General features: G+C 40.7%; 1 protein-coding gene across 1 annotated transcript; it reads left to right on the top strand.

The window, feature by feature from the left end:
- The first annotated feature begins 15210 nt into the window (after nucleotides 1-15210).
- LOC143774830 (uncharacterized) lies at nucleotides 15211-71530 on the top strand. The gene is made up of 11 exons (XM_077262600.1): nucleotides 15211-16312; nucleotides 27772-27885; nucleotides 28127-28242; nucleotides 38367-38425; nucleotides 38544-38668; nucleotides 39867-39926; nucleotides 50425-50593; nucleotides 53187-53354; nucleotides 69055-69116; nucleotides 69271-69326; nucleotides 71391-71530. Exons 1-11 carry the CDS (start codon nucleotides 15211-15213, stop codon nucleotides 71430-71432), a joined length of 2073 nt encoding a protein of 690 aa, XP_077118715.1. The 3' UTR covers nucleotides 71433-71530.
- The last annotated feature ends 559 nt before the right edge of the window (nucleotides 71531-72089 follow it).

Raw genomic sequence — 72089 nt, 5'->3', positions numbered from 1 at the left:
GCTGTAACGGTGGGTCCTGGCTTGCTCCCACTGATGCGGGCTGGCGCCGGGTCGGGTTGTCCCCACATGGCTGCTTGGAGGCCGCCATGTCTGTCGCTTCTTTTAGATCCTCTTCCCACATTCTCTTTCGTGGGCGGCCCCGTCTCCATGGTCTCAACCCTCCAAAGAGAATGAGAAGGTGGACCTCAGCCGCTGACGGACACGTCCTCAGGATACAGCAATACTTAGACTGGGCGGCCATTGTCTTTCGCGCTCTTCAGCTTGCGTACGCCCACTTCCACGCCCTTCTTCTCCTCCTGCACTCCTCTTAGCGCTGTTATGGCGACGGTTTTGGCGGGAATCAGCAATTCACAGTCTTTGCAATAAGTCACAGTTCAAGCACAATTCAGACACAGTTCCAAGGCACACATGACCTGATTCTTCAGGCTTAAGTAGATCCTGTTCGTGACGCCAAGTTGGAGCGCCCCCAGATGCAGGGCCGCGGGGTACTCCATACCGGGCCTCTCAGTCTCGGTCCTGGGGTTGTCACGGTGGCTAGACCCAGGCCATGACCCTGCTAAGGGGCGTCCAATGAAAGATGTGATGATGGTGCGTGGTGTAGGTCACAATGAATAACGAGGACGCAGGGTTGCAGTCTCTTTACCTCTTTACTGAAGGCTTCAGGATCCTCAATCCAGAGTACTGCTAACAGGGCTGGCTGAGACTGGCTGGTCCGAAGGCACATCCAGAGTTTTCTTTGCAGGTGGAAATCAGTGCCTACTGTTATGACCTGGTGGTTACAAAGCAGTACTGAGATGACCTGGTGGGTAAAACCAAACATGTACAAGCTCTGGGGAAGTGGTAACTTTACTGACCGCAAGCCCTACACCTAACACCAACATTAGAAATAGCCGTGGAGCGTTCCTATCTCTGCCTAGACGCCTCTTCACAGCCTAAGAGCTAACTACCCCTGAAGATGGAAACGGAAAACTAACTCGCCTCAGAGAAACCCCCAAAGGAAAGATAGCCCCCCACAAATATTGACGGTGAGTGGAGAGGGAAATGACAAACTCAGAAATGAAACTAGATTTTAGCAAAGGAGGCCATTACTATCTAAATAGACAGAGATAGAAAAGGCTACTGTGCGGTCAGTATTAAAAAACTAAATATCCACGCAGAGTTTACAAAAAATAACCTCCACACTGACTCACGGTGTGGAGGGGCAAATCTGCTACCCCAGAGCTTCCAACTAGCCAAAATAATTCATACTGGCATGCTGGACAAAAAGACATAACATTAACTTGAACTGAAGGTCATAAGCAAGGAAACACCCAAAAAACTAGCAGACTTATCTTAAGCTGAAATGAACTGGCCAACAGAGCACTTCCAGGAAAGGACTGAGTCCACAGGAGGAACATTGACAGCTGGCATTGACTAAAGACTAGAGCCCAGTTAAATAACAAGACCAGGGAACCGATTAGTGAATGCAGCTGCTAAGTTCCACTAGAAACCACCAGAGGGAGCCCAAGAACGGAATTCACAACAGCCTACCTTCTAGCGCCTGTGTGTTGTAGTACCTCCCTGCAGAGCACCACGGGATAGTCCTCACAACTGTTGTGTCTGTTTCTGATGTTCTTCTCTCTCACAACTCGTATCTATTCTGATGTTCTTTCTCCGTCCCCCAGATGATATGGATAGGATGCACCCGTATGACGGGTAGGCCTGGAGTTCTTCCGGGACCCTAGCGTCGCCCCTCTCCCACAATTGCCCCTATGTCTGCTTAGGTGATTTAGGTGAGACAGCCAACCTAAAATTAACTGTCCTGCCACTGTTTGAAGTATTGCTTGGAGCCAAATACTTCCTCGGCGTTCCGGCCACCGGCTACGCGCCTCAGTAGGATGTTGCCTCGATCTTATGGCACAACTCCTACTGGCTTTATCTCCTTTTTGCTGCGATCTCGTTTCTCACTTCTCCACAATAAACTTCTCTTTGCTTCCTTTCTTAGGATGCCGCCGCAACGGGTGCAGGCGCGGCTTCGTAACGTTCTGTTCTGTTCTGTTCGCTAGGCCACTGTCAGGATCCCACCCCTGACAGAGACCCCCCTGTATCTTCCCCTGCAACACCCTCTGCCACAGGATGTTGCCTGGATTCAACCCAGTCAGCTTCTCACTAACTTCCTATCCAGCCCCCAGTTTTACCAGTTTTTGTGAGGAGTGGCCTAATACATAGAACCCTTTGCTCCCCCTGGTGGCCAGAGTGTGAAATGTAGTGTGTGACTGTGATACCTGGTCAGGTGAACTCCTTAAGTGCCATCAGACGTACCATCACTCCCCTTAGCGGCGGAGCATCAGTACTGCAACGACCAGGACTCTGGGGCGCTGCACACCCATCCCTTGTAGATTGTGAGCCTTCGCGGGCAGGGTCCTCTCTCCTCCTGTACCAGTTATGACTTGTATTGTTTAAGATTATTATACTTGTTTTTATTATGTATACCCCTCCTCACATGTAGAGCGCCATGAAATAAATGGCGCTATAACAATAAATAATAATAATAATAATAACTGAAGTGTAATTTATAGAAAACATATTTTCACAACTCTTAATACTCAGTATGATTAAATGTAACATTATAAAATAAAATTAAAATTTAGTTTTTTAATATTTACTTTTAGACTAAAATATATTAGAATCCAATAAAACTGTACATTTAAATTCATTATAATAATTGACGATACAGAATTAAATAATATGAAAATAAAGATAGATATTTACATTTTGGAACTTCTGAAAGGAAGTTCTTAATAAATAAGTAGTAAATGAGAAGGGTATTACAAATAAAAAATGAATTCTAAATGGAACATGAAATTAGTAACTACAGTTAAAGTGCGATTTTTTGCAATTTTTAATTGGTATAAAATAGTTTTATTCATAAAAAAAAGAAAATATTCACATTATACTTTAACTGAATGTAAAATGTATATATCGACACACAAGTAAGTCAGGAGAGAAAATTATTATGTAAGAGAGGCTATCTCTCTGAAGCCCTGGGGTCCTCAATGCCTTACATAGACAGCCTTTCATTATCAGCTGAATAGGATACATCTAGTTAGCTGTAGCAAAATTAGCTATGCACCCGGGTACCAAGGATTTACATAGGACTTAAGATGAATGCAATGTAGATAAATAAGTTCAAATTTAAATTGAGCTTTGCTATATCAGTATACTGCTAATGGAAGTTGTCATCTCGGAGTTATGTATGTTTGGGACTACTGAGCCTCTTGATAATTTAGGTTGGACTTTGCTACTTATGAACTTCTTATTGTTCTCGTGGAGTGTGTAAATTGTAATTGTGAAACATTGTAAAGTCTGTCTTCTCACTTTATCACATTGAGTCCACTAGCATCAGAGGTGAGGCTCTGCCCTTTGTGCTGACATCACTGTCTATATTATAAATCCTGGCGTAGGTCATCATAATAGTCCATTCAGGAGGGAGCTGATACCCCAGTGAGAACTCACGGAAGGATTATATTTAGGAGATATACAAGAGTGGAATCTCTACTCAGGAGCTAAAGAACAATGGGGACCCTACAGAGCTCCACCACCCTGATGTTGGCTTCGCTGTTGGTGATCGGTGAGTCATATTACTGCTTTTTCCATCAGACTAAAATTTTTGTAGTTTTTGAAATTTGTCAAATCAATTTGAAACGAATAAAATTCACTTCAAATTTCCCCAATGATTTGGATTCCCTAAAATCTTATTTTTATTAATTCAATTTGCTCTAATTTAGCAAATATCACCAATATATGGGTTCATTATAGAGTTGGTAAGAAGTTGAAAATCAGAAAAAATATTATACTTACCTCTCTACTTACCGGAGCTGCCACCACATCTCAGGTCCTCACTAGTTCCCTTCTTCTGGCTCTGGTCTACTCCCTTTCAGACTTTACTTTTCAGCTCCTCCATCTATTTGACACATATAGACCCTTCTAATGTAACCGTCACGTTTATGTGTGAACTTTTTTTATATTGCTTTTTTTTTAGTTTCAAATTTAGATTTTTAATTCTAGGAATAGCAGAGTCAAATTTGTAACGTGCGACTATATGTTATCAGTGGTTTTGTATGTGACTGTACATAAAATATTGAGCTAAGGCATTCTGGTTTTATGTAAATTAATGTAAAAATGATGAGACCTACAACTAGACCTTTTATTTCAATGTCTCACTATTTTCAAGATCTTCAAATGAGGACAGTCAGTTTCCCATAAACTGGTATATAGCTGGTACATAGTTCTGGTTCTCAGCTAAGAATTGGATACATTTGTATGCAAAGTTTTGGGTTTGCATAGGATATTCTGGTACCCAAACCAAAATTTGGACTAAAGTTCGTTCGGATACCAGAACTCGAACTTCCATAGGTCTGCTCATCTCTAGATGTGTGCAAGTTTGCTGTTCTGAATGGAAACAAGAGGGTTCTTATTCAGGAAAAACATACAGAGGTTTTCAAAATGTTGAGAAATTGAAACATAAAGTTTTAAGTAAAGTTATAGTACTTTTCAAAAGCCCTATGAAACACTGTAGTGTCATCTAATGAAAAAAGTAATAATTCAATGACCAGTTCAATGTAAGGGCAGCAGGGATTTCATGCTCCTTGGCAGTCGTTAGTGTTTACACAAGCATTGCAGTCTGGTCCAAATGTGAAGTTTTAATGTTTTAACAAAACTACAGTAGTTACAAAACAATATCAGCTTCTTGTATAACAGAAAAAAACCCCACTATATTCAACACACCACCAGGCAACAAATGCCAGGGCAGTCTCCGCTGTTCAGATTATACTCTGCTCCCTCTCAGCTTCTGATTGAGAATGCCAACATTAGAGGTCTTTCCTTCCTCACACACATAGACAGGCCTCAGATACCTTATAGAGGACGTGGACAGCCTGGACTGGAGATATGGTTGCAACCATTTCAACCGAAGCTCTTCTGGTTGTTCCTAAAAGCCAGAACCCAAATCTGGTCCCAATAAGAAAAAAAAACTATCAGCAATCTGTTGTTGCTGGAGCCTTCATCTTGAGGTTTGCATCACTGAGGCTAGCCACGTCAGTGACACATACCTCCTATCCAGGATTTTACCACCTGCTTTCCAATAAGGTATTGCTGGACTTGTCTTTGAAAAAGATAAATGTGGATATAAATAGTTTAAAGTGTGAAATCCTGTTGACAGATTCCCTTTATTTGACAAGGATAAAGAGGAGAGTCAGTGTGTCTGGTATGAAAGAAATGGCCAGGAAGGGACATTATAGTGCTGCTTCACTTCAATTACACTTTTTTTTCTGTATTTATGCAGAAGCAAGCCACCAATATTGCTAAAAAAATATATACAATATGTTATCGAGGCCATTTGGATATTGTCCTAGGAGAGTGTCATAACCATTTTGAGGCATTGAAGTGATTTCAATTAGTGGAAAATTGATTTACTTCAAATTAAATTTTCCGAATAAATTTGGCCAAGCCACAAAAAGTCAAATTTCAGAAGATTTATCTTTCATCAATAATTACAGTGCATAAAAATAAACAGTTAAACTGCAAATTCTGCTCTACCATATATTAATGTAAAACATGTTATGTGCAGAGTTTACTACATAGAGCTCTAAAAAGTCCACGGGATATGATAAATGAGACAATCAGCATTGCTATATCTAGTTCACTCGTTATTTAATGTGGACCTACCACTAAATCAAAACTGGCTAGCTTGTGTTCCTATGTTATACCTGCTACATCCCTGAGTTTTCTATTTTTGCTTTTTCAATATCCGCCATGCTTTTAATTAAGTGTTAATTGTTATAGTCTTTACCAAGAGGGTGTGGCTCACAGGATGCTGTTGGGGCGTGTCTTTAGACAACTTTTCACTATTACTCTGTAATCCACAATTCTTTATAAAGACCATAAAAATTAGCACTAAATAAAAAAGTTAATATCTCCAGAACCATTTGTTAAATTATAAAACAAGAAAAAATGTAAAATAATCAGAGACACAGCGGGAATAAAATAAGAGCAAACACTATTGACCTTGTGACAGGTCTTCTTTAAAGCAATACACTATAGATACATTTAATGAATTGGTAATATGCTCAAATAGTTCTGTTTCTCCCATAGTGTAGATGTAATGTAGCAGGACTGATGTTACACTTTTACCATTTCATATAACAACATGGTATTCATGATTTTACATAGGGCTACATGTAAGTCTACTGCATTACCAACCTTCTATACGTATGTATACAACTTATAAAATCAGCCTATAATATGGTATCTACATTTGAACCCCCTGTAGCTATGTCTTTGGGCATTGTGATCACAAATAATTTAGAACTTTCTTTTGAACTTATCGAATATCATAGAATCACTAGAAAATTAACACCATGTAGACGCCACCCTCCAATGGCCAAGTAATGAAACTGCATGACTGCTATACTTGTGAACTACTAGTACTAGTTTGAAGGCTTCTAGACGTCGAGGATCTTAATAATTTGTGTATTTCATTTTCTTTCAGAAATTATGCAAACTACTATTGTAAATACAACAGACACGTCAGAGTTATACACCACCAACTACATAGATTTGATCACAATTAGTGATGAAACAAAGTGGACAGAGTCAGGAACAGAAGAAACTGAGACTTCTACTTCCTATGACTCCAGCACCAACTTCTCAACACCAGAATCAGAAATAATTGAGAGCTCTACTATGTATGATTTAACCACCGAGGCCTCAACATCACAATCAGATGCAACCAAGAATTCTGCTATTTATGATGAAAGCACCATGTCCTCAACACGATATTCAGATGCAACTGAGGGTTCTACTATTTATGATTCAAGCACTGGGTCCTCAACTCCAGAAACAGACACAATGAAAATGTCTACTATTTATGACCAAAGCACTACCACTGACAACACAGATTTGTTCTCGATAAGCGATAAGACAGAATGGACAGAAGCAGAAACTGAGGCTTCTACTGCTTATGACTCTAACACAAAGATCTTACAACCAGAATCAGAAACAATTGAGAGTTCTACTAAGTATGAACTAACCACTGAGGCTTCTACATCACAATCAGATACAACCAAGACTTCTACTATTTATGATGAAAGCACCATGTCCTCAACACCAGATGTAGATACAACTGATGGTTCTACTATTTATGATTCAAGCACTTTGTCCTCAACTCCAGAAACAGACACAATGAAAACGTCTACTATTTATGACCCAATCTCTACCAATGACAACACAGATTTGTTCTCGATAAGTGATAAGACAGAATGGACAGAAGCAGAAACTGAGACTTCTACTTCATATGACTCCAGTACTGAGTTTTCAACACCAGAATCAGAAACAATTGAGAGTTCTACTGTGTATGATCCAAGCACTGAGGCCTCAATATCACAATCAGATGCAACCAAGACTTCTACTATTTATTATGAAAGCACCAAGTCTTCAACACCAAATTCAGATGCAACTGAGGGATCTACTATTTATGATTCAAGCAGTTTGTCCTCAACTCTAGAAACAGACACAAAGAAAACATCTACTATTTATGACCCAAGCACTACCACCGACAACACAGATTTGTTCTCGATAAGTGATAAGACAGACTGGACAGAAACAGAAACCAAAACTTCTACTTCCTATGACTACAGCACGAAGTTGTCAACATCAGAATCAGAAACAATTGAGAGTTCTATGATTTATGATCTAAGCACTGAGTCCTCAACATCACAATCAGATGCAACCAAGACTTCTACAATTTGTGATGAGAGCACTATGTCCGAAACACCAGATTCAGATACAGCCAAGACTTCAACTATATACGATCTAAGCACTGAGTCAGAACTAGATACAACTGAGATTTCCATTATTTATAATACAAATACTGAGATCTCAACATCAGAATCAGACAAAATGGAGACTTCGACTATTTATGATGAAAGCACCATGGTTTCAACACCACATTCAGATACAACCGAGACTTATACTATTGATGATGAAAGTATCATGTCCTCAATATCAGAATCAGAAAACACTGAGACTCCCAATATTTATTATACAAGCACCAAGTCTTTATCAGCAGATTCAATAACATCTAAGACTTCCATTATTCATGATGAAAGCACCAAATTCGCAACACCAGAATCAGACACAGCTGAGACTTCTACTATTTATGATGAAAGCACTGAGTCCTCAACACCAGAATCAGAAAAAAATGAAACTTTTACTATTTATGATGAAAGCACCATGACCTTAATGCCAGAATCAGAAACAACAGAGACATCAAATGTTTATGAGGAAAGCACTGTGTCCTCCACACTAGATTCAGAAACAGCTGACATTTCTACTATTTATAATCGAAGCACCATGTCCTCAACACCAGAATCAGTAACAACTGAGACTTCAACTATTTATGATGAAAACACTGAGTCCTCAACAGCAGAACCAGATAAAACTGATACTTCTACCATTTATGATCCAAGCACCATGTCTTCAACACTGGAATCAGAAACAATCGAAACGTTTACTATTTATGATGAAAGCACCTTGTCCACAACACCACAAACAGAAACAATTGAGTCTTCTACTGTTATTGATGAAAGCTCTGTGTTTTCAACAACTGAACCAAATGCAACCAAGACTTCTGCTTTGTATGCCTCAAGCACTGAGTCCCAAACATCAGAATCAGAAACAAACAAGACTCATACTATTTATGAGTCCTCAACACCAGAACTTATAACAACAGAGACTTCTACCATTTATGATGAAAGCACCTTGTTCTCATCACCAGATTCAGAAACAACCGAGACTTCTACTATTCAAGATGAAGGCACCATGTCTTCAACAACAGATTCAGAAACAACTAAGACTTCTATTTATCATGAAAGCACCATGTCTTCGACATCAGAGGCAGAAACATCTGAGACTTCTACTATTTATGATGAAAGCACTATGTCATTAACAACAGAATCAGATGCAACTGAAACTTTGACTACTTATAATGAAAGAACGATGCCTTCAGCACCAGAATTAGAAACAACTGAGACTTCTGCAGTTTATGCTGAAAGTACAGTCTCCTCCACACCTGATTCAGAAACAACCAAGACTTCTACCATTTATGATTCAAGCAATGAGTCCTCCATATCAGAATCGGAAACAACTGGGACTTCAACTATTTATGATAAAAACACTTTGCCTTCAATAGTAGAATCAGAAACAACCAAGACTGCTACTATTAATGATGAAAGCATGGTGTCTTTATCAGTTGATTCAGATGCAACTAAGATTTCTACTATTTATGATAAAAGCACCATGTCTTCAATATCAGAATCAGAAACAACCAAGTCTTCTATTAATGATGAAAGCACTATGTCTTCAATACTAGGTTTAGAGACAAGTAAGACTATTTCTGATCCAAGCACCAGTTTCTCAACACTAAATTCAAAATCAAATTATACTTCAATTTTTCATGATTCAAGCACTGCGTCATTAACACGAGAATCAGAAGCAACCCAAACTTCTGCCATTTATGATTCAAGCACTGAGTCCTCAACTGCCGAATCAGAAATAACCGAGACTTCTATTAATTATGATGAAAGCACCAGGTCCTCAACAACAGATTCAGAAACAATGGAGACATCTTCTATTTATGATCCAAGCGCCAAGTCCACAACACAAGATTCAAAAACAACCTATGCTTCCACTATTTATGATTCAAGCACTGAGTCATCAACACCAAAATCTGAAACATCTGAGACTTCTACTAATTATTTTGAAAGCACTGTTTCTTCAACATTCGAATCAGATGCAACTACGACTTCTACTACTGATGATGAAAGCACCATGTCCTCAACACCAGAATTAGAAACAACCGAGACTTCTACTATTTATGATGAAAGCACCATGCCCTCAACACCAGATTCAGAAACAACTGAGACTTCTTCTATTTATGATTTAAGCACCAAGTCCTCAGCACAAAATTCGAAAACAACCTATACTTCCACTATTTATGATTCAAGCACTGAGTCATCAACTTCAGACTCAGAAACATCTGACACTTATACTAATTATTATGAAAGCACTATGTCTTCAACATTTGAATCAGATGCAACTAAGACTTCTACTATTGATGATGAAAGCACAATGTCTTCAACATCAAAATTAGAAACAACCGAGACATCTACCCTTTATTATGAAATCACTGAGTCCTCCACTGCAGAATCAGAAACAACCAATACTTCTACTCTTTATGATGAAAGTACCATGTCCTCAACTGTAGGTTCAGAAACAACTGAGATATCTTCTACTTATGATCCAAGCGCCAAGTCCCCAACACTAGATTCAAAAACAACCTATACTTCCACTATTTATGATTCAAGCACTGAGCCATCAACACCAGAATCAGAAGTAACCAAGACTTCTACTATTTATTATGAAAGCACCGTGTCTTCAATATTTGAATCAGATGCAACTAAGACTTCTATCGTTTATGATGAAAGCACCATGTTCTCAACTGCAGAATCAAAAATAACCGAGACTTCTACTATTTATGATGAAAACACCGTGTCCTCAACACCAGATTCAGAAACAACTGAGACTCCTGATATTTATGACCCAAGCACCAAGTCCTCAACAATAGATTCAAAAACAACAGATACTTCCACTGTTTATGAATCAAGCACTGGTTCATCAACACCAGAATCAGAAGCAACTGAGATTTATACTAGTTATTATGAAAGCACTGTGTCCTCAACACCAAATTCAGAAACAACCAAAACTTCTACAATTTATGATTCAAGCACTGTGTCCTCCATATCACTATCAGAAACAACTGAGGCTTCTACTATTTATGATTCAAGCACTAAGTCATCAACACCAGAATCAGAAACATCTGAAACTTCGACTATTTATTACGAAAGGACTGTGTCTTCAACAGTTCAATTAGGTACAACTAAGATTTCTACTATTTATGATGAAAGCACCCCGTTTTTAACACCAGAATTAAAAACAACTGAGACTTCAACTATTTATGATTCAAGCACTGTGTCCTCCATATCACAATCAGAAACAACTAAGACCTCTTCTATTTATGATGAAAGCACCATGTCCTCAACAACAGATTCAGAAACAACTGAGACATCTTCTATTTATGATTCAAGCTCCAAGTCCTCAACACTAGATTCAAAAACAACCTATATTTCCACTATTTATGACTCAAGCACTGAGTCACCAACACCAGAATCAGAAGTAACCGAGACTTCTACTATTTATTATGAAAGCACTGTGTCTTCAATATTTGAATCAGATGCAACTAAGACTTCTACTGTTTATGATGAAAGCACCATGTCCTCAACTGCAGAATCAAAAACAACCAAGACTTCTACTATTTATGATGAAAGCACCATGTCCTCAACAAGAGATTCAGAAACAACTGAGACATCTTCTATTTATGATTCAAGCTCCAAGTCCTCAACACTAGATTCAAAAACAACCTATATTTCCACTATTTATGACTCAAGCACTGAGTCACCAACACCAGAATCAGAAGTAACCGAGACTTCTACTATTTATTATGAAAGCACTGTGTCTTCAATATTTGAATCAGATGCAACTAAGACTTCTACTGTTTATGATGAAAGCTCCATGTCCTCAACACCAGATTCAGAAACAAGCAAAACTTCTACTATTTATGATTCAAGCACTGAGTCCTCAACTGCAGAATCAGAAACTGAGACTTCTACTAATTATGATGAAAGCACCAGGTCCTCAACAACAGATTCAGAAACAATGGAGACATCTTCTATTTATGATCCAAGCGCCAAGTCCACAACACAAGATTCAAAAACAACCTATGCTTCCACTATTTATGATTCAAGCACTGAGTCATCAACACCAAAATCTGAAACATCTGAGACTTCTACTAATTATTTTGAAAGCACTGTTTCTTCAACATTTGAATCAGATGCAACTACGACTTCTACTACTGATGATGAAAGCACCATGTCCTCAACACCAGAATTAGAAACAACCGAGACTTCTACTATTTATGATGAAAGCACCATGCCCTCAACACCAGATTCAGAAACAACTGAGACTTCTTCTATTTATGATTTAAGCACCAAGTCCTCAGCACAAAATTCGAAAACAACCTATACTTCCACTATTTATGATTCAAGCACTGAGTCATCAACTTCAGACTCAGAAACATCTGACACTTATACTAATTATTATGAAAGCACTGTGTCTTCAACATTTGAATCAGATGCAACTAAGACTTCTACTATTGATGATGAAAGCACAATGTCTTCAACATCAAAATTAGAAACAACTGAGACATCTACCCTTTATTATGAAATCACTGAGTCCTCCACTGCAGAATCAGAAACAACCAATACTTCTACTCTTTATGATGAAAGTACCATGTCCTCAACTGTAGGTTCAGAAACAACTGAGATATCTTCTACTTATGATCCAAGCGCCAAGTCCCCAACACTAGATTCAAAAACAACCTATACTTCCACTATTTATGATTCAAGCACTGAGCCATCAACACCAGAATCAGAAGTAACCAAGACTTCTACTATTTATTATGAAAGCACCGTGTCTTCAATATTTGAATCAGATGCAACTAAGACTTCTATCGTTTATGATGAAAGCACCATGTTCTCAACTGCAGAATCAAAAATAACCGAGACTTCTACTATTTATGATGAAAACACCGTGTCCTCAACACCAGATTCAGAAACAACTGAGACTCCTGATATTTATGACCCAAGCACCAAGTCCTCAACAATAGATTCAAAAACAACAGATACTTCCACTGTTTATGAATCAAGCACTGGTTCATCAACACCAGAATCAGAAGCAACTGAGATTTATACTAGTTATTATGAAAGCACTGTGTCCTCAACACCAAATTCAGAAACAACCAAAACTTCTACAATTTATGATTCAAGCACTGTGTCCTCCATATCACTATCAGAAACAACTGAGGCTTCTACTATTTATGATTCAAGCACTAAGTCATCAACACCAGAATCAGAAACATCTGAAACTTCGACTATTTATTACGAAAGGACTGTGTCTTCAACAGTTCAATTAGGTACAACTAAGATTTCTACTATTTATGATGAAAGCACCCCGTATTTAACACCAGAATTAAAAACAACTGAGACTTCAACTATTTATGATTCAAGCACTGTGTCCTCCATATCACAATCAGAAACAACTAAGACCTCTTCTATTTATGATGAAAGCACCATGTCCTCAACAACAGATTCAGAAACAACTGAGACATCTTCTATTTATGATTCAAGCTCCAAGTCCTCAACACTAGATTCAAAAACAACCTATATTTCCACTATTTATGACTCAAGCACTGAGTCACCAACACCAGAATCAGAAGTAACCGAGACTTCTACTATTTATTATGAAAGCACTGTGTCTTCAATATTTGAATCAGATGCAACTAAGACTTCTACTGTTTATGATGAAAGCACCATGTCCTCAACTGCAGAATCAAAAACAACCAAGACTTCTACTATTTATGATGAAAGCACCATGTCCTCAACAAGAGATTCAGAAACAACTGAGACATCTTCTATTTATGATTCAAGCTCCAAGTCCTCAACACTAGATTCAAAAACAACCTATATTTCCACTATTTATGACTCAAGCACTGAGTCACCAACACCAGAATCAGAAGTAACCGAGACTTCTACTATTTATTATGAAAGCACTGTGTCTTCAATATTTGAATCAGATGCAACTAAGACTTCTACTGTTTATGATGAAAGCACCATGTCCTCAACTGCAGAATCAAAAACAACCAAGACTTCTACTATTTATGATGAAAGCACCATGTCCTCAACAAGAGATTCAGAAACAACTGAGACATCTTCTATTTATGATCCAAGCGCCAAGTCTTCAACAATGGATTCTAAAACAACCTATACTTCCACTATTTATGATTCAAGCACTGAGTCATCAACACCAGAATCAGAAACAACCAAGACTTATACTAATCATTATGAAAGCACTGTGTCTTCAACAGTTGAACCAGATACAACTAAGACTTCTACTATTTATGATGAAAGCTCCATGTCCTCAACACCAGATTCAGAAACAAGCAAAACTTCTACTATTTATGATTCAAGCACTGAGTCCTCAACTGCAGAATCAGAAACTGAGACTTCGACTAATTATGATGAAAGCACCAGGTCCTCAACTGCAGATTCAGAAACAACTGAGACATCTTCTATTTATGATCCAAACACCAAGTCTTCAACACTAGATTCAAAAACAACCTATACTTCCACTATTTATGATTCAAGCACTGAGTCATCAACACCAGAATCAGAAACAACTGAGACTTACACTAATTATTATGAAAGCACCGTGTCTTCAACATTCGAATCAGATGCAACTAAGACTTCTACTATTTATGATGAAAGCACCATGTCCTCAACAAAAGAGTCAGAACCAATCAAGGCTTCTACAATTTATGATGAAAGCACACTTCCCTTAACACCAGAATCAGAAACACCAGACACTTCAACTATTTATGTCATAAGCACTGTGTCCTCAATACCAGATTTAGAAACAACCAGGACTTCAACTATTTATGATAAAAGCATTGATTCCTCAACTGCAGAATCAGAAACAACCGAGACTTCTACTATTTATGATGAAAGCACCGTGTCATCAACACCAGATTCAGAAACAACCGAGATTTCTACTATTTATGATCCAAGCACCAAGTTCTCAACACTAGATTCAAAAACAACCTATACTTCCACTATTTATGAATCAAGCACTGAGTCACCAACACCAGAATCAGAAGTAACCGAGACTTCTACTAGTTATTATGAAAGCACTGTGTCTTCAACATTCGAATCAGATGCAACTGCGACTTCTGCTGTATATGATGAAAGCACCATGTCTTCAACACCAGAATCAGAAACAACCATAACTTTTACTATTGGTCATGAAAGCACCATGTCCTCAACACCAGATTCAGAAACAACCAAAACTTCTACTATTTATGATTCAAGCACTGTGTCCCCAATTCCCTTAACACCAGAATCAGAAGCAACACACACTTCAACTATTTATGACATAAGCACGGCATCCTCAATACCAGATTTAGAAACAACCAAGACATCAACTATTTATGATGAAAGCACCATGTCCTCAACACCAGATTCAGAAACAAAGAAGCCTTTTACAATTTATGATTCAAGCACTGAGTCCTCAACTCCAGAATCAGAAAAAGTAGAGACTACTACTATTTATATTCAGAGCACCGAATTCTCAACATCAAATTCAGAAGCAACCGAGACTTCCACCATTTATGTTAAAAGCACTGAGTCCTCAACAACAGATTTAGAAAAAAACACGACTGCTGCTACTTATGATGAAAGCACTGTGTCCTCGACACAAGAATCAGATGCAACTGAAACTTCTGCTATCAATAGCGAAAGCGATATGTCCTCTACACCAAATTCAGAAACACCCGATACTTCCACCATTTATAATAAAATCACTGATTCCTCAACATCCTCAACTCCAGATCCAAACACTGAGTCCTCAACAGTAGAATCTGAAAAAACCGAGACCTCTTATTCATCCACCGATGTCACATCAACATCTGGATCGTCCACATTTGTAAGCAGAATGACCATTGATTATTCATACACTGATGAATCTTTCACATCTAGATCATCCACATCAGAAAGCACAATCAAAATTTGGTCTTCGCCCACTGAAGAATCTTTAATATCTGGGTCATCACCATCGGTCAGCACAGTCACCACTAGACTTTCCCCTACTGATGAATCTTTAACATCTAGTTCTGGATCCACAGTAGAAGTCACCATCACCAGTGACCCATTTGTAACTGTAGATCTTGTAACACTTAATTTAAATACATCAGCAAGCACGGTCACCGGTGTGTCTTTGGACAATGGAGAATCTTTGACATCAGGATTATCCACGTCAGCTGTAACAGTGACCCATGAGTCATCTTCAACTGTCGTGGCAGTAACATCTTTATCTATTTCAGCACTAGCAGTTACCAGTGAATCCGCTGGATCTGGATCTGGATCATCTACATCAGCAAAATTAACTTTAAGTGAGTCCACCCCAACTCTACTGCCAGTGACATCTGGATCATCCACATCAGCAGTACCAGACATTAGTATCACCAGTTCAACTACTGAACCATCTAGACAAAGTACAGTTGTACCACCAAACACAACAGCCACGACAAGAACAACTAGAAACCCAGGTAGATAATGGAATAACATGATTGGTAATATTTATTTTCTTTCTTATGTCTTGAATGAATTGTGTTATCAGAAAGTGACCAGTAGTTTAAATTAGATATGTCTAATAGACGGATTTTAAGAAAAACCCATTTTGTTAAGGTTTTTCTTAACCTTATCACAACCTGTCTCAAAAATAAAAAAATAGAAATAGGCTTCTCATTGTTTCATGAAATTCACATGTACAATAGCAGCAAGAGTACGTCTCAGACTCTATCTATTGCATTGAAGCATCTAATGAGTGTGTGCAATGGTCATCGTGAAGGAAATGGAGCAGGGGGTCACTGCTGTGATATTTCTTACTGTGAATTATGGATCCTGTATTTTCAACTGTGTTCAGAGGTGTTACCTCTTATTGTTATCCTGCCTCTGCTGTGTCATGGCTTCACCCCTCAGAGTGTCTGGGAAGCAGTTACTGACAGCTTAGGCTACTTTCACACAAGCATTTTTGGCTGCACGTCGCAATGCGTCTTTTAGGAGAAAAAACACATCCTGCAAAGTTGTCTGCAGGATGCGTTTTTTCCCATAGACTAACATTACCGATCGTGCGACGGTTGCGTCGTGTTTTGGTGCACCGCCGCCACAAAAAAAGTTACATGTAACTTTTTTTGTGCGTCGGGACCACCATTTTCGACCGCGCATGCGCTGCCGAAACTCCTCCCCCTCCTCCCCGGACCTTACAATGAAGCAGCGGAAGCATCTTAAGACTGCTTTCGCTGCCAACGTTGGGCATTTTTTTCACAGTATGCGTCGGTACGTTGGGCCGACGCAGCGCGATGGCCCCGTACCGATGCTAGTGTGAAAGCAGCCTTAGCCATCCAGTCTGGTACAGGAACATGCTGTGCTCTTAGTGTGTTGATTGACAGCTCAGCTGCCCAATCTGAGACCGGGAGACACTGGCTGGCTCCACGTGTTAATTATCCCAGGTGATTGCCAGGCTACTTAACTGAGCTGTATCTCCCAGACCTCTGCCATTTGTACTTTCAGCTACTGTGTGGTTTGTCTCTCTGTGCCATGTGTTCTGTTTGTTGATCTTTTGTTGCCTGATCTTGGACCTCATTCTGACCATCTGTCTAACCCCTTTTATCTGCTATCCTCTTGGTATTATGACCTCAGAATGCTACCTGACTACTCTTTTGTCTCTTCCTTCTGTTTATGATGTACCCTCCTGGCTTATGACCTTGGACCCCTTGACTATCCTTACTCATTGCTTGGCCATGAGAAGTGACTAGCGTCACATGATGATAATTGTTAAAGGGAACCTGGCATCTGATACATGATGCCAAAACCACAGGCAAGATGTATCAGACACTTTCCACACGATTTCAGCCATGTGTGTTTAGCTTTGAAACAGTGCCAGTGCTGCCAGTGACCCACAGGTGTCCCCTCAAGCATGCATGCAGGGAGAGGCCTATCACTCAAGGGAGGTGGGCAGAGAGAAGCCGCCAGGGAACCACATGTCTGACTAATGTCCTGTGCAGGTAGGTCCCCAGCAGTCTTTAAAACTTTGTTTTCCAATAAAACGACAAATCATTTTTAATTTAAAAATGCATGGCTGAAATTGTGCAGACATTACCTGAAACATGCTGCCCCAGTATCCAGGTTGAAAATTGCAAGATTACTAATATTTTTTTCCAATGCAAATATAACATAGTAACATAGTAACATAGTTAGTAAGGCCGAAAAAAGACATTTGTCCATCCAGTTCAGCCTATATTCCATCATAATAAATCCCCAGATCTACGTCCTTCTACAGAACCTAATAATTGTATGATACAATATTGTTCTGCTCCAGGAAGACATCCAGGCCTCTCTTGAACCCCTCGACTGAGTTCGCCATCACCACCTCCTCAGGCAAGCAATTCCAGATTCTCACTGCCCTAACAGTAAAGAATCCTCTTCTATGTTGGTGGAAAAACCTTCTCTCCTCCAGACGCAAAGAATGCCCCCTTGTGCCCGTCACCTTCCTTGGTATAAACAGATCCTCAGCGAGATATTTGTATTGTCCCCTTATATACTTATACATGGTTATTAGATCGCCCCTCAGTCGTCTTTTTTCTAGACTAAATAATCCTAATTTCGCTAATCTATCTGGGTATTGTAGTTCTCCCATCCCCTTTATTAATTTTGTTGCCCTCCTTTGTACTCTCTCTAGTTCCATTATATCCTTCCTGAGCACCGGTGCCCAAAACTGGACACAGTACTCCATGTGCGGTCTAACTAGGGATTTGTACAGAGGCAGTATAATGCTCTCATCATGTGTATTCAGACATCTTTTAATGCACCCCATGATCCTGTTTGCCTTGGCAGCTGCTGCCTGGCACTGGCTGCTCCAGGTAAGTTTATCATTAACTAGGATCCCCAAGTCCTTCTCCATGTGAGAAATAGTGATACAAAAATAAAAAACATAGTCAAATTTCTTTAAAAAAAATAAATGTACTACAACATCTAATTTAAACATTAAGTTAATTTCTGATGACACATTCTGATTAAATGGATATTTTCATGTTATTAAATTGCTTTCATTAGACAGCATGAAAATAAGCAATTTTGCTCCAGTCTTGCTTTTTTTATTTGTTTGCACTCTACTGTTGTAAATGCTTTTATGTCACATAGTGTACAGTTTGTTTCCAAGAAGTTTGGCTGCTAGTAGCTATGCGATTGTGCAGTAGTTACATTCCAGTAGAGGAATGAATTGCTAATTTCCAAGTCATCTCTCTACAGTACATTTATTTCTATAAAGCTTGCAGTTGCTCACCTCCCTCTCTCTTCCTCTCTGCTCCTGACAAGCTGCTGTTATAAATCTTGTAAAATCACAAGCCCGAGCATTGGCTGCTTTCAGATCAGTTTCCTAATCACAGCTCTCACTTTCCTGAGTGATTGTTTAAATACACATTTATCTCTACATGTAATAAATACAATAATAGCAATGTACACTCCAGAACAAACCACTGATAGCTGGATGTGTAACATTAGAACTATAGAGCTCAGCACAAGTTCTGCTAATGCTTGCTAGGCGGTTTATTCTCAGATAGTTCAGATAGAAAGGATCCTGTGTCAAATGGACCTACCAGCATATAAATCTGGAGTGATAATTCTGTGGCGCAGCCACAAGTCATCACTTCATCATATAATGCCTTTGTGCTAATTGTGTGGTCCAGACACCAGTCCACATTTCAGCATACAAATCTTTTCCGTTAATTCTATGGTCCCAGAATTCTATGGTTAATTCTAAGCATCTAAATCCTCTGTATTAATTGTGTTGTCCAGCAACTAGGCCACATTTTAGCACCTAAATCGTTTGTGCTAATTGTGTGGTCCAGCCACCAGTCCACATTTCAGCATATAAAATGTTGTGCTAATTCTGTGGTCCAGCCACACAATCTCAGCAAATAAATACTGATAGTTAATTTAGTGACAGGTGACTGACAGGTCTGGGCCTAGGGTTTTGAACAGCTGGTTAAAAAAAAGGGAAGGGTACATACAACTTGAGAGGGAAAATGCGAGGTCATGGTGGAAGGGGGAATAGGCTTGGTGTTTGAGGTGTACATGGGATAGAAAGAGCATTTGCTTCAGTGGATGGCAAGCACAGCATCAAGTGAGCTCTCCTCCTCTTCCTACACCTTAATATCACACACAGTACAGTCCTCAGATTTGTAACTCCAATTACCCTTGTTTCCGCCTGTGTCAAAACTCGCCTCCAACCATCCAACTGACAGGGGGGACGACAGATGGGCGAGTTTGCAGAGCTGTTGACACATTCTATTCCATGGGCATCGGAGGTCTGCTCCAAAGATTCACGGACTCAAGAGGAGGGAAGCATCTGCACCGATGCAAATTTTTTTTCAGTTGGATCTGGGGTCAGACAAAGTATCGTCTGAGCAGAATCCAGACCCTCACTATAAGACATTAATCCCCACGAGTGGAGGTGATCCTGATGAGACTCAGATACCAGAGGCACAAGAGGGCTGTACTGTGCTGTCAGGGCAGAAAGTGGAGGAGGGTGACTCTCAGGGTGAAGAGTGGGAGAACATAGAGGATAATAATGAGATTCTAGATCCCACTTGGTGTGAACCCAGAAGCATGCAGCTGAGTAGCTCAACAGAGGAGGTTGAAGAGGAGAAAGACAAGGAGGTTACGTTGTGGTTTCCCTCACGACAAGCAATGCATCCTCAGGCCCAAATCTGGCTGTGGCCAGCACTAGTCGTGAGTGTGCAGTTCACAGGGGTGGGAAGGGTTGCCTAGCCTAGTACTTTTTTGAGACTGGAAACGATGACCGAACTTACATTATACTGTGTATAAAATGACTCCGTATTGGCAAAAATTCTAATAATTTTACTACTACATTCATGAAGCATAACATGAGCAAGAATCATGCCTTAATCTGGGAATCTCACTGCGCTAAAGGACATCGCCAACCACTGGCCGCTCTATCAACTGCATCCGCTGCTTCTTCTTCCTCCATCACCATGGCAAATGTTCTCATACAGGTCTCCAGCACCAGAACCTCTACTTGTTTAACAGCTATAGTTAGGGTGAGTGAGAGCCCGTCAACTGTTATGGAAGTTGATATGACTGCTGTTTTTGACTGATCTCAGACACCGAGCACCCTACACCCTACATCTTTCTCAATCCACCATAACATCTCCGCCCGCATCTAACTCACAGTCAAACAGTTTGTCTTGTACACCCTACACCACCCTCTCTCAGCAGAGCAGACAGCCCTCAGTCCTGCAGTTGTGGTCACGTAAATGACTGTTTCCTCCTACACATGCCAAAGCTAAGAGCTTGAACTTCACCATCTCCAATCTGTTGGCCACAGAAATGCTGCCATTCTGCCTGGTGGATACAGATGGTTTCCAAAAGCTGATGGCAGTCACTGTCCCCCAGTTCCTGTTGCCCAGTTTCCATTACTTCTCTAATAAAGCTGTGAGTGTGCTACACCAGCATGTTGCAGGACAACATCACCCATTCCTTGAAAAAATCTATGTCTGACAGGGTGCATTTCACCACTGACATCTGGACATGCAAACATGGGCACGGGTGTTACATCTTGCTGACTAGCACTGGGTGACTCTGGTGGCTGTTGGGCAGGCAGGGAAGGGGCTGCTCCACGAGTTTTGAAAAAACCAAGGCTTGCAGGAGAAACCTCTGTATCTAACACTTCCTTCACTACTTTTGCCTCCTCCACCTCCTCTAGGGCCTCCAACTGACCCCTTAACCTCTCCCTTAATGAGACAAATGTTCCAACTGTGCAGAGAGAATCCTTCCATCTCTGTAAAGGCAGTGTTTACATTAATATGCCTTGGAGATTGCAGTCACAAAGTTCAAGAGCTGAGGACAGCTATCCAGGTCAAGTTTGAACAATGGCTGTCTCCACTGAACCTGAAATCAGGGAAGGCCATGTGCAATAATGGTGCAAACATGTTGGCTGCCCAACTTCACACACGTGCCTTGCAATGCTCACACCCTCAACCTGGTGGTACAGCATTTTTTCCACCATTATTCTGGCCTGGATGTGCTGCTGCAGAATGCAGGTGTGAGCAGGTAGCGGGATGCAGTAACATTCCAGAGGCAGAGCAAGAGTTAACGTGGGATTTATTTTAACAGTGGATACTCCACACAGGGTTAAAAAGGGATAAAACTGGTTTGAGCCGTAGTTGTTAACTTGGAATAAAACAGGTGCGGGCAATTTAAAGGGGAAGTTCATTAATGTTACGCTTATCAGTCCGACGGCATCAGAATCCGGAATTCTGAATTCAAGCGGTGGCACCAAGGCTATGGCACACAAGGGGTCCAGCATCGTCCTGAAGATGGTGTTCCTGGTCTTGGCGACAGCGGTGAATCCTCGTTGTCTGGACAGGGTCCTGACGGTGCTGTATCCACATTGTCCTGACAGGGGTCCTGGGTCCAGAAGACGGAGTAGAGGTACCGTCACAGTCTCTAACACTGCCAGGGTATGATGTTACTTGGCAGATGTAAGCTGGTACATCAGGATACAGTTCACAGCAGGTCACCTGGCTTCCTTATTTCAGCACGCACGCATCTAAGTCCTGACAGAGGACTTTGTCACTTACGGTATCTGGTGTCATTGTATACGTCGCTGATCTCTGTCGGCACACTCTGGTTGAGGATCTGAGGCCGTTTAGGTTTGGGCCTGCTCCTTCCCGTTGCACACAAGTCAGAGTTCTGACTATGTCCTCCTGCACACTGCATTTTCCCGCCAAGTCTTCACCGCTTCCCGCTCGCTGCAGCTTCCTTAGTATGTCCTTGCCCCCTAACACTGAATGCAAAGGTCGGTCCATGGTTTGGAGCTTTCCCCTGTGCAACTGTACAAATCCCTAGTTAGACCGCACATGGAGTACTGTGTCCAGTTTTGGGCACCGGTGCTCAGGAAGGATTTAATGGAACTAGAGAGAGTACAAAGGAGGGCAACAAAATTAATAAAGGGGATGGGAGAACTACAATACCCAGATAGATTAGCAAAATTAGGATTACTTAGTCTAGAAAAAAGACGACTGAGGGGCGATCTAATAACCATGTATAAGTATATAAGGGGACAATACAAATATCTCGCTGAGGATCTGTTTATACCAAGGAAGGTGACGGGCACAAGGGGGCATTCTTTGCGTCTGGAGGAGAGAAGGTTTTTCCACCAACATAGAAGAGGATTCTTTACTGTTAGAGCAGTGAGAATCTGGAATTCCTTGCCTGAGGAGGTGGTGATGGCGAACTCAGTCGAGGGGTTCAAGAGAGGCCTGGATGTCTTCCTGGAGCAGAACAATATTGTATCATACAATTATTAGGTTCTGTAGAAGGACGTAGATCTGGGGATTTATTATGATGGAATATAGGCTGCACTGGATGGACAAATGTCTTTTTTCGGCCTTACTAACTATGTTACTATGTTACTATGTTACTATGTTACTATGTTACTATGTCCCAACAGCTCCAGATCCGCAAGGGAGAAGGTATGCCTGGTCCTCCTCCTTACACACGGTAGCTGTGTTCATACTTCCTCCATTTGCACACCGAGGTTCATTGAGTTGCATTGCTACAGAGGTCTTTTGGCCCCTGTTAGCCAGTTGATAAGTAATGTGCTTACACACTGGCATTTCACTCTGCACAAGTTGCTGTGACTGCTGCAACAGCGACGAGCCTTGGTACAGTATGTCATTTTGCATAGCCTGGGCCAATGCAGTATGGATATGGTGAAAATCATGCTTGTGGAGTCGTCGCAGATAAAGGACCTCTGCACCCTTCTGTACAGTTTCCAAATGGCTACTAACATGGATAGCGATGACGATTTTGTCATCAGAATCACTATTTCAGTGATCTACACTGAATAGTCTGCAGGAGTTGTTGGTCCCAGATGACAAGGAGGCAGCAGAGGAGGATGCTGAAGTGATAACAATATCTCTAAGTTCCAGACTGTTTTCGCAAAGGCGAGTGCCATGTGAGGTTTATTACAGTGATCGAGGGAGCTCATGGTACAAGACAAACTGTTATTGAGCTGAGGATCAAATGGAAGAGGATGATGAGGAAGAAGTGATAGGTGCGCAACAGGCTGGAGATGAATAATCACCTCTCTGTTGTCTGTGGTTGGTGGGAGGTGAAGGAGGAAGCAAGTTTGAGGGTTACCTCGTGATCAACACACCATGAACCTGTACTTCATGGAAGCACAAAACGCATAAGCTCCTTCTTGCTGTACATGATGCACATATTGTTAGCATTAGAATTAGTGCTAACAACTGGGTTGCCTCTCTGATAGATACATAATACAAGAGTAAATTTTGCCAGAATGCTTGCCGGAAAAGAATGCACGCATGCTGGAGTTTTGCAAAATGCTTGTGCACAATGTTAAGAGTGGTTTTACCCAAGACAGCAGTGAGGCTCAGTAGATCAATGTCAATACCATCAGGTGGGTGGACCCTTTGCATTTTGGCCTTCAAAAATGGAAGAGTGTTCTGAGCTCGCAAGTCATGCCTTGCAGGTTTTGTCATGCCCGGCAGCCAACGTTCTCTCAGAATGTGTTTTGGTGGTGGTATCCTGACGGATAAACACATCCGGCAGTCCCCTAAAAGTGTATACCATGTAATTTTCATCAAAATGAACCAGCCATGGATCTTCAATGACTTTTTCACCCCAGTCACGACAGGGCAAACTGCCCTAAGGTGTAGTTTTCAATGTGCTGCATTGATCGCATTCTATGACCCCTTTGTCATGACTTGTTTCTGCTGTTGGTACTGCTGCTGATGTTACACCTTGGTGGTGTAACAATCAGAAGGTGTGTCCACTGCTGTTACTTTTACAATTTGCCTTTTTTATAGTGACTAATACAGTGCCTTGAGAAAGTATTCGGCTCCCTTGAACTTTTCAACCTTTTCCCACAGATCTTGCTTTAAACGTAAAGATACCAAATGTAAATTTTGGTGAAGAATCAACAACAAGTGGAACACAATTGTGAAGTTGAATGAAATTTATTGGTTATTTTAAATTTTTGTGGAAATTCAAAAACTGAAAAGTGGGGCATGCAATATTATTCGGCCCCTTTAACTTAATACTTTGTTGTGCCACCTTTTGCTGCTATTACAGCTGCAAGTCGCTTGGGTATGTCTCTATCAGTTTTGTACATTGAGAGACTGAAATTCTTGCCAATTCTTCCTTGGCAAACAGCTCGAGCTCAGTGAGGTTTGATGGAGATCGTTTCTGAACAGCAGTTTTCAGCTCTTTCCACAGATTCTCGATTGGATTGAGGTCTGGACTCTGACTTGGCCATTCTAACACCTGGATATGTTTATATGTGAACCATTCCATTGTAGATTTTGCTTCATGTTTGGGATCATTGTCTAGTTGGAAGACAAATCTCCGTCCCAGTCTCAGGTCTTTTGCAGACTCCAACAGGTTTTATTCAAGAATGGTCCTGTATTTGGCTCCATCCATGTTCCCATCAATTTTAACCATCTTCCCTATTCCTGCTGAAGAAAAGCAGGCCCAAACCGTGATGGCGCCACCACCATGTTTGACAGTGGGGATGGTGTGTTCAGGGGGATGAGCTGTGTTGCCTTTACGCCAAACATTTCCTTTGGCATTGTTGCCAAAAGTTCGATTTTGGTTTCATCTGACTAGAGCACCTTCTTCCACATGTTTGGTGTGTCCCCCAGGTGGCTTGTCGCAAACTTTAAGCGACACTTTTTATGGATATCTTTGAGAAATGGCTTTCTTTTTGCCACTCTTCCATAAAGGCCAGATTTGTGCAGTGTACGACTGACCTCAGCTGTAGATCTCTGCAGTTCATCCAGAGTGATCATGGGCCTCTTGGCTGCATCTCTGATCAGTCTTCTCCTTGTTTGAGATGAAAGTTTAGAGGGACGGCCGGGTCTTGGTAGATTTGCAGTGCTATGATACTCCTTCCATTTTGATATGATCGCTTGCACAGTGCTCCTTGGGATGTTTAAAGTTTTGGAAATAATTTTGTATGCAAATCCGGCTTTAAACTTCACAACAGTATCACGGACCTGCCTGTTGTGTTCCTTGGTCTTCATGATACTCTCTGTGCTTCAAACATAACATTGAAACTATCACAGAGCAGGAGCATTTATACAGAGACTTGATTACACACAAGTGGATTATAGTTATCATCATTAGGCATTTAGGACAACATTGGATCATTCAGAGATCCACAATGAACTTCTGGAGTGAGTTTGCTGCACTGAAAGTAAAGGGGCCGAATAATATTGCACGCCCCACTTTTCAGTTTTTGCATTTCCACAAAAATGTAAAATAACCAATAAATTTCATTCAACTTCACAATTGTGTTCCACTTGTTGTTGATTCTTCACCAAAAATTTACATTTGGTATCTTTATATTTGAAGCATGATATGTGGGAAAAAGTTGAAAAGTTCAAGCAAGCCGAATACTTTCACAAGGCACTGTTTTCCTCCTATTCCTCCTCCATTTGCTTCCTTCTGAGTCACAACAAGCCACATTTTTGGTAAATGGAGACTCTTATTCAGGTCTCCTTGTTGTATGTTGCCTGTAGTGGCAGGGGCTTCAGATCTCCATGATACTATTTCTACTCTGGGGAAATTGATGACACTTTAGTGGTGTGTGCCAATAATTTTTGAAGTGTGGAGACTCCAAGTTGAGTCTACATCTGGTGGGCTGCCTGTAGTGGAAGGGGTCTCAGAGAACCATTATACTATTTCTACTCTGTGAAATTTGATGCCACCTTATTGGTGTATGCCAATAATTTTTTGAAATGTGGAGACTCCAGGTCTCAGAGCTCAAGGCCTATACCTGTCACTCATCCCCCACTTACTGATCAATTTTCAAGCTAGAAATGCTGGAACAGGCCCTGTCCCATCCTTCCATCCTTCACCATTATAGCATTTCTACTGTGGGTCAATTGATGCCACTTTTTCTGCTGTCTGACGCTAAGTTTTTGAAAATGTTTGTACTCCACGTTGGGTCTCCTTCATGTGTGTTGCCTGTAGCAGTAGAGCTCCCAGTCCCGCAGGCCTTCACTTACTTTCAGTCTACTATTCTTAAATGTTTATAACAATAGAAGTCTACAAAGTGGATATTTGTGCCACCTGAGTGTGACTGAACAGAAAAGCAATTTGAGCTGTTGCATGAAGTATCAGGTTGCCCAGCACAGCAGGCCTACATGGGTCGCTCACCCACCTCCTCTAAATGTAAGCTTAAATTTCAAGCTGTAAATGCTGGTCCAGACCCTGATACTTCATGCATGGCCCATGGCGGACTGCTGCACCATTATAACATTTCTACTGTGGGTCAATTGATGCCACTTTTCCTGGTGTCTGCCCCTAATTTTTTTAAATGCTTGGACTCCAAGTTGGGTCTCTGTCATGTGTGTTGCCTGAATTTGGCAGGGCTCTCAGAGCACTAGTACTATACCTGTCACTCATCCACCGGTTACTGATCAATGTTGAAGCTAGAAATGCTAGTCCAAGTCCCATCTCATCCATCCATGCTGTGCAATTATACCATTTGTACTGTGGGACAATTGATGACAGCTTTCCTGGTGTCTGCCCCAATTTGAGCTGTTTTTGCAGCTCTTGTGCCCCCTTGAAGGTGTTTTCTATGCGTTTGGTATTGCCTCCCATTGAATTCAATGGGGTTTGGGTACAGGAAATTCATCAATCCTAACCGAACCAAATCTTAAAAGGTTCTTAGGATTACTACTCCAAAAGCAGCCGATGGTGAGGTTTGTAAAAATAAAGGTATTTCATAATGGTGATATTTCATGTCATTTATTTGAAGGGATTGGGATTATCTCAAAGTACTTGTAGCAGGACCTTCTAAAGTTCAGATGGTTTAAAACTGAGCAGAAGACTTAATGGCTCTCCATCTCAGCTGTATTATTTTAATAGAATTCCAATTTTTTTATATTTACAGGTGATGTCACCAAGGACTGCCAGAATGGTGGATACTATGATGGGAATAAGTGCATTTGTGGACTAAACTTTTATGGGATTTTCTGTGAATTCATCATGAACGAGATCAGACCAAGTATTATTTTTTTTATGCTTTTTATCTATTTCAAACTCATTCAATATATACAAAATGTTATTTTGAAATAATAACAGATACCCTCGTACATCCTCTATAGATAGCACAGTTATAAATGTTTAGCCCTTATGCTCAAGATAATTTTTATGCCTTTTTCATCATTATCGATGGTCTAGGCGACCTACTTTATACTGAATATTGAACTACATAGAAAGTTATTAACACTTTTATTTTGCTACAGCTGTTACGGCTTATGTCAATGTCACGGTTACAGTGTCGAATGTAATTTTCACCCATCAACTAAATAATCCCAATTCAACAGAACACAAAGATTTTGAAAAACGCTTCAAGCAAGAGGTAAGCAATATCAAGGACTATCTTAAAGGTTCAATGTCATTTTATTAACCCTTTTATCCCCGAGGGTGGTTTGCACATTAATGACCGAGCCAATTTTTACAATTCTGACCACTGTCCCTTTATGAGGTTATAACTCTGGAATGTTTCAACGGATCCTGGTGATTCTGACAATCTTTTCTCGTGACATATTATACTTCATAACAGTGGTAAAATTGCTTTGATATGACTTGTGTTTACTTGTGAAAAAACCAGAAATTTGGCAAAAAATATTTTAAATTTAGCAATTTTACAACTTTGAATTTTCATGCCCTTAAATCACAGAGATATGTCACACAAAATACATAATAAGTAGCATTTTCCACATGTCTACTTTACATCAGCACAGTTTTGGAACAAAATATTTTTTTTGTTAGGGAGTTATAAAGGTTAAAATTTGACCAGCAATTTCTCATTTTTACAACACTATTTTTTTTAGGGATCACATTGCATTTGAAGTCACTTTGAGGGGTCTATATGATAGAAAATACTCAAAAGTGACACCATTCTAAAAACTGCACCCCTCAAGGTGCTCAAAACCACATTCAAGAAGTTTATTAACCCTTCTTGTGCTTCACAGGAATTTTTGGAATGTTTCAAAAAAATGAACATTTAACTTTTTTTCACAAAAAATTTACTTCAGATCCAATTTGCTTTATTTTACCAAGGGTAACAGGACAAATTGAACCTCAAAAATTGTTTTAAAATTTGTCCTAAGTACATCAATACCCCATATGTGGGGGTAAACCACTGTTTGGGTGCATGGCAGAGCTTGGTAGGGAAGGAGCGCCGTTTGACTTTTCAGTGCAAAATTGGCTGGAATTGAGATCGGGCACCATGTCGCGTTTGGAGAGCCCCTGATGTGCCTAAACAGTGAAAAACCCCACAAGTGACACCATTTTGGAACTTAGACCCCCTAAGGAACTTATCTAGATGAGTGGTGAGCACTTTGAACTCCCAAATGCTTCACAGAAGTTTATAATGTAGAGCCGTAAAAATAAAAAATCATATTTTTTAACAAAAATGATATTTTTCCCCAAATTTTTTATTTTCCCACGGGTAACAGGAGAAATTAGACCCCAAGAGTTATTGTGCAATTTGTCCTGAGTATGCTGATACCCCATATGTGGGGGTAAACAACTGTTTGGGTGCATGGCAGAGCTCGGAAGGGAAGGAGTGCAATTTGACTTTTTAATGCGAAATTTGCTCGAATTGAGATCGGACGCCATGTCGCATTTGGAGAGCCCCTGATGTGCCTAAACAGTGGAAACCCCCTACAAGTGAAACCATTTTGGAAAGTAGACCCCTTAAGGAACTTAGTTAGATGTGTGGTGAGCACTTTGAACCCCCAAGTGCTTCACAGAAGTTTATAATGTAGAGCCATAAAAATAAAAAAAATCATATATTTTATACAAAAATGATCTTTTTGCCCCCATTTTTTTCCCAAGGATAACAGGAGAAAGTTGCAATTTGTCCTGACTACGCTGATACCTCATATGTGGGGAGAACCACCGTTTGGATGCATGGCAGCATTTGGAAGGGAAGGAGTTCCGTTTTGGAATGCAGACTTTGATAGAAAGCTCTACGAGCATCACGTTGCGTTTGCAGAGCCCCTGATGTACCTGAACAGTAGAAACCCCCCACAAGTGACCCCATCCTGGAAACTAGTCCACACAAGGAACTTATCTAGATGAGTTGTCAGAACTTTTAACCCCCAAGTGTTTCACTAAAGTTTATAACGCAGAGCTGTAAAAATAAAAAATCATTTTTTTTCCACAAAAATTATTTTTTAGCCCACAATTTTGTATTTTTCCAAGGGTAACGGCAACATTGGACCCTGAAAGTTGTTGTCCAATTTATCTTGAGTATGCTGATACCCTATATGTGGGAGAAAACTGCTGTTTGGGTGCACATCTGGAATCGGAAGGGAAGTAGTGACATTTTGGAATGCAGACTTTGATGGAATGATCTGCGGGCATCATGTTCCGTTTGCAGAGGCCCTGATGTACTTAAACTAAAAAAACACAAGTGACATTATTTTGGAAACTGCACCCCCCAAGGAACTTATCTAGATGCATTGTGAGAATTTTGAAACCCAAGTGTTTCACAAAAGTTTATAACGTAGAGCCGTGAAAATAAAAAAATAATTTTTTCCCCACAAAAATGTTTTTTTTTAAACCCCAAATTTTTATTTTCCCAAGGGTAACAGGAGAAATTTAACGGCAAAAGTCCAATTTGTCCTGAGTATGCTGATACCCCATATGTGGGGGTAAGCCACTGTTTGGGCGCATGGCAGAGCTCAGAAGAGAAGAACTGTTTTGCTTTTTCAACACAGAATTGGCTGGAATTGAGATTGGACACCATTTTGCATTTGGAGAGCCCCTGATGTGCCTAAACAGTGGAAGCCCCCCAATTCTAACTCCAGCCCTAACCCCAACATACCCCTAACCCTAATCCCAACACTAACCATAACCACACCCCTAACCCGAACACACCCCTAACCCTAATCCCAACCCTAACCACAACCCTAATCACAACACACCCCCAACCCCAACACACCCCTAACCCTAATCCCAACCCTAACCATAACCCTGACACACCCCTAATCCTAATCCCAAACCTAATCCCAACCCTAACCATAATCCCAGCCGTAAACATAATCAAAACCTTAACCCCAACTCTAGCCCCAACCCTAACTTTAGCCCCAACCCTAACCCTAACTTTAGCCCTAACCCTAACCTTAACTGTAATGGCAAAATGGAAATAAATAAAAAAAATTATTTCATTATTTTTCCCTAACTAAGGGGGTGATAAAGGGGGGTTTGATTTACTATTTATATCGGGTTTTTATATTGGGTTTTTATGTTTGGCAGCTGTCACACACTAAAAGACGCTTCTTATTGCAAAAAATAATTTTTGCATGACCACATTTTGAGAGCTGTAATTTTTCCATAGTTTGGCCCACAGAGTCATGTGAGGTCTTGTTTTTTGCAGGATAAGTTGACCTTTTTATTAGAACCACTTTTGAAAACACATGACATTTTTTGATCGCTTTTTATTACGATTTTTGGGAGGCAATATGAACAAAAACCAGCAATTCATGAATTTCCTTTGGGTGGGGCATTTATACCGTGTGATGAAATTGATGAAGCAGTTTTATTCTTTTGGTCAGTATGATTACAGCGATACCTCATTTATATAATTTTTTATTTTTTGACACTGACAAGCCACCTCCTTGCAGGACCTGGAAGGACCCCACGTCCATCTTGGATCCGGGGGGACTGCAGGGAGGAGACAGGTAGAGACTCTCGGAACAACGCGATCACATGGCATTGTTCTGAGGGTCTCAGGGAAGCATGCAGGAAGCCCCCTCCCTGCGCAATGCATCCCTATGCCACCTGAACGCTGCGATAAAGTGCTGAGAGTGGTCCGTGACTGCTCTTGGCACATAGTGCCGGGTGTCAGCTGATTATCACTGATTATTCCTCCGTGAGCGCGGATGATTGCATATAATGTACCGTATTTTCCAGCGTATAAGACGACTTTTTAACCCCTCAAAATCTTCTTAAAAGTTGGGGGTCGTCTTATACACCGGGTACAGATAAAATGTGCATATGGTGGGTGGGGGGGAGTGGTCCCGATGACTAAGAGAGGGGGAGTCTCACAGTAAAGTGTGAGTGGAGTACCCCCATTACCTCATTGCGGCAGTGTGGGGGTCTCTGTGCTGGGAGCAGCAGCTCCTCTTCGTGCCGTGGGTGCTCTGTGCTGTGGGGCGGTGGTGCATCTCCCAATCTGTTCATACCAGGCACTGTCCTCCCTCCCCCACTGCATCTAGTTCACTCTCTGACTTTGAACCAGTTACTGAAGAAGAAGTAAGCAGGCTCCTTGCATCTTCTCGCCCGACCACTTGCACCAGTGACCCCATTCCGTCACATCTCCTCCAGTCCCTTTCCCCGGCTGTCACCTCTCACATAACAAAAATATTCAACCTTTCCCTCACTTCCGGTATTTTTCCCTCCTCATTTAAGCATGCCATCATACATCCATTACTTAAAAAACCCTCCCTCGACCAAAACTGTGCCGCTAATTATAGACCTGTCTCTAATCTTCCCTTCATCTCTAAACTCCTGGAACGCCTGGTCCACTCCCGTCTTACCCGCTATCTCTCAGATAACTCTCTTCTCGACCCTCTTCAATCTGGCTTCCGCTCTTTACACTCTACTGAAACTGCCCTCACTAAAGTCTCTAATGACCTACTAACAGCTAAATCTAATGGTCACTACTCCATGCTAATTCTATTGGATCTTTCCGCAGCATTTGACACTGTGGATCATCAGCTCCTCCTCACTATGCTCCGCTCCATCGGCATCAAGGACACCGTTCTCTCTTGGTTCTCCTCCTATCTCTCTGACCGATCCTTCACTGTATGTTTTGCTGGTTCCTCCTCCTCTCACCTTCCCCTTACTGTTGGGGTTCCTCAAGGATCAGTCCTAGGCCCCCTCCTCTTCTCTTTGTATACTGCCCCTATTGGACAAACAATCAGTAGATTTGGGTTCCAGTACCATCTCTATGCTGATGACACCCAATTATACACCTCTTCTCCTGCTTTCACTCCGACCTTCTTAGAAAACACCAGTGATTGTCTTACCGCTGTCTCTAACATCATGTCCTCCCTCTATCTGAAACTGAACCTGTCAAAAACTGAACTCCTCGTGTTCTCTCCCTCTACCAACCTACCTTTGCCTGACATTGCCATCTCCGTGTGCGGTTCAATCATTACTCCAAAGCAACATGCCCGCTGCCTTGGGGTCATCCTTGATTCCGAGCTTTCATTCACTCCCCACATCCGATCACTGGCTCGCTCTTCTTATCTGCATCTCAAAAACATTTCTAGAATTCGCCCTTTTCTTACTTTCGACTCTGCAAAAACTCTTACTGTTTCTCTTATTCATTCCCGTCTGGACTATTGTAACTCTCTACTAATCGGCCTCCCTCTTACCAAACTCTCCCCGCTCCAATCTGTCCTGAATGCTGCTGCCAGGATCATATTCCTCACCAACCGTTACACCGATGCCTCTACCTTGTGCCAGTCATTACACTGGCTACCCATCCACTCCAGAATCCAGTACAAAACTACTACCCTCATGCACAAAGCACTCCATGGCTCAGCACCACCCTACATCTCCTCTCTGGTCTCAGTCTACCACCCTACCCGTGCCCTCCGCTCCGCTAATGACCTCAGGTTAGCATCCTCAATAATCAGAACCTCCCACTCCCGTCTCCAAGACTTTACACGTGCTGCGCCAATTCTTTGGAATGCACTACCTAGGTTAATACGATTAATCCCCAATCCCCACAGTTTTAAGCGTGCCCTAAAAACTCATTTGTTCAGACTGGCCTACCGCCTCAACGCATTAACCTAACTATCCCTGTGTGGCCTATTAAAAATAGAAAAAAACAAAACATAATCAGGTTTCTTGCATCATGTTCTCATACACTTTATGCAGTTAATAGCCCTCTGTGTCTGTACTGCTACATACTTAGGCTGTTAACTGGTTCATGCAGCTTTACATGAACACCTGAGTCTTACACTATGGCTGGTCTGAATAACTAAAGCAATTGTTACCATCCACCTCTCGTGTCTCCCCTTTTCCTCATAGTTTGTAAGCTTGCGAGCAGGGCCCTCATTCCTCCTGGTATCTATTTTGAACTGTGATTTCTGTTATGCTGTAATGTCTATTGTCTGTACAAGTCCCCTCTATAAGTTGTAAAGCGCTGCGGAATATGTTGGCGCTATATAAATAAAAATTATTATTATTATTATTCGTGCCGTGGGTGCTGTGGGGTGGTGGCGGCGCATCTTCTTGCAGCATCGGGACTCCTCCGGCATCTCCTCCAGGCCCGGAGGCACCGGAATCTCCATTGCTGCGATGCGGTGGCCTCCGGGAAAATTGCCACTGGGGGCAGCGCATGCTCAGATTCAGATCTCGTCCCGAGATCTCGGGAGACGAGATCTGAATCTGAGCAGCGGCCATTTTCCCGGAGGCCACCGCATCGCAGTAAAGGAGCTGCCGGCGGGGTCTCCGGGCTTTGAGGAGGTCCCGGAGGAGCCCCGACGCTGCAAGAAGATGCGCCACCGCCCCACAGCACCCACGGCACGAAGAGGAGCTGCCGCTCACAGCACAGAAACCCTATGCTGCCGCAATGAGGAGCCACCACTCCCCAGCACAGAGACCCCCACGCTGCCACAATGAGGTAATAGGGGGATTTACTCCACTCACACTTTACTGTGATACGACCCCTCTCTTCGTCATCGGGACCACTCCCCACGCCAAAAGGCACATATTCACCGGCCCTATAAGATGACATACGGCGTGTAAGAAGACCCCAGACTTTTAAGAAGATTTTATATTTTAACTGGAAAAGTTGGGGGGTCGTCTTATACGCCCAGTCGTCTTATATGCCGGAAAATACGGTACTATCCTGTCAATGGTCATACGGGCCCGGGTCACCTCAATGGGATAGTACATCTGATGTCAGAAAGGGGTTAAACTTATCTTCATTTAGTGGCCAGTGTACCAAATAGCAAAATTGTAACTCACTGAATTTATAGAAAATGTTGTCTTATCCCTATTAATACACTATTAAAAAAAGTGATGGGTAATAGTACTTGGACCTCTCAATATTCATAGTATAGATGTACAGTGGGTACGGAAAGTAAGTTAAGTTTTTCACATTTTGTTTCATTGCAGCCATTTGGTAAATTCAAATTTTTTTATTTTTTTCTCATTAATGTACACTCTGCACCCCATCTTGAATGAAAAAAACAGAAATGTAGAAATATTTGCAAAATTAATAAAAAAGAAAAACTGAAATATCACATGGTCATAAGTATTCAGACCCTTTGCTCAGACACTCATATGTAAGTCCCATGCTGTCCATTTCCTTGTGATCCTCCTTGAGATGGTTCTACTCCTTCATTGGAGTCCAGCTGTGTTTAATTAAACTGATAGGACTTGATTTGGAAAGCCGCACACCTGTCTATATAAGACCTCACAGCTCACAGTGCATGTCAGACCAAATGAGAATGATGAGGTCAAAGGAACTGGCCAAGGAGCTCAGAGACAGAATTGTGGCAAAAAGAATTTTTGCAGAACTCAAAGTTTCTAAGAGCACAGTGGCCTCCATAATCCTTAAATGGAAGAAGTTTGGGACCACAAGACGTCTTACTAGACCTGGCCGTCCAGCCAAACTGAGCAATCTTGGGAGAAGAGCCTTGGTGAGAGAGGTAAAGAAGAACCCCAAGATCACTGTGGCTGAGCTCCAGAGATGCAGTAGGGAGATAGGAGAAAGCTCCACAAAGTCAATTATCACTGCACCCCTCCATTATGGAAGAGTGGCCCGACAGAAGCTTCTCCTCAGTGCAGGACATATGAAAGACTGCATAGAGTTTGCTAAAAAAACACATGAAGGAGTCCCAGACTATGAGAAACAAAGAGCGAAAAAATTAAAAGGGGTCTGAATACTTTCTATGCCCACTGTAAGTATAAATGTTTGATTCAGAAAAGTATATTTAAAACTGGCTGCAGAGGGGGAAGGAACACATGTGGGGGATGACGATCGTTTCGCACTCTCCTCCACCTCTACTGTTTCCAGGACCAGAAGAAGCACATGAGAGCACAAAACGATCATCATCCCCCACATGTGTTCCTTCTCTCTGCAACCAGTTTAAACAGGACCAGGGAGTGTCACTATTTTTTCCTAAAATATACATGTTTTCACCTTATTATGGGAGCACCAGATACCTACAGCCCTGATTGCTCAATGCAAAGTTAGGTTTAAGGACAATTTAAAACTCAAAGGTTTATTGGTGATGGCTTTTCTTTTCTTTTTGTCTCTGCAATGTATATTTTACCCAATTATATAGTGTTTTATAATCATCACTATCCCCAATGGGGCTCAAAGTTTGAATTCCTTATCAATATGTTTTTGGAGTGCGGGAGGAAACGGAAGTACCCGTAAGAAAACAACATATATTGTATAACCAGGGGAGAAAGGTTGAACTTGATGAACCTGTGTCTTTTCAACCTATACAGTATAACATACAGTATAATATACAAACTCCTCACAAATGTTATCATTGATGGGATTGGAACCTAGGACCCCAACGCTACAATTCTACAATGCCAACCACTCTGCCACCATTTACAGTGAGAAAATGTTGTTTGGCACTCGTTTATTGACCTTTACCCATACAGACGAGCAATGATAGGGACTGAACGGTTGCTTTGTCTCCATGCATTAGGTATACCAGCAGCACATCCCCTGTTTACAAGGGGATGCATCACATAGGAGACAACGAGACTGTCATATACATCACATAGGAGACAGCTATATATATATATATATATATATATAGTTGCTCCATATAGATCACATGAAACATAGGGCTGCTACATATACAGTACATCACAGCAGACAAGGGGCTACGGTATATACATATATATATTTTGTTTCTGGTGTCCTTTGACAGCTCTTTGGTCTTCACCATAGTGGAGTTTGGAGTCAGACTGTTTGAGGGTGTGCACAGGTGTCTTTTTATACTGATAACAAGTTTAAACAGGTGCCATTACTACAGGTAATGAGTGGAGGAAAGAGGAGACTCTTAAAGAAGAAGTTACAGGTCTGTGAGAGCCAGAAATCTTGATTGTTTGTTTCTGACCAAATACTTATTTTCCACCATAATATGCAAATAAAATGATAAAAAAACAGACAATGTGATTTTCTGGATTTTTTTTTCTCAGTTTGTCTCCCATAGTTGAGGTCTACCTATGATGTAAATTACAGACGCCTCTCATCTTTTTAAGTGGTGGAACTTGCACTATTGCTGACTGACTAAATACTTTTTTGCCCCACTGTACATCACAGGATATATGAGACTGGGGCATATACAGCACAAGAGATATGGGACTGAGGTGTATTGTCACAGGATATGCTGGGTCTGTGATATAAACATCACAAGAGACATGGGATACAGTCTAGATGTCATATGAGATGCTTGGGCTCTGGTATAGACATGATAGGAGATTTTAGGGCTGCAGTATAGACATCACAAGAGAATTGGGCTGTGGTACAGACATCACAGGAGATGCTGGGGCTGCAGTATAGACATCACAAGAGACATTGGACTCTGGTATAGACCTCACAGGATATGCTGAAGTTGCTGCATAGATAACACAGGAGACACTGGGGAAGGCACTGCTGTCTGATTCTATGGGCCGGAAGCACATTGCATAATAACTTCACCCACAGAGTATGTCCAGACACTGGCAATGCTTAGTGTCCTGATATAATCTTTCATTGCATGTGCTGAGACGTTCAGTAGTGAATGCTCCCTGCACATGCTAGCAAAATAAGAAGAAATAAAAGAGCCGGGAATCTGCCCGGGGGCCGGATAAAAGTTATTGTTTACGTCCCGTGAGCCTGAGGTTCCCCACCCCTGCTTTAAGTGGTGGAGACCAATCAATTAAGTTCATTAGACGTTTGGTTTTTGGTGGATAGATTCCAATACATATGTTATTTAAAAACTGACATATGGAGACATTTTTCCAAAAGATTACCCCTTCATCCATACTAGATTAATAGTCCTTCTTTTGGAAGTCTTATCAAGAAAAAGGAAATAAAAGCAGCACTCCCCATTCCTTGAAGAAGAAAGTCCTTAATTTGAAGTTCAGTGTGACGTCTATGAGGGATGCAGAGAGCGATGTGGACTACGGCCATTTTGCATGTTATACAATTGAGCAAAGCACCACCTTTATTCCTAACAGCAGCTCTACAAGCTCTCAGAAGAGAAACTATAACTCACGTGCTCTGGTTGATTGGTGCCATGTTTATTTTGCTTGGTGTTATTCTTCTTGTGGAAATCCTCTTATCTAGAAGACCATTTTTTGATGCGATTTGGTGTTGTCACCTCAATGATGACTTTCACTATTTTTTGATTTTCCCGATAGTGATAGGGATGTTCTCTTTTTGATTTTAGCATCATTTCCTTTGGTGTCTTATGTATTTTATTGACTATGTGATTACAGATGGCACATGTGTACCAAGAAATTCCAAACTATATTGATCTGAGGATCACAAAAATCACGTAAGCATTGAAGCGATACACTTGGTTTTCTTACTTTTTTCAGATCTGTAGGGTATAGAAAATAAATCCTGATCTTCTGCTTTTAACTAGAAATCATTTGTGTCTTTTCTCATTTCAGGGAGGGAAGTGTTGTGGTGGAACACTTGGTGTTGCTGCACGTTTCTATTGATGAATACAATAATGTTGTTAAAACTTTATACAAAAGACTAAATAACACAATCTGCACAAATGATGCAGAAAATGGTAAGGATATTTTCGTATATTAATCATAAGTCAAAACATTTTTATCTGAAGTCTTCCTACCGTCTTGATCTATGCTGATAAGGCCCAAAAGTCTATCAAAGTTTCATCAATAGATGGCTATGTCTGATAGATTGTACATGGCTGTCCAAGCACTTGAGACAAATGTCAGATGAAATTACATTTTTTTGTGGGATTGGTCAACTATCCTATGTGCATGTTACTCTCCCCAATTATATATATAAATAAGGTCCAACGTTTTGACTGACAGTGGTCTTTATCAAGAACAGCCTGCATATTGTCGCATCCATGTACCCTTTTTTGGTTCTTCTAATAAATATCCTTGATAAAGACCAATGTCGGTCGAAACATTGCACTATGTCTATCACTTGCAGGATCAATAAAATTCACTTAGTAGAGGAAAAAATGATATTCTTCAACCTTTCCGATACTGAGGTTTTATGTCTAGATTGACTCAGGACTGCGGTCCTTTCCTCGAGCACTTACTCTATCAAAGCAGTGTTGCCAGTCCTTTCCTCACTTACATGAGCATGTAGGCCATAAAAGGTTGAAAAAAATGATACTTTATATACTTTAATATTGGAAATCCGATGTCTTATTTCCAAGAAATTCACATTTTTCTTAATATCTAACAAAGCTGTTAGGATCTATGGGGCAGAGATAGATCTCCGCAAAAATCTGCCTCCAAAACTTTTTTAAATGAAAGAGGGAGTTACCAGTGTGAGACATGTAATGACTGATCTACATGCCTCACACTGGTAACTCTCCCTTTCATTTAAAATAAGCTCTGAAGACAGATTCTCAGGGAGATCTATGTCCACCCCATAGATCTTATCGGTTACTTTACATATTGAGAAAATGTGGATATCTCTGGAATAAAACATCAGACCGCAGATATCAAGGTATCATTTTCCTATGACCTACATGCCCATATATATGGCTTAGAAGGATTGATCCTACTGACAGATTCCCTTTAAGGAGAGGGGATATTTGCATATTTCTTCAAGATAGTCTGTTTGCAATTAACATCATTACTAGTTAATTTTTCTGCTGAGTCCAGAAATGTCAACTTTTATGTAATGTATTACATTTCAACCTTCTTTATAATAAGTGCAATATTTGTATCTAAGAAACAGATGTTTGGCATTCAACTCTTAACTCATTTTTCTTCTCTCCCAAGGAGACGAGTTGTGCCTTACTCCAAATAAAATCATTTTACCTGTTGCAATCAATCCCAAAGGTAAGGTATGACTAAAATGAGGGTGAAGTGAAAGTATATGAGAGTCATTGACTAGGAGAATAAAATCTTTATACCTTACACTTGGTGACCAAAAGTTTTGCATTTTTTTAAAAGTGTGATTACTTCTGTCTGGGTGTTGTGACTTCATTTTCCTGGCGATGAATTGAAAGTGCATGAAGTGCATGAAGTTGTCATCACACAAGACCTTAATTTTAACCGAAATTATTATTATTATTATTATTTACTAGCTGTACTACCCGGCTTCGCCCGGGTTAATAACTGCTGTTAGCAAAATAGAATGTGTTAATAAAAATTTATTCTGCACACAAAAACCACAAAACCTTTCCACCAACACACCCTAGCTGACATGCTATTACCTCACAGAAGCTTTGTTATACTGAGAATGTCCTTTGTTGCCTTTATTAACCAATCAGAGGTCAGGTTAATTAACTGTAGCAAAATAGAAGCTGAGCTGTGATTGTTTGCTATTGGCAGCCTGATAAATCCCCAGCCAACAGGAAGCCCTCCCCCCTGGCAGTATATATTAGCTCACACACATAATAGACAGGTCATGTGACTGACAGCTGCCGGATTTCCTATAGGGTACATTTGTTTCTCTTGTAGTTTGTCTGCTTATTAAGCAGATTTTTATTTTTGAAGAATAGCACCAGACTTGTGTGTGTTTTAGGGCGAGTTTCATGTGTCAAGTTGTGTGTGTTGAGTTGCGTGTGGCGACATGCATGTAGCGACTTTTGTGAGATGAGTTTTGTGTGGCGACATGCATGTAGCAACTTTTTGTGTGTCGAGTTGCATGTGACAGGTTAGTGTAGCAAGTTGTGTGCAGCAAGTTTTGTGCATGGTGAGCTTTGCGCATGGCGAGTTTTATGTGTGGTGCGTTTTGAGTATGTGCACGTTTTGTGTGAGGCAACTTTTGCATGTGTTGCAACTTTTGTGCATGTGGCAATTTTTCCGCGTGTGCAAGTTTTGCGTGTGTTGAGTTTTCCATGAGGTGAGTTTTGCACGTGTGGCGAGTTTTGCATGGGCCTAGTTTTGCATGTGGCGAGTTTTGCATGTGGCGAATTTTGCGCGTGGCGAGTTTTGAGCGGCGACTTTTGTGTTCCGACTTTTATGTGGCGAGGTTGGTGAAATGTGTGCTGAGGGTGATATATGTGTCTCTCATTCTTTAAGTCCCCCTTGTTCAGCTTGTTTAAGTCCCCCTTGGCAGCTGTCAATTTGCCTCCAACACTTTTCCTTTCGCTTTTTCCCCATTATGTAGATAGTGGCAAAATTGTTTGGTGAATTGGAACGTGCGGGGTTAAAATTTTGCCTCACAACATAGCCTATGACGCTCTCGGGGTCCAGATGTGTGACTGTGCAAAATTTTGCTATATTGAAAATGTGCAGCACAGCCAAAGGGGGGGGGAGGTGCACGGTCATAGGTTCCCAAGCCTTAATGTGTAAGTTACAAGTGACTGGCACACTCCAGACGTGTTGTGATGCAAAGTGGGGGTTTATTATACATACAGTAATACACAAATGTTTCGGTCGTTATTGGACCTTCATCAGTGTGCTAAGTTACTAGTATGTTGGAGGAGCCCCAAAAAAGGTTAGACCTAAGTTGCATCAGAAAGAAGAGTGTCATAAGTGACACTATCGGCCCAGTAAATCAGGAGCCACGTGGTATCGCCGCTGGTATGGGCTAAAGGGAAGTGCGCGCTATCCGCCTGATGAATATAGAAAGCACGCGGTATCCACCGCAAGTGCAGGCTGGGAGCCCCAGTTTCTGATGCAACTTAGGTCTAACCTTTTTTGGGGCTCCTCCAACATACTAGTAACTTAGCACACTGATGAAGGTCCAATAACGACCGAAACGTTTGTGTATTACTGTATGTATAATAAACCCCCATTTTGCATCACAACTAGTGTTGAGCATTCCGATACTGCAAGTATCGGGTATCGGCCGATACTTGCTGTATCGGAATTCCGATACCGAGATCCGATATTTTTGTGATATCGGGTATCGGTATCGAAACAACATTAATGTAAAAATGTGTAAAAGAGAGAATTAAAATAAAAAATATTGCTATACTCACCTCTCCGACGCAGCCTGCACCTTACCGAGGGAAGCGGCAGCGTTCTTTGTTTAAAATTCGCGCTTTTCTTTCCTTTACGTGAGTCCCGGCTTGTGATTGGTTGCGTGCCGCCCATGTGACCGGCACGCAACCAATCACAGCAAGCCGTGACGTAATTTCAGGTCCTTCAGGATTTTAAAATTACGTTCCGGCGTTGTGATTGGTTGCGTCGCAGTCACATGGGAGACGCAACCAATCACAGCAAGCCGTGACGTAATTTCAGGTCCTTAAGGATTTTAAAATTACGTCCCGGCTTTGTGATTGGTTGCGTCGCAGTCACATGGGACACGCAACCAATCACAAGCCGTGACGTCACGGGAGGCTGGACACGCGCCCATTTTAAAATTTTAAAATGCGCGCGTGTCCAGCCTCCCGGCTTGTGATTGGTTGACCGCGGCGCAACCAATCACAAGCCGGGACGTCACGGGAGGCTGGACACGCGCCCATTTTAAAAAGCGCGCGTGTCCAGCCTCCCGTGACGTCACGGCTTGTGATTGGTTAATGGCGGCCATGTTGCCGGGACGCGGACCAATCACAGCAAGCCGTGACGTAATTTCGTCACGGCTTGCTGTGATTGGTCCGCGTCCCGGCAACATGGCGCCGTGACCAATCATAAGCCGGGACGTCACTGGAGGCTGGACACACGCGCTTTTTAAAATGGGCGCGTGTCCAGCCTCCCGTGACGTCACGGCTTGTGATTGGTTAATGGCGGCCATGTTGCCGGGACGCGGACCAATCACAGCAAGCCGTGACGTAATTTCGTCACGGCTTGCTGTGATTGGTCCGCGTCCCGGCAACATGGCCGCCCTGACCAATCACAAGCCGGGACTTCACGTAACCAAGTAAAAGCGCGAATTTTAAACAAACAACGCTGCCGGTTCCCTCGCTGAGGTCCAGGCTGCGTCGGAGGGTGAGTATAGCGATATTTTTTATTTTAATTCTTTCTTTTACACATTTATATGGATCCCAGGGCCTGAAGGAGAGTTTCCTCTCCTTCAGACCCTGGGAACCATCAGGAATACCGTCCGATACTTGAGTCCCATTGACTTGTATTGGTATCGGGTATCGGTATCGGATTGGATCCGATACTTTGCCGGTATCGGCCGATACTTTCCGATACCGATACTTTCAAGTATCGGACGGTATCGCTCAACACTAATCACAACACGTCTGGAGTGTGCCAGTCACTTGTAACTTGTGCAAAATTTTGTGTCTGTAGCTGAGACGGTGCAGATGCCAATCCCGGACATACACACACACACACATACACACACATTCAGCTTTATATATTAGATATTATAAAATGCTTTAGAATATAGGTATGGTCTTTCAAATAAAGAAAACTGATGGCCAAAAGTTTTGCATATACAATTTATTGCTTACAATACCATAACTTTGTATTTTGTAGCATAACCTCTTGCATCACATCGACAAGCGTTGAAGCTACTCGGCTATTCAAGACATCCCCAGGGCTCTTGTTCCATTCCATTTGCAAATCTGAAAACAATTAATCTTTATTGCCCCAACTCGTCACCCTAACTCATCCCAAAGGTGTGGTACAAATCAGGTGATTGGCTAGGCCATTGCAACAGGCGAACAATTTTCCTTGCTAACCAAATTTAAAAAAAATTGGATATGTGCTTAGGATTATTGTTTTGCTGGAATTTCCAGCCCCTGCCTACTTTGTTTTTACAATGTGGCAGTATTAAATTGTCCAGTATATCCTTGTTTACAGTAGCATTTATATTTCCATCAATTCTATGCATAGGGCCAATGGCAGATGCAAAAAAAACAGCAGCCCCAATTCCTGACATTACCACCACCATGCTTCACTGTAGGTGTTTGGTACCTTGCATCATTTGTGCTTTCCTTCACTGCCAAACAGATTGAACTTGGATTCATTTAACCACAACACCTTAGAACAATCTGTCTCTTTCCATTGGCTGTGTTCTTTGGCAAACTCAAGTCGGATCTTCCAATTCTTTGCAGAGATGAAAGCTTTCTTGACTGGAACTCGTGCATTCAACCCTACTGCTCTCAGCCGTCGCACCACAGTTTGGTGACTCACTTTGAGTCCATATTCTTCATTAATTTTGTGCAAAATCAGTACAGCACTTTTATGGACATCAGATACTGACTTTTTCTCAATAATGTGATCAACTTTGGAGGACTTTTTCCGTGGTTGTCCACTTCTAGGTTTGTCGATTGTTCCATAGCCTTTTTTTTGTTCTTTGTTATACGTGACACTTGACTCTGAGAGCAGTTGAATTCCATAGCTACTTCTTTTTGGCTGATAAATTTGGCTTTGTCTTTGCCATCAAAAAACACACAAAAGAAAAAAAATCTTTGTCAAAGTTCGAATACCCAAGACAAAATAATCAAAACATTTGGCCCAGTAAATGTTGAAAACTAACACATAAAGGGGTAAAACAATGTCAAACACAATTTTCTTCCTTATAGCTGACATCCATTTTATTCCAGTTTGCTAAAATCATCAGGAAATTGACATCACAACACCAGACAGAAGTAATCACACTTTAAAAAATGTAAACATTTTGGTCACTACTGTACATAACTTTTATCTGTGATGTTTTGTCACTTATTGACAATGCCTCAATTATACTTCTTCTTTGAGAAATGACATACTCTGTTCTCAAGAAAAAATGTTAAACTTTTTAGTAAATGTCCTACAAAAAATTATGTATAACCCTGAAAAACCTTTTTAATTTCTCCCGCACTGTATGGTAATCTTCTCTGTCCAGTCAGATGGGAGTGGTTTCGGACCTTTCCATCCCTCTATCCGGCTGCTGCTCTCCATCCTCCTTCTTTAATTGACGTGGATGACACCTACTGCGTAGTCCACATCACCATGTGACATATATTGCCTTGTATCTGAGCAGTATGCTTTGCCCAACTGTGGGCAAAGCCAAAAATCAGAAGTGAGCATGTGCCAGCAAACGTTTTTCCGGTACATGGAAGTTGTTCCAGTGCATGAGCCAGAAATACCTCTACGGCGCATGAACACTTCTGTTTTTCGGCTTTGCCCAAAGTTGCGCAAAGCATACTGCACAGGCGCGAGACATGATATTTCTGCGCAGGCGCAAGAAGTTTCACGGCAATGTTAATCAGCATCCACATCAATTTAAGAAAGAGAATGGTGAGCAGCAGTTGGGGGGAAATTAAGAGGCCAGAAGCAACACCCATCGGACCAGACTGAGAAGATTACCATACAATGCAGGAGAAATAAAAAAGGTTTATTGGTGATATACAGGGGAAGTCTGTGGGTTATATAATAATTTACGGAATGCAGCGCAGATACTGAATAAGGTAATATTTTTAGCTGCTATGTCACAAAACTGGTGACAGGTTCCCTTTAATTAGGAGCCAAAAATAAAGTGACTGATTCCCTTTAAGTCCATGCAATGAACTATGGAGCAGGAGGACATCAGAAAGTAGGGAAGATCATCCAAATGATTTGCTTCGTCTTCTTATTTCATATTTACAAAATTATATAAGAGATTATGAGTAGGGATGAATGAGCACTAAAATCTCAGATGTCCGTTACTCAGACCATGCAATTCCTAATGCTTGGATGCTCGTCTGAGTAAGGAGTAAAATGGGAGTCAATGGGAAATCCTAGAATTTTTCTGGCAGATCCTACAATGAGGTCTGGGAGGCAGTGAAAATGTTTAAATGGATAGAAAAAGTGCTGAATGGAAGGAGAACAGCACAAGGAAGACCCCTGGAAGCATCTCTGACTCCCAGATCGCTGCTGAGAAGAATGGTGTCACACTTTTGCTCCACTTTAAAGACTGACAATAAAACATTCAAAATTCAATGAAAAATTTGAGTTTACGGGTAAAAAATATTAAGAAGCCTTCTTTCCTGTATAATGACCTGTATACAAGGCAACATTTAAAAATAATTTTAAAAATGCTTTGAACAAAAATTAAAATTTTGATAAGAAAATTGAAAGTTTCAGTGTAATTTATGAAGTAAGCAAGAACTATCAAAAATTTGATGGAAGAGGGACTCAGATACATCCTTTGTTAGACATAAAAAGGGCCTCATAAACATTCTATTCCAATTTTCATGTAGACTCATGAAGGCTATGCACTAAGGCTGGTTTCACACTTGCGTTTTTGTCTGCAGCGTTTTTTGCACAAAAAACGCATGCGTTTTTTTCCCCTATACTTAACATTGAAAACGCATGCGTTTTTTTTTGTACGCGTTTGGTCGCGTTTTCAAACGCATGCGTTTTTTTTCTGCATGCGTTCTTTTTCAAAAATGCAACCTGTAGTATTTTTTTGCGCGTTTTTTTTGCCGCGAAAAAACGCATGCGTTTTTTCGCGGCAAAAAAATGCATTGCTGTCTATGTAAACACATGCGTTTTTAAGCACATGCGTTTGTTTGCGTTAAAAACGCATGCGTTTTTATAGAAAAAAAACAGAAAACAGACTGAAAAGCCACCCACCACCATCAAGGTGATAAAGGGATCCAAACCCTAACCCTAACTCTACCCCTAACCTCACCCCTAACCGTTTAATGAACCTTTTTGTGACAGTCATAGTGCCACGTATTTAAGTGCCACGTATCACTTATTTTAGTGCCACGTATTTCAATGCCACGTATTTCAGTGCCACGTATCACGTATTTCAGTACCACGTATTCAGTGCCACGTATTTCAGTGCCACGTACCACGTATTCAGTGCCACGTACCACGTATTTCAGTGCCACGTATTTCAGTGCCACGTATTTCAGTGCCACGTATCACGTATTTCAGTACCACGTATTCAGTGCCACGTATTTCAGTGCCACGTACCACGTATTTCAGTACCACGTATTCAGTGCCACGTATTTCAGTGCCACGTACCACGTATTCAGTGCCACGTACCACGTATTCAGTGCCACGTATTTCAGTGCCACGTACCACGTATTCAGTGCCACGTACCACGTATTTCAGTGCCACGTATCACGTATTTCAGTGCCACGTATTTCAGTGCCACGTATTTCAGTGGCACGTATTTCAGTTACGTTTAGGGGTTAGGGGTAGGGTTAGGGTGACCAGGACATTCTTCTAATAAAAAGCTACCCCTAACCCTAACTAATTCTACTATTAGTGGATTTTCTAGTTGATTTTTTCATGGGAAAAAAAACAAAAAAAAAAAACGCATGCGTCTAAAAAACGCGGCGTTTTGCCGCGATTACATGCGTTTTTTCACCACATGCGTTTTTTCAAAAACGCATGCAGATCAAAACGCAAGTGTGAAACCAGCCTAAGTGCAAAGTCTGCCAAAAATTACAAGCAGGGTCATCCATAGCCCCTTGAAGGCAACAACTTGCAGGCCTAATTAAAATATTTTGAAAGTGTAGTTGATTTACTCCGAAACTCATAAAGGCTTTGCTCAAAGTGCAAAGCCAGAAAAAAATTATAAGAAGGGTAATACAGGAATGTATAGCCCCTTGAAGGCAACAATCTGCTTGCCACAATCAAATATTTTGAATGTGTAGTTGATGAACTCCAACACTCCTAAAGGTTTGGCACAAACTGCAAAGCCAGTAAAAATTCTAAGGAGGGTCATCCAAAGACCCTTGAAGGCAACAATTTCCAGGCCTTAGTCACATATTTTGGAAGTGCAATTGATGTACTCCTACACTCATAAAGGCTTTGCTAAATGTGCTAAGCCAAATAAATACTGTAAGGAGTGTAATACAGTCATCCATAGACCCTTGAAAGCAATAACTTCCAGGCTTCATTCTTATATTTTGGATTTGTAGTTAAAGTAGTCCTACCCTCATAAAGGCTTTGCACAAAGTGCAAAGTAAGAAAAAAATTAAGTAGGGTCATCCAGACATCCATAGACCCATGAAGGCAACAACTGGTGGGCCTCAATAAAGTATTACAAACACTTTATGTGCTGCTATCATCTGGTGGTGTGGAAAAGTTGGGGCTACCCAGGCTTTGCTCAATTTTATCAGAGTGAGCCTGTCAGCATTTTCTGTTGACAGGCAAAAGCAACTGTCTGCTATGACATACCCTGGCAGCAATAAAAACCTGCTAGACAAGACACTAGCGGCACGGCAGCACAACAGCTCCAAGTCAAAGAGGGACAGCTCATGCCAGGTGTCTAGTTTTGAGACCCAACAGCTGAAGTTCACATAGGAATTAGGAAGTATGCTGGTATTGTTGGCCAGGTATTGCTTGATCACCTTTGAAAACGTTTCACTCCTTGTCAAAAATGCCCAGTCATCAAGGTTTGAATGCTAGGAAGGTTTCATGAAATGTGTCCAGGCCTTTCACAGTGTACCCCTGCCTCTGCTGTACCAGGTGTGTGTTTCTCTTGCCTCACCTCTTTGGCTGGGAAAGGAAGATTTCCCCCTGCCACTAGCACTGTCTGATGGGAATTTTTTCAATATATTTTGAATGGCCTTCTGGTATAGCACAATTTTAGTAGACCTCTCTTCCTCAGGAAGGAGAGATTCAAAGTTCTACTTCTAGCATAGGTCTAGCAGGGTGAACAACCAGTATTCTTTTTTGGCCAAGATAAATGTAACACAATGGTTACGGGAAAGGCAATGGTACATAAAGTATGCCGTATAAGCCAATCTCACCACAGCCAACAATTCCCTGTCTCCACCATGATGACTACTCTCCATCTCCTCCTTCCTATTTTCCTCCTCATTCTCCTCCACATCCTATCCATGTAGGAGAGATGGGACAAAGCTTGTGTGGGTACTAGCCTCTGTTGCGCTCTCAACCAGCTCGTCATCCTCCTCCTTCTGCTCCATCCTCAGTCTACACCTCCTCATTTTTCCCAATGTGTGCTGAGCAGATGAGATGAGGCTGGGCTGGGTAGTATCTCCCTGTCTCATATTTTTGTCATCTACACCTTTTCTGCATGCAAAGCTTCCTCTTTAATTGTGAGCAGCGAAGTAGGCACAGAAGAGGGATTGTTGCGCTAACAAATGTCAGACATCCATGCTCACTCTTCAGTTGTTATGTGTGGATGCTGACCAGAATACTTGCAGGCATATTCGAGCTGGTATTCCAGAACCTGGCCTCTGCTGGTCACAAAGCCTTGCCAGCATGTGCAGTGTGGAGTTCAAGCTCCTAGACAAATTAGCTTTAGCAGAGCCTGTTGCCGCTTCGCTGAGGTAGTGCTGCAGAGCTTCCAGCTTCCGGCTGATGTAGATGAGGTGCTCTGAGATAACAAATCAGAGATAGAGGTTGAGGAAGAGCAGGAAGGGGTACAGGAACTGGTGTAGAAGATGTTAGTTTGATGATTTAGTATCGGCACCAGTATCAACACTAGAGGACTCTGATTAAACTGTGCACAAACAGTCCTGGATAACTGCTATTTCCCTCCAATTACAACGTCCCTGAGTTGTGCAATGGCTACATTATGGTGACCGTGGTGCACCAGTCCTTTTTTAACCTCTGATGAGGTAATGCAGCCAGTCAATCACAGAAATGTCACTACTAGTGATGGGCAAGTAGCATTGTTGCTTGGGTCTCCCCGAGCACGCTCGGGTGATCTCCCAGTATTTGGATGTTCTCAGAGATTTAGTTTTCCTTGCCTCAGCTGCATGATTTAAGGCTTCGGGACAGCCTGAATACATGTGGGAATTCCATAACAAACAGGCATACCTCACATGTATTCAGCCTGTCTAGCAGCTGTAAATCATGCAGCTGAGCCAAGGAAAACTAATTCTCTGAACACATCCAAATACTCGGAGATCACCCGAGCAACGAGTATACTCGCTCATCACTAGTCACTACCAAGATGGCTACAGAATTACAGTGACTGGCCGGGTATACCTGCATTTTTTTGACTGTGTAACAGGCACCAAACATGCGGGGTGGGGATTCAAGTTTCATATCCAAACACCAGTCAATGCTTTTTGAGTGTCGAACACATCCAAGCACCCAGATGCTCGAGTGATTTCTGAGTGTTACCGAGCACGTTTGCTCATCCCTAATTATGAGGGAAGAGTATATTCAAGTATTATTAGTACAGTAATTAACCAATAGTCATAATTTGGATTTCCATCACTTTTCTATAAGCTGTTTTGCCACCAAATCTCAGTATCTTAGTGGTGTCAATTTTCCTTGAAGAATTGTTAGGTCCTATTGTCAGGGTTACAATTTCAACACGTTGTTGTCCCTTTTACAAAAATGCTCAAATAGTTTCTTTCAAATTTCTGTGTAATGATCTTCGGCGTGTGAGGAGATCAGAAAGTGGGGAACATCATCCAAATATTTAACCCTACATTCTTAGTTCATAAATTAGGCTTTGTTATTCTTCATCAGGTCTAGGTTGAATAATATACATTTGGTATATATTTTATTGTTTTGATTTTTCCAGAAATATGCTCCAATCAAACCGAAATCCCAGAATACATTCAGCCATATTATAGTCCGCTCAATGTTTCAGGCGTGACACTCTGTGTGTCCAGATGCAGTAGTCATAGTGAAAATCCTCTATACTGTAACAGAGGACATTGTTCCGTCACGAACCGAGGACCACAATGCTAGTAAGTAAATCCAATATGTTCTTCTTCTTAAGCTAAACCTCTAAAACGACTAACATAAAAAATCAAGAAAAAAAACACATACCATACAGATACAGCCTTCCCAAAAACCTGTCTGATGACAAATGCACACCGAGCAGGATGCAGCGGGCCTCCACTGATAAAGTGCAAATGACAGGGGTGAAGTTTTAAAGGATGAAGATGACGGTTGGTAATTATATTACTAGGGGCAGGGAATTTACAGTAGTAGTGATAATACTAAAGTGGTAAAATAAAAAAATAAATACTGAAGTGTTGATTTAAATATCGCTGTTAATCACTGACAGCAGCATTTAAATGATGTGATTGATCAGCATCCATTGCCCTCCCCATAAGTAAGATTGAAAAAAAATTATGGGTTGTCATTGTTGTCCTCCTGTGCCGCTCAGGCTGTGGCGGTCTTTATTATAGGATGACATTTTTGTCCATATATTGCAATATTATAGTATGGCAGTGAATGGTTCAAGCAATCAGACAATCTCAAGTTGAAGTACCCCAGGTACTATAAAGAAAACCAAAAATTAGAAAACAATATATAAAATTCAAATAAACCTTTTTTTCCCCCCGTTAAAAAGAAATATCATTTTGTTTCCAACTGTTCCCAAAGAAAATGCAGATTTTATTTATTTTCAAAGGGCTAATGGGCTTTATCTTTACAGGCACCTTGTACTGGTACATAGAGATATGTCTCTATGTAGCAGTGCATCTCTATATACCTGTAATATCGTAATAATCATACACTTCTAAATACTAAACATCACAAACCAGGAAATGACACGGACACATTTGCACCCCTGTAATCGTAAAATCCCGCATAACAAAGTAAGCAGATAACAGTATATTTATGGTAATCTGTAAATAGCGTAAAAATGGTCATTATTTTTTTTCTCCCTTATAATAATAAAAAATTTAATACAATTTTAGCAATTACATACACATTTGGAAAAATGGCACTTATCAAAATTACAGCTCGTCTCGCAAAAAATAAAGTCCTTATATAGTGACACATATATATAAAATGTATGGCTGTACTACCATATAGACATGACAGGTTCTCCTCCTGCTCTTATCAGTGCAGCTCTCTTCCACAGACCGCACAGCCCTCCAGTTCATAAAATGGCTGCTGCTGCTGGAGGAGCATGTGACCAGAGCCATCATCAGCCTGGTCCAATCGAAAGCTTCACATGAGAAAACTGCTTTTCTATTGGAGGAGACTGATGGAAAGGTCTGGTCACATGTTCCTCCACCACCAGTCATTTTATACATAGGCAAAAAGAGGCAAATGGTAAAACTGTCCTGGTGACATGATTCCCCAGATCAGGATGAATACACAGATACCAAACTTATGTAGGTTTTTAAATTTAAGAGGTGAAAGAAAATTTGGAAATTTGTTAGAATAAAAAATTACTTCTGCCGCCATTTTATGAGACCAATAACATTTTTTTTTTTGGGCTATAAGTCTGTGTGAGGGTTTATGTTTTGTACCTTGAGTTGGCATTTTTACTGATACCATTTTGAGGTAGATGCAATGTTTAGATCGCCTCTTATTGCAGTGTTGTGGTGGCCCTAAAAACATAATTCTAACGTATTGATTTTTTTTTCGTTACGCTGCTTACTGAGAGGATTAATTTACGTTATATTTTGATAGAGCAGACATTCACAAACGCAACAGTACCACACAGGTGTATTTTTTTTTACTTTTCTAACTATCTATTTTTAATGGGGTAAAACGGGGGTGATTTGAATTTTTGTATTTTCCAAATTTTTCTTTTTTAAAATTCACTTGTTAACTTGTTACTGTAGGTAATAGTGCCCTTAGGGGATTTTACACTGTGATCATATGATCACTTGTCCAATACACAGCAGTGCATCAACAGACCCCCACTTTTCATGACAACCAATCGGCCCCCTGTCGATCACAAACGCACTGATGGGAACATGGAACGATGCGCTCCCTGCCGGCACATGTTAAATGCCTCTGTCAGAGATTGACAGCTGGATTTAAAAAGTTAACAGCCATGGGTGAGTGCCACTTCACCTTTGGCTGATAAAAAGGCACATGATGCCTGATTAAATAAGCATTCATGTGTCGGGCTAGATGCAGACACGGCTTGTGAGTCCGGACAGGCAGGGCCACAAATTTGGATGTACCTATATGTCAAAAGTCGTGAAGGGTTTAATGAAATCCAATTGCAAAAATGATTCTTAGCCCCAGTTTTATGCATTTAAGTAAGAAAAAAATTACGTAGGAGGAGCTTGAATGGTGGGGCAGTCACGTAGTCTTGCACAGGCTCAGTGTCTGCCCCTGAAGATAAATGTTTCAATACTTAAGACTTGACATCAATGCTTAAGACCTGACATCTTCAGAAATTGATGGACACAATGATGGTACATGTGAAAGACTAAATAATCCATAGCTGCTTCCTTACAAAAAGAGAGCAGCCGCAGGTTTCTAATCCTAAACAATCTTTTAAAAATGCCTTCAACAATAACTTCATTACATCACTTCCGAATTTCTGTTAGTCTTCACACGACTCATGAATTTGTTTTCTTGAAGCTGCGAGGAATCGTCCGAGTTCTGGTACACAGGCGACCATTGTCAGACGGCCATCAGTAAACCGGGAGTATATGCCGGAGTGACCATCGGGGTGTTTGTGCTTCTCGTCATTATCACCGCTCTGGCATTCATCTCATACCGACGTCGGAAAGAATCTGACAAAACCAAGTGAGTATTTTACGATGTATAAAAACACGATGGGTACCTTCAGCGGGTCCATGGATGCCGTGGTAAGCCATTGGTTCCCTGTGATTGCATCTAGTGTATGCGCCTCAGTGACTGGTCCAATTAAATGTCAGTGTCCGCTCCTGAATCTGCTGCCAATACTATATAACACAGCCCGAATCTACAGTTTGTGATGCGGGCTCAGCTCTTGAGCCTGCTCCACACAGCTCAACTCACTCCATGACTGATGTATTTGTTTTGAGCCCTTACAGAGTTAAAAAAAGAAGTGTTATGGTTTTAACAAAACACAGAATCCCAAAATAACATAAAAATTGAAAAAAAAATGTTAGAAATGTTTTGTTTGAACTTTTTTGGTCCAAATAAATATAAACGGCAAATTTGAAAAATTTGGCAACTTGTAAACAAAGAATGTTTCTATTTGGTGATGGCAAGTTGAGGTCTTAAAAATGAAAAGGGACATACAACTAAAGTTTGTTAGAAAGTGACATAACTTTTATGCACAATGTTTTCTTGCCTTAAAAATGGAGTGTGCGGCATGACTGAGCTGCGGTTCCCCACACAGCCTCAAAGGGGCAGCATATTTCATATAAGTTTTCTTTAGTCTTCTTCTAGGAGTCAGTCTTACCGGCAGCGTGATTCCTTGAGAGATAATCTTTATTATTATATGGCCCTTAGTATCACGTACTCGACTGATTACTTACCATGTGTAAGCACTAGGTTCCGTGTTGGCATCATTTATAGCCATACAATTATCCTTCATTCAGCACCAGGCAGTTATTGAGGCATTGCCCTCATGCCAACTTTCCCCAGTGATATCAGATTCATGAATTTCAGCAGCACATAGGGATCATTTAGTTGTGGGCAGGAGCGGTCTATCCAGTGCGGCCAATTGAAGTCAATACTAATACATGGGATGCAACAAATGAGACCAATGATCAAATTTTCAAAAAATACATGTCCCACAGAGGTACTAAGTGAAAAAGTAAAAAAAAATTAAATAAAATATGAAAAATAAAGTAAATAAGAAAAATATAAATTACCAAACTGATTTGCCACTAAAAACACAGCTTTTGTGATACAACAAAAATAAATAAAGAAGTACACAGAATTATTTTGTCATGTCCGGAAAGACTCGACCTATAAAAATGTCTCGTTATTTATTCCAGAGGTTGAACACCATAAAAAATAAATAATTACATGCCATAAAATGTTGCTTTTTCATTAAAATAAAACACAAAAAGGGATAATAAAAGTGATATGTAAAAAATTATTGTGTAAATGAAAACGCCAAATTGTCCCTCAAGGAAAAAGCTCTAATATGGCCCATTCAGCAAAAAAAGAAAAAAGTTCCAGCTCTCAGAATATGATGATGCAAGAACAAATTATTTTTTGTAAAATATTGTTTTTAGTCTGTAAAAGAAGCAAAACATTAAAAATATGATATTTGTCTGGTATTGCTGTAGTCATACCGACCCCAAGAACAAATTGGTCTTATCACTTTTACCTCACAGTAAATTGCCAAAACATATATAAAAATAGGTAATTATTTGTTGGCTTTTGTTCATTCTGTGCATGTGAAAATCTGGATTGAAAAACGATCATAAACGTTATGTTACCCAAAATGGTACCAAAAATTCTCCCACTCATCCCGCAGAAAATAAGCCCTCACACAGCTTTGTTTGCTAAAAAATAATGGCGACAAAAAAAAAAGCTTTTCTTTAAAAAAACAAACATTTTTACTGTGTGATAGCAGCAAAATATAAATCATATAAACCTGGTACTACTGTAATCGAACCGACTCGAAGAATAAAGTCCTCTAATCACATGGTGAACTGAGCAAAAAAAAAAGGAAGAACTATTCTTGTACTGCTGTCTATTTGTTCATTCTACCTCCCACAAATCAGAATAAGGCTTGGGCCACATTTATCCTGCTCTCTCTACTGAGCGATTATGTCTGTGTCTCCGTGTAAATCGCCAAACCTGCGATTCACACAAAACCACTGACGAAACCAGTCACTTATGAGGCAGATGGTTTCTATTCCAGTGGTGTCACTGTTTTTAGGCATCTTTTTAGTGCACAAGTGTGGGTGACCGCAGTTTTGTGCACACCTAAAAAGATGAACACCACTGGAGCAGACGCAAACTCCAAATTTTCTCCATCTGTCTCGCTGTAGAGAGTAATTCCTTTGGGGGGTTTGTCTGAATGACATTTTTGTGGGATTTACATGGAAACCCCAATGTAAGCGCTCAGCATAGAACACAACAATGTGATCCCAGTCTTATACTGGAAGCGATCAAAAAATGTTATGTATCCCAAAATGTTACCGATAAAAATCCAACACAAAATCAGCCCCCGCACAGGTGTCCCTCATCTGTCACTGGAAATATAGGGGGTTCCCACATTACTGGTAGCACAAAGACTCTGGAAAAGCGACGGCTCCCACAACCTCAAATAAAATCCAGTGAAATATGCTCTTCCAAATGCAAATGCCCCCCTCCTTCTGAGCCCCACTGTGCCTAAACCACTGTAAGCGGCCACATATTTGGCATTATTGTAGTGGGGAGAGACCAATTAACAATTTATGGGGTGCATGTTTCCAGAAGAACAAGTTGGGCGCAATGTATAGAGGTGCTACAATATATGGGGGCTCTACATTGTATGGGCACTAGTGTTGAGCGATACCTTCCGATATTTGAAAGTATCGATATCGGATTGGATCGGCCGATATCCAAAAAATACCGGATATCGCCGATACCGATGCCCGATACCAATACAAGTCAATGGGACACAAATATCGGAAGTGATCCTGGATGGTTCCCAGGGTCTGGAGGATCAGTGGGGGCAATTAGTCGCTTGGCTTAACATCTGGTTCCTTCATGTGTGCTGTTAGCACAGAAGAGTTCCAGAGCAACCCTAGTTAAGGTAATAGTTTTGTGTACAGCACGACTCTTTGAGTCAACAGAGATCGCTTCCAGTTCACATAGGGTGAAGCTTAACCCACGTGTGAGCTCAGAGGTTATCCACCGTTACTTTGCAGCAGATATCTCTGCACGGTGGACCCCGGGCTGCGAACACACCTTGTAGCTAGCTATCTATACTCAGTGCGTTCCGCTAGCCCTAACACTGTAAATGTGACATAGCATTCACAATCTGTTCCAGACAAATTTACGCTCAAAAAATTAAATAGTGCTCTTGCCTTTCTGAGCTATGCCATGTGCCCAAACAGCTTTTTTTTTACAACATATGGGGTAGTGTCACATTCAGAGGAAATTTTGTATCAAACTATGGGTGCCATTTTTTAAATATTATCCACTTGGAAAATTGCTAATTTGGGTCTAAAACAACATTTTTAGCAGAAAAAATTGTTTTGTTTGTTTTCACATCTACATTTTAAAAAGTTATTTGAAGCACCGATGCGTTCAACATGCTTAATGCAACCCAAGATGGATTCCTTGTTGGGTTTGGTTTCCAAAATGGGGTCACTTGTGGTGGTTTCCACTGTTCTTACACCTCAGGGGTGCTCCAAATGAGACATGGTTTCTGCAATCTATTCCAGACAAATTTACATTCCAAATACCAAATATCTCTTCTTCCCTTCTGCACCCTGTCATGTGACCAACCAGTACTTTTTGACTACATGTGGGGTATTGTCACGCAAAGTTGAAGATGAGTAACAAACTGTGAGATCCACATTTTTGTGTTTCCTCTTGCAAAACTTTGGAGATAAAGCAACTTTTTCCTAAAAGAAAATGAAAATTTTCAGTATGTCAACCTAATGTTAACAAATTCTGTGTAGTATCTGTAGGTTTCAAAATGCTAAATCTACCCCTGGATAAAGTCTTTGAGGGGTATAGCTTTCAAAATGTGGTCACTTGTTGAGGATTTCTGATGTTTAAGCACCTTAGAGGCAGGAGTGCTCATTAAAAGAATGGTTTGGTCTCACCCATCCATAGATTTCCGTTAGTAGCAGTATCTCATATATCAGGAGCAATTAATTTGTCTATAGAGGTTAGGGTTTTCCTTCTTCCTTCCTGTCGTGCCCCTGCATTACTCCTGTCCTTACAAGGACAGTGCCCAAGTATGAACTACTACTGATTGCCCACCATGTATGTATAAATGGTGGGCAATCAGTTTACCATTTATACATACATGGTGGGCAATCAGTAGTAGTTCATACTTGGGCAATGTCCTTGTAAGGACAGGAGCAATGCAGGGGAATGACAGGGAGAAAGAAGGAAAACCCTAACCTCTATATACACATTCATTGCTCCTGATATATGAGATACTGCTACTAACAGAAATCTATGGATGGGTGAGACCAAACCATTCTTTTAATGAGCACTGATAAGCACAAGCACTTTAATATATGTGTGTCATGTATTTCTATGTTTATTTCCGGCGTTGATAAGACTTTTAATATGAAGTAATAAAGGTTAATTTTTAGACTATTTAAAGGGAGACTCTCCAAGCTGTAGTCCGAATAGCCCTGAGGGTAAAAATAGTGAAATTTAAGACAAGGACACTATAGCTGAACTGGCACCTTAGGGGCCCCGCAAATGCAACATGACGCATGCAATTTATTTCAAATTTGTGTTTAAAATTCAAATGGTGCTCCTTCCCTTCCGAGCCATGCTGTTATGCTGTTTGTTCAAATAGAAGTTTATGAGCACATGTAGGGTGCCAATGTGCTCAGAAGAAACTGGGTAACACATTTTTGGGATCCATTTTCTTCTGCTCTTCCTTGTAAAAAATAAATAATTGGTGCTACAGAATAATTATAGAGGAACATTTACAATTTGTTTTTCATTCCACTTTGCATTAATTCCAGTGTAGCACCTGGAGGGATATAAAATTCCTGACAACAGTTTTGAAATATTTGAGGGGTGCAGTTTTTAAAATTGTATCACTTTTGGGGAGTTTCCAATATATAGGCCTCTAAAAGTCCATTTAAATCTGAACAGGTCCCTAAAGAAACAGGTTTTCTAATTTCTTAAAAAAATGAGAAATAGCTGCTGAAATTTGAACCCTTCTTACATCCTAACAAATTAAAATTACATTTGAAAAATTATGCAGATATAAAGTTAATTATTTTGTACAGCCTGACTTGACTGGCTTAAGTTGAAAGTTAGAAAAATTGCAAATGTTTCAAAATTTTTGCCAAAATTCAGATATTTTCATTAATAAGTGCAAACATATCAACCTAAATTTACCACTAACATAAAGTACAATGTGTCTCGAAAAAGCATTCTTAGAATAGGTGGGATCTGTTGAAGCGTTCCAGAGTTATTACTGTATTGTTACACTTGTCAGATTTTAAAAAATTGGTCTGGTCAATAAGGTCAAAATTGTCTCAGTCATCAAGGGATTAAAATTAATACCTCTTCTAATTACAGTCAGAATGAAGACAAACACATTGTTAATTTTGTTCTATGTATAAATGTATAGTCAGCTCCCCACGTCTACGGCATCTCGTTCCTCGGGCTGCACGGTGACGTGTGATAAGGACCTTTATCTGGAACAACGCATAGATAGTACAGCAATACTGATATATTGTGAAATAAATACTTGTTTATTACATCTGAGGAACAAGATAAAATTCCATAATCACTTGTGTCCCCACAACCAGGAAAGTGTTTCAAACAAATAGTTCTTTGCCAGGACTGCATTTTGTGCAATAAACTCAACCTTACAAGCAAGCTTGGACTGCCCCACAGGAGAGCAGGAGAATCCCCCGATGGGCCGCTGTGCAGGAGTGAGTCAGCTCCTTTCTGTATGGGGCATTCAATGCGACAAACTTGTGTGAGTCTCTCGAATCAAGTCCCAGCACTGCCGCCGGCACTCAGGACCGGAGCGTTCAGCTGCATAGAAATACATGCAGCAGCAAACTCCGTTCCCGACTGCCGGCCGCAGTGTTGGGACTTGATGCGAGAGACTCACGCGAGTTTCTCACATTGATCTCGCAAGTGTGACCCCGGCCTTACCATGTCATCATGTTTAAAGTGTCCAGCTTTTGCTGTTGTTTTATTGTTTTATTTTTGCCGTCCTCTTCAGTTTTCCTTTCTTTGTATGTTTTTAAAGTCACCATACATTTCCAGAGATATAAGCCTTTTTATTTAGCGCTAAATTTCCTGGTCTTTTCCAAGGAGGCATGGCTTATAGAGTAATTATGCATAGCAGCCTAAAGACAAGCCCCTTTGTAAAGACTAGTGATGAGCGGATCATTTGGGATCCAAGTTCACATTTGATTCAAATTGAATGTTTCTTATTTTATTTTGGGGTCTCACTAGACTCCTCTCCTAGAGCATAATAAATGGAAGATGTAGAAAACAAAAACAAGAAAATGCTCACCTCTCCTGCCGCCAAACCGCTTACTGCCAGCTGTCTGATCTTCTTTCTGAGGTGGTGCACATCATCTCTGTCCACTTAACTATAAGCCTGGACTTCAATCCTGGTCACTGCACATTGTAGCATCATTGCATAAGTCATGAAATCGCAATGTCACGGCCTTATGTCACACAGTGGCCTCATGATCTGATCATGGCTGTGACAAAACTTTTATGCACAATATTTTCTTGCCTTAAAAATGGAGTGCGTGACATGACTGAGCTGCGGTTCCCTACACAGCCTCAAGGGGAAAGCATATTTCATATAAGTTTTCTTTAGTCTTCTTCTAGGAGTACGTCTTACCGGCAGCGTGATTCCTTGAGAGATAATCTTTATTATTATATGGCCCTTAGAATCACGTACTCGATTGATTATTTACCATGTGTAAGCACTAGGTTCCGTGTTGGCATCATTTATAGCCATACAGAAATGATCCTACATTCAGCACCAGGCAGTTATTGAGGCATTGCCCTCATGCCAACTTTCCCCAGTGATATCAGATTCATGTATTTCAGCAGCACATAGGGATCATTTCGTTGTGGGCAGGGGCGGTCTCTCCAATGCGGCCAATTGAAGTCAATACTAATACATGGGATGCTACAAATGAGACCAATGATCAAATTTAAAAAAAATACATGTCCCACAGAGGTACTAAGTGAAAAAGTAAAAAAATGTTAAATAAAATATGTAAAATAAAGTAAATAAGAAAAATATAAATTACCAAACCGATTTGCCACTGAAAACGCAGCTTTTGTGATACAACAAAAATAAATAAAGAAGTACACAGAATGATTTTGTCATGTCCGGAAAGGCTCGACCTATAAAAATGTTTCGTTATTTATTCTGGCGGTTGAACACCATAAAAAATAAATAAAAATATGCCATAAAATCTTGCTTTTTCATTAAAAGAAAACACAAAAAGGAGTAAAAAGGGATAATAAAAGTGATGTGTAAAAAATAATTGTGTAAATGAAAACGCCAAATTGTCCCGCAATAAAAAAGCTCTAATATGGCCCATTCAGCAAAAAAATAAAAAGTTACAGCTCTCAGAATATGACAATGCAAGAACAAATTATTTATTGTAAAATATTGTTTTGAGTCTGTAAAAGAAGCAAAACTTTAAAAATATGATATTCATCTGGTATTGCTGTAGTCATACCGACCCCAAGAACAAATTGGTCTTATCACTTTTACCTCACAGTAAAATTCCAAAATATATATAAAAATAGATACTGATTTGTTGGCTTTTGTTCATTCTGTGCGTATGAAAAATCTGATTGAAAAACGATCATAAACGTTATGTTACCCAAAATGGTACCACAAATTCTCCAACTCATCCCGCAGAAAATAAGCCCTCATATAGCTTTGTTTGCTAAAAAATAATGGCTACAAAAAAAAGCTTTTCTTAAAAAAAAACAAACATTTTTACTGTGTGATAGCAGCAAAATATAAAAAAAAACATATAAACCTGGTACTACTGTAATCTCACCGACTCGAAGAATAAAGTCCTCTAATCACTTATACCACATGGTGAACTGAGCAAAAAATAAAAGGAAGAACTATTCTTGTGCTACTGTCTATTTGTTCATTCTACCTCCCAAAAATCAGAATAAGGCTTGGGCCACATTTATCCTGCTCTCTCTACTGAGCGATTATGTCTGTGTCTCCATGTAAATCTCTAAACCTGCGATTCAAACAAAACCACCGAGGAAACCAGTCACTTATGAGGCAGATGGTTTCTATTTCAGTGGTGTCACTGTTTTTAGGCATCTTTTTAGTGCACAAGTGTGGATGACCGCAGTTTTGTGCACACCTAAAAAGATGAACACCACCGGAGCAGAAGCAAACTCCAAATTTTCTCCATCTGTCTCGCTATAGAGAGTAATTCCTTTGGGGGGTTTGTCTGAATTACATTTTTGTGGGATTTACATGGAAACACCGAGGTAAGCACTCAGCATAGAACACAACAATGTGATCCCAGTCTTATACTGGAAGCGATCAAAAAATGTTATGTATCCCAAAATGTTACCGATAAAAATCCAACACAAAATCAGCCCCCGCCGGTGTCTCTCACCTGTCACTGGAAATATAGGGGTTCCCACATTACTGGTAGTACAAAGACTCTGGAAAAGCGACGGCTTCCACAACCTCAAATAAAATCCAGTGAAATATGCTCTTCCAAATGCAAATGCCCCCCTCCTTCTGAGCCCCACTGTGCCTAAACCACTGTAAGCGGCCACATGTATGGCATTATTGTAGTGGGGAGAGACCAATTAACAATTTATGGGGTGCTAATGTTACAAAATAGTCATGTCAGCTGTAGATGAATTTATTGAGAGGTGCAATTTCGACAATGGGGTCACTTTTGCGTTTTTTCTATTCTGGCACCTTTAGGGCTTCACAAATGTCACCTGCAAACTATTCTAGCAAAATCTGAGCTCCAAAAGCCAAATAGCGCTACTACCATCTCAGTCATGATGTGTGGTGCAAACATAGTTTCTGATGACATATAGGACATCACCGCATTTGGGAGAAGTTGCGCAATAAATTGTGGGGTCTTCGTTTCACCTATTAACCCTTGTGCAACTCAAAAATTGCCAAAAAATAAAAAAAATACATTGTCACCACTAAAATTTTATATTTCCCTGTCCTAATGTTATAAAATTCTGTGAGGCACCTGTGGATACAAAATACTCATTAAACTTTTCTAATATGGGGTCATTTGTGGGCGGGCACTGCTGATCTGGAACCTCAGGGTCTCGGCTAATGGCATCCTAAATCTATTCCAATGGAATCTGTGTTTTAAAAGCCAAGTAGCACACCATCCCATCAGATCCCTTCCGTGTGCATAACAGTCAACCACATATGGGGTATCTGTGTTAGGCAAAAATTGCACATCAAATTACGGGGTCCTTTTTCTCCCATTAGCCCTCATGTAAATTATAAATTTAGTGCTAAAACAATAATTTAATGAAAAAAAAGTATTTTTTTGTTTTGCCATCTAAATGTAGCAAAGCTTTATGAATCACCTTTAGGTTGAAAATGCTCAGTTCACCCCTAGATGAAGTCCGTAAGGGGTCTACTTTCCAAAATATGGTCACTTGTAAGGATTTTCTGCTGTTTTGTCAAGTCAGGGGCTCTGTATGTTAGGTGTCGAGTTCACGCTGCTGCACAGGGGGAATCTCAAACCCTGTCTGCTTAGGTCTCCCATTCTCCTCCAGCCACAGTGGAACTTGCTCAGCGGAGACGTCGGTCCCAGCATCTGGCTCAGCCTGATACTGTGCGAATGGTTAAGGTACCGTTACACTAAACGACTTACCAACGATCACGACCAGCAATACGACCTGGCCGTGATCGTTGGTAAGTCGTTGTGTGGTCGCTGGGGAGCTGTCACACAGACAGCTCTCTCCAGCGACCAACGATCAGGGGAACGACTTCGGCATCGTTGAAACTGTCTTCAACAATGCCGAAGTCCCCCTGCAGCACCCGGGTAACTAGGGTAAACATCGGGTTACTAAGTGCAGGGCTGCACTTAGTAACCCGATATTTACCCTGGTTACCATTGTAAAAGTAAAAAAAAAAACCAGTACATGCTCACATTCTGATGTCTGTCACGTCCCCCGGCGTCCACAGGGTTACGCGCTGCTGCTCAGAGCTTCCTGCACTGAATGTGTCAGCGCCGGCAGTAAAGCACCGCTGTGCTCTGCTTTACGGTTGGCGCTGCCACAGTCAGTGCAGGAAGTTCTCGGCAGCAGCGTGTAACCCTGTGGACGCCGGGGGACGTGACAGACATCAGAATGTGAGTATGTACTGGTTTTTTTTTTTACTTTTAAAATGGTAACCAGGGTAAATGTCGGGTTACTAAGCACGGCCCTGCGCTTAGTATCCCGATATTTACCCTGGTTACAAGTGAACACATCGCTGGATCGGCATCACACACGCCGATCCAGCGATGACAGCGGGTGATCAGCGACGAAATAAAGTTCTGGACTTCTAGATCCAACCAGCGATATCACAGCGGGATCCAAATCGCTGCTGCATGTCAAACACAACGAGATTGCTATCCAGGACGCTGCAACGTCACGGATCATCGTCGTTCTCGCTGCAAAGACGCTTAGTGTGAAGGTACCTTAACTGCTGCCTTTCCAAGCTCTGCCTTTGTAACCAGAACTGGTCAGCGGCGAGCAGGCTTTTCTGGAACTAAGTCCTGCTTTTCACACACTGAGCATGTCCACTGGAGGACCTCTCATTGGAGGTCGGGGGTCACACGCTCAGGCCCTGAAGCAGCTCCTATTGGTCCACCAGGAAGGTCCTGAAAGAGCTGCAACTCTAAAAGGTTCTCATGGCTCCACGGCCATGCACTAGTATCAAATGTGTTTGGCTTATGCCAGTGGATACTATACCACTCTATTCATATGTGGTGTGAGGCTGTAGCTTTGGGACTGTACACTCAGGCAGGCAGCTAGCGTCAGTGGGGGCAATTAGTCGCTTGGCTTAACATCTGGTTCCTTTATGTGTGCGATTAGCACAGAATAGTTCCAGAGCAAGCAGAACCCTTAGTTAGGGTAATAGTTTTGTCTACAGACCGACTCTGTGAGGCAACAGAGATCTCTTCCAGTCCACACAGGGTGAAGCTTAACCCATGTGTGAGCTCAGAGGTTATCCGCCATTACTTTGCAGCAGATATCTCTGCACGGTGGACCCCGTGCTATGAACGCACCTTGTAGCTAGCTATCTATACTCGGTGCGTTCCGCTAGCCCTAACACTGTAAATGTGACATGGCATTCACAATCTGTTCCTGACAAATTTACGCTCAAAAAATTAAATAGTGCTCTTGCCTTTCTGAGCTATGCCATGTGCCCAAACAGCATTTTTTGACAACATATGAGGTAGTGTCACATTCAGAGGAAATTTTGTATCAAACTATGGGTGCCATTTTCTAATATTATCCACTTGGAAAATTGCTAATTTGGGTCTAAAACAACATTTTTTGCAGAAAAAAACATAATTTTTTGTTGTCACCTCTACATTTTAAAAAGTTATTTGAAGCACCGATGGGTTCAACATGCTTAACGCAACCCTAGATGGATTCCTTGTTGGGTTTGGTTTCCAAAATGGGGTCACTTGTGGGGGTTTCTGCTGTTCTTACATCTCAGGGGCTCTCCAAATGAGACATGGTTTCTGCAATCTATTCCAGACAAATTTACATTCCAAATACCAAATATCTCTTCTTCCCTTCTGCACTCTATCATGTGACCAAACAGTACTTTTTGACTACATGTGGGGTATTGTCACGCAAAGTAGAAAATGAATAACAAACTGCGAGATCCACATTTTTGTTCTTCCTCTTGCAAAACTGAAAAAATATGAGATAAAGCAGCTTTTTCCTTAAAAAAAATGAAAATTTTCAGAATGTCGACCTAATGTTAACAAATTCTGTGTAGTATCTGTAGGTTTCAAAATGCTAACTCTACCCCTGGATAAAGTCTTTGAGGGGTATAGCTTCCAAAATATGGTAACTTGTTGAGGATTTCTGCAGTTTAGGCACCTTAGAGGCAGGAGTGCTCATTAAAAGAATGGTTTGGTCTCACCCATCCATAGATTTCTGTTAGTAGCAGTATCTCATATATCAGGAGCAATGAATGTGTCTATAGAGGTTAGGGTTTTCCTTTTTCCTTCCTGTCATGCCCCTGCATTACTCCTGTCCTTACAAGGACAGTGTCCAAGTATGAAGTACTACTGATTGCCCACCATGTATGTATAAATGGTGGGCAATCAGTTTACCATTTATACATACATGGTGGGCAATCAGTAGCAGTTCATACTTGGGTAATGTCCTTGTAAGGACAGGAGCAATGCAGGGGAACGACAGGGAGAAAGAAGGAAAACCCTAACCTCTATATATACATTCATTGCTCCTGATATATGAGATACTGCTACTAACAGAAATCTTTGGATGGGTGAGACCAAACCATTCTTTTAATGAGCACTGATAAGCACAAGCACTTTAGTATATGTGTGTCATGTATTTCTATGTTTATTTCCGGGGTTGATAAGACTTTTAATATGAAGTAATAAAGGTTAATTTTTAGACTATTTAAAGGGAGACTCTCCAAGGTGTAGTCCGAATAGCCCTGAGGGTAAAAATAGTGAAATTGAAAACAAGAACACTATAGCTGAACTGGCACCTTAGGGGCCCCGCAAATGCAACATGACGCATGCAATTTATTTCAGCCAAATTTGTGTTCAAAATTCAAATGGTGCTCCTTCCCTTCTGAGCCATGCCGTTTGTTCAAATAGAAGTTTGTGAGCACATGTAGGGTGTCAGTGTGCTCTGAAGAAACTGGGTAAGACATTTTTGGGATTCATTTTCTTCTGCTCTTCCTTGTAAAAAAGAAATAATTGGTGCTACAGCATAATTATAGAGGAAAATTTACAATTTGTTTTTCATTCCACTTTACATTAATTCCAGTGTAGCACCTGGAGGGATAAAAAATTCCTGACAACAGTTTTGAAATATTTGAGGGGTGCAGTTTTTAAAATTGTATCACTTTTGGGGAGTTTCCAATATATAGGCCTCTAAAAGTTCATTTAAATCTGAACAGGTCCCTAAAGAAACGGGTTTTGTAATTGTCTTAAAAAAATGAGAAATTGTTGCTGAAATGATGAGGATACAAAGTTAATTATTTCGTACAGCCTGACTTGACTGGTTTAAGTTGAAAGTTTGAAAAATTGCAAATTTTTCAAAATTTTTGCCAAAATTCAGATATTTTCACAAATAAGTGCAAACATATCAACCTAAATTTACCACTAACAATGGTAAATGGTAAATGGTACAATGTGTCTCGAAAAAACATTCTTTGAATTGGTGGGATCTGTTGAAGCGTTCCAGAGTTATTACTGTATTGTTACACTTGTCAGATTTTAAAAAATTGGTCTGGTCAATAAGGTCAAAATTGTCTCAGTCATCAAGGGATTAAAATTAATACCTCATCTAATTACAGTCAGAATGAAGACAAACACATTGTTAATTTTGTTCTATGTATAAATATATAGTCAGCTCCCCACGTCTACGGCATCTCGTTCCTCGGGCTGCACGGTGACGTGTGATAAGGACCTTTATCTGGAACAACGCATAGATAGTACAGCAATACTGATATATTGTGAAATAAATACTTGTTTATTACATCTGAGGAACAAGATAAAATTCCATAATCACTTGTGTCCCCACAACCAGGAAAGTGTTTCAAACAAATAGTTCTTTGTCAGGACTGCATTTTGTGCAATAAACTCAACCTTACATGCAAGCTCGGACTGGCCCACAAGAGAGCAGGAGAATCCCCCGATGGGCCGCTGTGCAGGAGTGAGTCAGCTCCTTTTTGTATGAGCCGTTCAATGCGATAAACTTGCGTGAGTCTCTTGAATCAAGTCCCAGCACTGCCGCTGGCACTCAGGACCGGAGCGTTCAGCTGCATAGAAATACATGCAGCAACAAACCTCGTTCCCGAGTGCCGGCAGCAGTGCCTAGACTTGATGCGAGAGACTCACGTGAGTTTCTCACATTGATCTCGCAAGTGTGACCCCGGCCTTACCATGTCATCATGTTGAAAGTGTCCAGCTTTTGCTGTTGTTTAATTGTTTTATTTTTGCCATCCTCTTCAATTTTCCTTTCTTTGTATATTTTAAAAGTCACCATACATTTCCAGAGATATAAGCCTTTTTATTTAGCGCTAAATTTCCTGGTCTTTTCCAAGGAGGCATGGCTTATAGAGTAATTATGCATAGCAGCCTAAAGACATGCCCCTTTGTAAAGACTAGTGATGAGCGGATCATTTGGGATCCAAGTTCACATTTGATTCAAATTGAATCTTTCTTATTTTATTTTGGGGTCTCTCTAGACTCCTCTCCTAGAGCATAATAAATGGAAGCTGTAGAAAACAAAAACAAGAAAATGCTCACCTCTCCTGCCGCCAAACTGCTCACTGCCAGCTGTCTGATCTTCTTTCTGAGGTGGTGCACATTATCTCTGTCCACTTCACTATAAGCCAGAACTTCAATCCTGGTCACTGCACATTATAGGATCATTGCATAAGGCTTCTTTCACACTTGCGTCGTGTGACGTCCGTCGCAATGCGTCATTTTGGGTAAAAAATGGATCCTGCAAATGTGCCCGCAGGATGCGTTTTTTGCCCATAGACTTGTATTGCCGACGGATCGTGACGTATGGCCATACGTCACGTCCGTCATGCACTGGATGTGTCGTGTGTTGGCGGACCGTCAGAACAAAAAAATGTTCAAGGGAACGTTTTTTTCGTACGTCGCATCCGCCATTTCCTACCGCGCATGTGCAGCCGGAACTCCGCCCCCTCCTCCCCGGGACTTTACAATGGGCAGCGAATGCATTGAAAAACTGCATCCGCTGCCCACGTTGTGTCACGTTTTCACAACGTGCATCGGTACGTCGCGCCGACGCTTAGCGACGGACCCGTACCGACGCAAGTGTGTAAGAAGCCTAAGTCATGAAATCGTAATGTCACGGCCTTATGTCACACAGTGGCCTCATGATCTGATCATGGCTGTGATAACTTAGACTAGAGTGAAGACACCATAGACGCGTCGGATGAAGATGGAAAGAAGAGGAACGGACAGCAGAAAATGAGCAATGGGGCATATGTTTTTTTTTACCATTTTTTGAGGGTTCTTTATTTTGTTTTTCATTTTATCATTTTACTACTCTAAATGGTTGTCATTTTTTTTCTTCTTCTTCAAAGGCCTCCCCGAAGCATAAACATGTTCCTCATCATAGAGACAGACTGTTTGTTCTTCGGGGTGGCTTGTGGGCAGGTATTTCCTTGATTTCCCTGGCTTAGAGCAGGAAGATAAGACTCCTAACTTCTAACACCGATTACATAAGAACCACCACAAGACATATTTCTTCACCCCATGTATCATTTTAATCAGTTTAACGGCGCCAACCTGACAGTGTCTGTAGTTTACTTATCAAAATCCTGCTGACAGCTTCGCTTTAAATCCTAGTTTTGTACATTAATTTATAAACGATTTCCTGTAGAAAAACATTAAAAGAAATGACTAAACTTCATTGTTTGCTTAGTACCCACTTGATTAACATTAAAGACAACCTGACACCTCCAGATATACTTCTTACTTGCAGATATAGAGGTAATAATAAAATTGGTTATTTCGAATTATCATTTGGCGCTACAAGTATGGGCAGTAGCAGGGATATACTATTTCTACCAGTTGTACTTAGTATTTTCTTTTTGCTGTCTTGGCAGATTAATAGATTACAAACGATGGAATGAGGATGAATGGGAGAAGGATGACAACAGTGCCAGTGGTGAGTTATCTGATAATGGTTCCTCGACCAAGTCAACGGGTGCCAAAAAAAAATCACTAGAGCAAGCTTGGGTGTAAAGTTACTATGACGAGGCCACAATAAGGGCTATGGTTGAACTAAATTGTAAAATTTCAATTATTTTATTTATATTCAGGTTCTTTGAATTCTAATTTCCGTCCAAACTTGGGAACAGTAAACACCAATTTGATGGTAAGATATTAATTTCTAGAAGCAATATCATGTACATTCACTGCACTGAAAGGCGGGCAACCATATGAGGATGGGGCTTAGGAGATGATCACAGTCCACGTGCAGCAGATGCTGGCTGAGTTACATAGCTGGCATCTGTGTCTAACAGCAGCATTCAGAGCAGAGCTCCGATCGCTGCCGTTAACCATTAAAATTTCGCTGTCAATTTCTGTTGTGGTTGCTGATACTCGCATTCATCGTCCCTCAGAAACGGAATTGGTGTTCACAGATGGGCTAAAGTTACAGCAGGGGGTCCGTTGAAAGGCCGTGTTGCCATTATCTCGCCACTCCTATGAAGCTTGGCCACAGGCTGAGCTTCATAGGAGACCATGATTTTCACTGTATACTGCAAGAATTTCGTAATGCAGTATATAATGTAAGGGACTGAACAACAATAGGTTTTAATCCACTAAGTGGACTGAAAAATTAAGTAAAAATTTTTTAAAAAGTACCCTACTTTTCTCACATTAAAATAAGAACATTAAAGATAAATAAATAAACATAGGTGGCATGATTATGTCTGTAAAGGCCGGTTTGCTAAAATATCAAATTAATTAACCCATACGGTAAATGCCATAATGAGAAATGTCCAGCTCACACTCACCGCCAGGTGCCCGGATGACACAATCTGGGCACAATGAGAGAAAAATGAAGAAATACACGGAACCCACGATCTAAATAAAATATCGGATGGCTTTATTGAATCATGCACAAGAAATATGAACAAGACACACAGTGCAGATATGCAACACGTTTCATCATGCCATGAAGTAGGAACATAATTGATCTGAAATGCGTGGAATATATCTACATTCTGTGCCTAATTCATGTTTTTTGTGGATTATTCAATAATGCCATTCGTTAATTTACTTGAATTACGGGAGCCATATATATATATATTTTTTTTTTCCATACAGTAAAGGCTGAAATGAGAAAAAACGAAACGTAACAACACAATTGCATTTTTTTCACTAACTAAACATTCATTAAAAAAATGCAATAAAAAGAGATAAAATGTTGTGTTAATCCCATATTGGTATTAATAAAACTGTCAGGTCACCAGGCAAAAAAGCCCTCACACAGCTGCATCAGTGGAAAAATAAAAAGGGTATGGCTACTGGAAAATGGCAACAGAAACCAAAATTTTCTTTTCGCAAATTTTTGAATTTTTTTACACCACTTAAATAAAAAATTCTTTTCAAGTTTGGTATTAAAGTAATCGTACTGATCTGGAGAATCAAGATACCTGGTCATTTTTATCATACAATGAGCACTGTAGAAGCAAAACTCAAAAAACAGGGATGTAGTTGCATTTTTTTTGCATGTTATTACAGTCGCATGTTTTTTTCTGATTTTTAAATACATTACAAGTTAAATGAATGGTGTCATTCAAAACTACAACTCGACACGGAACAAACAAACACTCATATGGCAATGTCGTCAGAAAAGAAAAAAGTTATAGCTTTTGAAAGAAGGGGATGAAAACAAAAAATTGGCGGCTCAAGAGGCAATGGGTTAAGGGACATTCCTTCAGATATAACTCAGTTTAAGGGTGATTCGAACTCCTTTGCACACAAAAAAAAAGAAAATAGTGGAAAGGTGCTCTCCTTAGATAAATAATGTTAACTTTGCAGACCTAAATGCTAGATTTATTTGTCATTTATAATACTATTGTTTTGTTTTCATCAGGATCCAATCTTTGAAAAAAAGTCATACTCTGTATTCAGTACCATGTTCTAGGTGCTGATTTTAACGGGTAATCCAAACGTAAAATTTTGGAGTTGAATTTCTTACAATAGAAAAAATCCACCTCCAAAATGTTTGGTTTGGATTTCCCTTTCAAATCAGTACCTAAAACATGGGGAATGAAAACACATGTTGAGAAGAAGATGACATTTGTCTTTAAAGCTTGTCATATTAAGCCTTCCACCGTGTAACATTTCAAGCTCAGAGAAATAGTAATGTTTGATACATCTCTAAATATTTAGCAGGAAATTAAGTTTAATTTATATGGTTTTGTTTCAGTTTACTATCCCAAGACCTTCCATTGTGCCAGACAAAAAGTAGGTGGAGGAAACCAGTTGAAGACCTCAAGACATCGTAAAAAGATATCTTTTTGTTCTGCTATTTGAGCGAACTTAATATTAGGTCATCACAAAAGACTGAGCCAATGAACGAGAAGATACATAATAGGTCCAGGCTCGAAATGTGAATGCAGTGGATGTTCCGTTGTCCTTCAAAAACACAGGAATCTTTTTTTATTTATCAGCTTCTGTATATGGCTGACGCTACTGTTTGTGAAAACTCCTTATCAAGGAAAACTAAACCTTTGTTTTTCAAAAAATATAAACTATACACTTTGGTTATTCAAGATCTCAGTGTCATCAGGTTCCAGCCCAAAGGCTCAAGAGTCCAGATTTGGAATGTAGTATGAGGCATGTTAGAGAAATTCAACCCTAAACCCAACAGTATAAAAATGATCAGTAGATGCATAGCAAAGAACATGGACATCATTGGCTTGCTATCCATGGGTCCACTCACACTGGCTCCATTCCAAATAGGTGGTCTTAACTTGTTAATGTCGATCTCCACAATGGTAGCAGACATCAGAGATTGAACTGGTCAGAGATGACTCCACCATTCTCTTGAGATGAGGAAGGATGAAAGTGAACAAAAAGTTTCTTCTAGATAAGGTTGCACCTCAACGTTGACCTTAAGTACTTT

This window comes from Ranitomeya variabilis, chromosome 5, assembly GCF_051348905.1.
Source record: "Ranitomeya variabilis isolate aRanVar5 chromosome 5, aRanVar5.hap1, whole genome shotgun sequence".
In the NCBI taxonomy this organism is placed as follows: Eukaryota; Metazoa; Chordata; class Amphibia; order Anura; family Dendrobatidae; genus Ranitomeya; species Ranitomeya variabilis.
The sequence above is the reverse complement of the archived record's forward strand: the minus strand, read 5'-3'. Positions and strand labels throughout refer to the sequence as shown.

Coding starts and splice junctions, on each gene's coding strand:
- LOC143774830 (XM_077262600.1), top strand. CDS start 15,211: ATGTCCTCAACACCAGATTCAGAAACAAAGAAGCCTTTTACAATTTAT. Junction 38,669..39,866: donor CACAAATGATGCAGAAAATG/GTAAGGATATTT, acceptor TTCTCTCCCAAG/GAGACGAGTTGTGCCTTACT. Junction 53,355..69,054: donor AAAGAATCTGACAAAACCAA/GTGAGTATTTTA, acceptor CTGTCTTGGCAG/ATTAATAGATTACAAACGAT.